We start from the raw sequence: 70457 nt of genomic DNA on the forward strand, positions 1-70457 counted from the left end.
AAGGAGGCCTAAAACCCAGTTCCCTTGGTTTCCAGCTAGCCCTACCCCTTGGACCAGCTTTCCATGTCTGCTAGAGTGAGCCCTCTCCCCTGCCCTGGAGTCCTGGGAGATACTGCTGCCTGGATTCTGAAAACGATCGCAGTCCTGGGCCAGCCTCACCGTGTGCCCCTCGTGCCCTTCATAGAGGCCACACTGCCAAGCCTCAGACTGGCCCCAGGTACTGACTACTTGTTGCCATCTCTGGCTACCTTCTTGCCCAGAATTTGAAGAGAGGAGCTGGAGAAGGCTGGGGAGGGGCGGGAGGACGAGCCTGTCAATGACAAGAGGGACAGGAGTGGGCTGGGGGCTCTGCAGTGTGTCCTGTGATGGGATCCTGGTGATGCTGTCACAGGCTGTGTGTGCATACTGGGGCATATATCTTGGAAGGGGGTGTACTGTGAATTCTAGCGGTCCACTGGGGGCTGTGCCTGCTGACTTAACTATCGCCTCATACCCTTTCATCAATGATCGAGTGTTAAATTGGGACCTTGTAAGCTCCAAGAGGGGAGTATCCCTGAGGTTGGGCTGGGAATCCATGCCAAGGGGCGTCCTGGGGGCTGGTGGGTGGTGGAGATTAGTGAGGAAAGTCTTTCTAAGGAGGCCTAGAAAGACTTAGTCTCCACAGGCCTAGTCTCCACAGCAGCCCCGTGCCACTGTCGTATGTTCTAGGCACCCTCCCAGGAGATAGGCTGGGGGGGATGGCAATGTGCTTCAGCACAGAGAGGGGCTGCAGGGAGGAGGAGGGAAGGAGAGGGAGGCAGAGGAGCAGGGAGAAGGTGGGGGAGAAAAGAGGAGCAGGAATTGAGAGCAGGCGAGAGAGTCTGCAAGCCAGCAGTGACAATCAAAACAGATTGGTTTACTGATACTTCTATGTGTTTGTCTGCTTCACACACATTCCTCTCAATCCTCACAACACCTCCAGGTACTAATACTATTTCTAAAGTTCAGTTTGGTAAATGTTTGCACTTTATTTAATCTATTAGATGTAATTGCTAATGCATTTATAGATTTCAATATTTGAAAGATAAGTGTGTGCAATACCGGGACTTCCTCTCTGCTTCACCATCCGCAGGGATCAAGCTCCCCTCCCTGGAGGCAGCCAGCTTTGCCTGCGACTCCGCTTTCCTTCCAGGGTGTCTGTGCAGAGACAAGTAAACATATGCACAGGAAAGCATATATGTACACACAGTGTTCCCCCTTTTAATCCATTAAAGGTGGCATTCCATCACCTGGGTCTTCCTCATTTAAATCTATTTTATACTGGCGGCCACTACTAAGTAAGGCTCAGAGAGGTTAGGCACTCCCCTAAGGTCATGCAGCAGGAATGGAGAGGTGGGCAGCGACGGTGGTAAACCATTGGTGGGGTGGGAAGAGGGTTGCGGGAACAGGATCTGTTTGGGGAAAGAAAGGCTGGAGAGGAGAAGAGCTCTCCAGGAGGGGGGAAGCAAGCGAGGCGCGATCCAGGGAGGGGGAACAGCGGCGCGCGGAGGCGCGAGCCAGGGCGGAAGAGGGAAGCGTCAGAGGTGCTGGGGCGGGAGAGGCTTCGTCTCCTGCCGCCTCCGCTCGGCGGCGCGAACGCTGCGGCTGGGCTGGGGCGCGTCCGAGCTGTCCTCCTACCCCCCCTTCCAAATCATCCTCCAGTCAGGTCCTCTCGCCCTCTCCCCTGCGCTCCAGATGCCAGCCTCTCAGTCAGGTCTGGAAACCCGGCGGAGAGCAACTGCTTTTGGTCCTGCTCCTGCCGTCCGACCTTGGACAAGCCACTTGCAAACTGGGTGTGTCCCGAGGGTGGGGGACGAGGTGACTAAGGGCCTTTCCCCCTCGGAGGTTCGGAGCTACTCTCTGTGTTGACACTGCGCCACCCCTATTTGAACACATACACACTCTGCACTCGCACTCCTTCTCCCCACTCCCGTAGCTTGGAGGAAGGGTGGTCCCCGATTGTAGGGGGCCCTACCGCCCCGCGCCCAGCTTCCCCTTCCCCCTGTTCTGCCAACCCCACAGGTGGGTGCCGGGAGCGCCCAAGCGGAATCGCTATGGACAGCCTCTGCATAGCTGAGCTTTAATGACGCTCCCCGCCCCGTTCAGACTCCGCCCCGCGCCTGGCTAATGAGCTCTAGACTAGGGCTACTCGCCACCCATTCCAGTCCCTATGCCCCGCCCGGCCCTAAAGTGCGGAGCCAGTAATCCACCCTGGGTTCGAATCCCAACACAGCCGTTTCTCCCTGCTAGAGACCTCCCTGAGCCTCACTTTGCTCCTCTCTAAGGGTTGAGGGGTGTGGGAAGAGAAGACCTCTTAGGATGGTTGAGAGGATAGAAAAGAGGGATCCATGCCGATTGCTACCTCAGTGCCTGAAATGAGTAAAAATTCTCAGTAAATATCTGCCAAGATGATGATGGTGGTGATGATGGTGGTGGTGGTGGTGGTGGTGGTGGTGTGATGATAACCACCATTCCAGCTGGTCTGGCTGGAGGTTCTGGAGCCAGATTAGACGGTGCAGAGTTCACAAATCCTCAGCCTCTTCTACATTTGGAGATGAAGGGGTAATTTGCTCAAGGTCTACTACAACCAATGCTGGGAGTGTGGTTCCTACATGCACATTTGAGGGTTCTTGTCTTTGGACTGTTGAGCAGCTAGTTAACTTAAAAAATAAAAGGCCAAAGTAAGAGGCAACAAGCATCTATTTGAGATTAAAAAGAAGAGGAAGAAAGAATAGCTATTCAAGATGCACTGATTCAGGCAGAAGCCCAAATAGTGTTCTGGTTAGGAGACCAAGGCAAGGGTTTCTTATGAGACAGGGAAGGGAAACAATGACATAAATAGAAGGAAGGCATTTCTATTGGTGCAGATAACATAGTGAGGCTAATTCTAAATAATGTTTTCAATTTCCAGACTGGTAGTCATCATATCTGCTTTCTTGTTATCCTTGCAAATAGTTCTTTGGGACACATTGTTTAGGCCCAGTCCAAAGGTTATTGTACCCTGTTTTAAATATTCCAAAGGTTTGAGGCATTCTATGTACAAGGCAGTTCCTCTGAATGGCAGCTCTGGCTCCATTTTAAAGTAGCTCTGTTTATATTATTTTTTACAAACACTTCCATACCTAAGTCCCCTTCCCTTTAGTCTTTGTCTTTAAATCCCTTCTTTGAAGTGTCTGAGCCAGAAGGGCTGTTAGGTCATCTGGCCTAACCCTCTGGTTTGCTATGTAACCCTGAGCTAGACACTCACTCTCTCTGAGCCCACATTCATGGCTGTCAGCTGAGGGGGTTAGACTAGCCCTGCAATTCCCAAACCCCAGCTGCATTTAGAGTCATTTGGAGCGCTTCTAAGAAATGTTAGCTCCTGGACCCCTTTTCAATCGCAGTGAAGCAGCACCTCCAGGATCTGAGTGGGGGAATATGCAGTCCCAAGACCTGTCCTTCAGCCTCTTGACTTTGAGCCCCTCTCCAACTCCCTCCAGAGACTCAGTGAGGGGAGGTCATCTGCCCTCTCTCAATCTCTTCCTTCACTGGGCCAGCCTTCTGCACATTCTCTTGGGCTGAGATGAGGTATCTAAGGATCAGGCTGACCTGGGGGTATGGAGGGAGCAGACAGCTGTGACCCTGCTTGTGGCTGACTGTCTTTGTGCCCTTTTCATCTATCTGGTTCTGACTCCAGGGCTGGGGACCCTGTCTCACTTTATGAGCCCATAGTTGTAGGAGTCTCTTGGGTGTCTCTTGACCACTTCAAGTGCCCACAGGGTCCCCTCCCCCCGGGGTACCTGGGAAGGACAGAAGTGGCTGTTGGTGGGGGAGAGGGAAGGCTGACATGTAGGCACATGGATCTGTGGCCTTGAGGACATAGTGTTCTGGTCCTAGCTCCTCTTAGGAAGGATCGTTTGGGAGAGGAACTGATTGAAATATACTTTTTCTCTCCGGAAATTAAAGTCCTCAATTTGAGAGCATGGAGGCAATTAGTATTTAACACAGGAGGGCAGAGCACAGGGAAACATCCCTGGTGCATAGAAGGGTGGGCTGATTATCAGACCTGCTTCCTCCTGAGGAGGGGGCCCATAGCGCAACCATCCTCACCCCCAGGACAGAGTAAAGCTGTAATTTGATAAATCAGTTTGTTTTCTAGAATAGAGAAGAGGGATGCAGAAACATGATAATAGCTGGACTCAAGTTGTTCCAGATCCTGTCCTACAGGAGTCATTAGGAAAAGGACAGGGAGAAGAGGCAGATCCAAAAGAGGAGGCCCCAGTGTCTTCCTCCAGGTATTGCAACTGTGTCATGGCCTTTAAAGTCTTGCAGGCCCGAGTTCAAATCCTGGTTCTGGCATTTGTTGGCTGTGTGACCTAGAGAAATCTACTTAACTTCTCTGTGCAGATGGTTCTCTGTGCAGCATACTTTGGGTCCCAGAAGACAGGGCACCATAACAGGAACTTCTAGGCAAAGGGCAAAAGCTCTAAACAGAGGCCAGCATGGCCAGCTGTGTAGGGCCAAGCCCTCAGCTGAAGAGTGAAAATAACCTCTTCCTTCCTCCCAGTAGTCTCCCAATTACCCTGACCCACCCCCGACTCCCCTTTTGTAGCACTGCGAGCACCGGTGGCCTGTATGTGGCAGTGGGTGCTTGGGGTGCTGGGTAGACAGCAGGTCCTCAGTCAGTGCTGGGTGCTGTGGAGAGCTGGGCAGCAATGGCACAGGATGATGGGCTTCGGCTGCAGCTGGACTAGCCAAGAGAGCCTGGGCTGCAGCAGAGAGGGCTCAGGTCTCCATCAGACAGACCTGGGTTTGAATCTTGCCTCTTCCTCACTGTGTCTGGGGGCAAGTGCTGCCTTTCTCAAAATCTCATTTGTAATTTACATTTTCCTGGGCTGGTTATAATAGTAGCATTTGCCTACTGCCTTCTGCCTCCTCCTAGCCAGGGTGCCCTACAGGAGCCTTAACTCAGCTCTAGGGGGATGGTTTTGGGCAACAAGAGGGGACCACAAGGATAGAAAGAGGTGCCTTTCTCCATTTACTGAGTATGAGCCACATCCCAGGCCCTGTGCTGTCTTTACACCCTTTGTTCAACTGTATTGCTCCCCTATAAGACAAGGATAATTTACTCATTTTTCAAACAGAGAAATCGAGACTCAGAGAGGTTACCCAGCTTGCTCAGGCTCATCAGCAAGTTGTCAAACTTGGAGCTCTCTGACTCAGAGTCTGGGCTCTACCCAATGGGCATACCACTGCAGGAAAATGGGGGACCAGCGCTGGAGGCTGAAGCCAGGCATGGGTGGCTGGACAGGCCCATTGATCTTGGCTAATGGTCCCTGGTGAACCTGGCACTAATGGGCACTGAGAGTGCCAGGGGCAGATTTAGTGGGAAGGCGGATGCTGGTTGTAGTGGGGCCAAGAGTACCGCTCCCCATCCTCTGGCCAGGAAAGAGGGAGTGGAAGGTGGAGGCTCCGGAAGTGGATAGATGCCCATCTTCTACTGGCTCTTCAGCTGGGTCTTGGAGTCCCTTTAACCCGATGGGCTAATAAACCCCACCTCTCAGTTCTCTTCTGAGCACCAAGTGCAGTGAGGCATGGGGACAGAACTTGTAAATTCAGGAGGCCAGCTGGAGCGGGTGCTGTTCCCTCACACACACGAAAATGCTCTCTTTTTGGGGTTCCCAGAATCTTGAGGATGTAGACAGGTACCCCCAGATTATGCTAAGATACCTCATGTCTCCCCCAGAGCAGTCCTAGGTGAGGGAACCACACAACCTGGCTTGAGTGGCTTGAGTGGGTGAGTGGGTGGTGCTGGCTCAGCCAAGAAGCGCCTGCCTCTGACTGGAGGGTTGGTTTCCATGGCGACCAATTGATTGCTGGAGCTGCAGAGACTCAAAGGGAATGAGCAATGGGCTTTCCTCCTGAGCTGGACAGCTTGGGCTTAGGCTGGAAGGCCAAGGCAGGGGAAACACCTATGACTCTCATTGGGCACAGAAGGGCACCTCAGCCCAGCCCAGGAACCACTGTTAGGTAGCTCTGTGTGCCACCAACAGGATGGGAAGAGGGAGAGGCCTAGCATTTATAAGACACCTACTATATAAAAATAAAGCACCTGGGACTTGAGCCTGGCCCAGCAGAATCTCAAGTTCATGAGCTTAACCATTAGGCTAAGAAGCTTCCTCATGATGTTGGTGAGCACTAAGCACATTTACGGGGCCCCAGCATGTACCCTTGACTACAAGAATGTACCCCTGGTAGCCTGAAGCCCTGGGGAGAGGGAGAGACTGTCATTGCTGAAGGAGGTCAGGGCTGGAGTGTCTGAAGACCAGAAGAGTCAGGGCACACAGCCTGGGGATGAGTTGAGGCGGGGAGGATAAATGTTTGAGATGGGGAAGTAGAGGCATCGCTGGTGGGGGCACTGGCTTGGGCAAAGGCAGGGAGATGGGATGAGCTGGACTTGTGGTATGAGTCAGATCCTCTATCTGTGATGTGGGCTTGAATAAGCTGGGAAGGACAGCAGTGGTCTTTCTGATTGTTAGTCCCAGAAGTCTGTGCTGGCCACACTCTTCCCCCTTCTTACCCCCTTCCACACCCCACCTTCCTGCTTCCTCTCTGGGTCAGAGATAGTCTGGTTTCAACTCTGCCTTGTCTTTGCTCAGGGCATGGTGAGTCCTTGGCCTTCTCTGGCCCAGTGGTCCCACCTGCCAAAGGAGGATGTTGGCACAAGGGCTGCTTCCAGGACTCAAGCATCAGTGACTCCCATCTTTCCTCTCCTTGCTCCCTCTTGAATTCCTTCTTTCTCTCTAACTCCTCAGGCTACTTACTTCCTTTTCTGCTCTGGCCTGGACGACCCTACCTCTCTCACTATCTGCTTTTCTGCCCTTCTCCCCAGGGGTGATATTGTCCTGATCCCGCCCCAACCCTATCTCCATCCTAAACCCAACCCCTACTCCAGCAGTTCTACAAGGTTCCTGGCCCCGCCCTGTTCCTTTCCCACCCCCCTCTAGCCGCAGCCCTGCCCCATCCCCCATCCTGTGCTTTGACCACTCTGGCTGGCCATGCACTGCCCCTCTCCTATTCAGCTCCTGTCCCGTCTTCCAGAACTCCTACCCCAGCCACCACCCCTCTCCTACCCCTGCCTCAGTCCTGCCAGTTCCTGTCCCCATCCCTGTCCAGCACTGTCATCATTCTGAGTTCCTGTTCCAGCCTCAGCTTTCCAGATCTCGCTAAGGCCCTGGTCTCATTGTCATTCTGTTCACAGCAGCATCAGTCGCTGGCTTTAGGCGCAGTCGGGGGTAAGGGAAAGTGAGGAGGAGAGATGTGGGGCTGCAGGTTGAGAGCACTAGGTCTACTTCCTGAGCCTCCTTTCTGCGCAGGAGGGCTCTGGCCAGGCTGGTTTATTGAACACCTACTGTGTGCCAGAAACTTTAGACAACAGCATCTCTAACCTCCCAACAGTCCTATGTGGCAGGTGTTAGTATTTCCAGTGTGGGAACAGAGGGAGCTCACTGTGTGGTGCTTTGTTTTGTTGTGTGGTTTTTTTTTCATTCGATTCTCAGTTATTATTATTCCCATTTGTCCAGATAGGGAAACTGAGGCTCAGAGACTTCAGCACTTGTCCTTTTCGTGCAGGGGTGGACAAACTTTTCCTGGAAGGGCCTAGGTAGTAAATATTTTTGGCTTTGGGGGCCAAACCTCTGGGACAAAACTGTGCAACTCTGCCACTGTAGTAGAAAAGTAGCTGTATTCAGGACCAAAAATTAATGGTTGTAGCTGCATTGTAATAAAACTAATGTATATGTATGAACATTGAAATTTGAATTTCAAATAATTTTCACATGTCAGGAAATATTTTTCTTTTGATTTTTAAAAATATTCAAAATGTAAAAACCATGTTTAATTGCTGTTGTACCAAAACATTTGGTGGACAAGATTCAGCCCATGGGCTGTAGTTTGCTCAGCCCTGGTTTGGAGGTGGTAGAAGAGCTGGGTTTGAACTCGGTTGTGCAAACCTATGGACTTCCAGACCAGACCAGCGCCAAGAGGTATGCGTAACCTCGTCCTTCCTCAGGCTCCACTAGGTCTGTCCCCTCTCTGTTCCCTGCTGTCCTATCATGTCCGGCGCACAGGCGCACAGGCTCACCCTGCTCCCAGGCTGCCTGTCTCGGGGAAGAGGTTGTGGAGGAGGCCCTGAGCTCTGAGTCTGCTAACCTACAAAGGCAACCTCCCTAGCCACTCACCAGCTGGGGTCTAAGACCCAAGCTTCAGCTTCGCCATCTGTAAAGTGGGGCTTAGCAGAGAACCTACCCTCAGGGTCGCTGGGGGGGCCACAGTGAAAATGTGCCTGGAAACGTGCCTCCTCTCTCAACTGCCTCAGTTTCCCTCCTCCGCTTCTAGCCTCTGAACCTGGCCGCCCGCCGACCCCCTCTTTAAACCAAGAACGACATCCTGGTTGTCTTGCAGCTCTTTCCCCACGCCAACGGTTTCTAAAAAGCTTTTAAAAATGAGGCTCCCTCTGGGGCGGCGGAGTGATCGGGAGGGGGAAGCCGGGCTGTGGGAGCTCCCCGGTGGGCGGCGGCGTTCGCGGCTCTTTGGGGAGATCTGTGGCTGATTATTATGGAAATCAGGCCCAGCAGCGCGCCTGCTGGCGCGGGAGCGGGAGGAAGTGCGGCTCGTCTGCAGGGCTCAGCGCCCACCGGCTCTGCGGCCTTGGGGAGGCAGGGCTGGGTGTCGCAGCCCCTCAGCTCTCAGGGCACAGGCGTGACCTATTCGAGCCCGGGAACCCGGAGGCGCTGTTCCCGCCCGGGCGTTGGGGTTTAGCTGCTTCGGGAGGCTCTGGGGTCGCGCTCCCAAGCCTGGACCCGCGTGGGCTTTGAGGCGCTGAAGTTCATTTCCTGAGACCTGGGGACTGTGGGAGGGTCTTGCTGCGGATTCATTCCAAACTGAGGAAAAGGCTGTGAGACTCACGCCCAGCCCGCCCTGATGGGGAATAGAATTGGTTATGAAGACAAATCCCATTTATGGAGCATGTACATTGCATCCTGCACAGTGCTAAGTGCACTGTGGCTGTGGATCTACACCGCTCACAAAAATTAGGGGATATTTTACAACTTCATATTCATTTTGAAATACCCCAAAATACCCCCTAAGTTTTGTGAGCAGTATATATAGATCCTTCTGTTGATGTGGGCGTTATCATTCCCATTTTAGAGATGAGAAAAGAGAGACTCAGAGGCAAAGCTCACAGGGCAAAAGCATCAGAGGAGAGATCTGAACCCCAGGCTGTCTGGCCTATGGGCAGTTCTTACCCTCTTGGTCATCCTGTCTCCAGCTGGAGGATGGACCACTGGAAACTTCCAGGGGCCCCATCCAACTCTGAACTGCCAGTGCCTTTCTGGAGAGACTTCTGCAGCTGCAAGACAGCCTGTGTGGCTACGTTTTGAGTAGAGCTGCAGGCTTGCGTGGAGGGTAGTGCTGAGGCCGGCAGTGCTGACTATGCCTTGTACGGTGACCAGAGGGTCTGAGTGAGCCAGGTGGGCACTCTCCCTGCCCCCAAACTGTCAAGGTGCACAAAATTCCATCATTCAAAACTCAATTCTTTTGTATTTTTCACATTCTGGGGAAGAGAGACAATAAGCTTAAAAGTGATAAAGGAAATAAAAAGAGAAAGTTAGATGAATTTGGCCACTCTGTAAGTCAGAAAAATGACCTCAGTAAAAAGGCAAGCAGCAACCTTGGAAAATTTTGTAGCAAATGGGGTCTGTCATCTTCACTCTATAATGAACCCAGACAGACTATGAGGAAAGACAGAAACCGGCAGGTACCTGGCAGAGAGCAGGAGCAGGCAATTCACACTAAACAGGAAAATGGAATGCTTACCCACTGTGTGGGAAAAAATTAATTTCCACTCAGAGACATAAAAGGCACAAGAATGTTAATGAATGCAATTTCATTTAAATTAACAAATATTTTAAAACATAGAGTTATTTAATCTACTACTGAATGACTATAGCTATCTTTAATTGAATCCTAGTGGCATAACTTTCAGAGCTGTTCAATTGTTAGCTGTGCTAATCCTCACAATGGCTCCAGTTCCCAGATGAGGAAGTTGAGGCTGAGAGGATAATGATATCATTTACTCACAGCTACACAGCTGGTGAGTAGCTAAGCAGATCCACCTGTCAGATGACAAAGCAGAGGTGTTTAACTATCAGGCCAGTGATTCTCAGAGTGTGGTCCCACCCACTACTACCAATATTACCTGGAAACTTGTTAAAAATGCAAGTATTAGGCCTCATCTCAGACCTACTGAATCAGAAACTCTGGGGCTGGTGATTCTGATGCTTAGATTTGAGAATTTACCGCTTGGGCTCCAGAGAGAGTTCAGACGTGGGCACCTGCTCATGCTGTGGAAGGCAAGCGGTGTTGGTCCAATCCTTTTGAAGTATAAATGGACAGCAGGTATTCTGAGCCTGAGAAGTTACCAGTCATTGCACTTCTGAGAGGACAGATAGACAAGGTTTTAGTCATGAAGATATTTAAGACAGGGTATTTATAAACTTGTAACACGGGAAACAATCTAAGTCTCCAACAGTTGGGGATTTGGGAAAAAAACCACAACTAATCTGCAACATGGAGTGTTGAGTAGTAACTGAGAAATGAGTTGTGAAAAGTGTAGAACACAATACAATGAGGGTATATGGCCCAGACCTTCTCAGTATCTGCTCTGACAGCCCTGCATTCCAGGAAATCTATTGGTCCTGACAAATGAGTCACCCTAGATATAGCCGGCGATAGAGCTGCCTACCAAAAATTTCTGTACTCTCTTCTCCATGGGCAGCTGGTAGGTACTTCCTTGAAGTTAGGTGGCTGTAAAGCCAGTAGCCATGGCCACCAACACAGCCACCTGGCCCGTGCAGGTTTGCATTTGATTCAAACAGACGGTAATGAAACAACGGAGCCAAGAACTGGTGGGCCATTAGCTTTAATCCTAGCTTGCACCCGGCGAGCAAGAAATACACACAGTGAGAAAACACTTCCCTTTCCATTCAGGGCTCCCAAAGCCACTGACTTATCCGAGTTTCCTAGAATCAAAGGATTCTACTTCACCAGCCTTATTCATCTCTGTTCCCCATCTCCTTCTCTCTGCACAAACTGGCTTCTCCTTCAGCACTCCTCCATCTTGGCTGCTTCTCCTCTCCTCCACGTGGCCTTTCTCTGCTCTCCTCCAGCATGGGCTCCTCTGCCCCAATTTATAGTGTAGAAATCAAAACCTTTAATCCAATACCAACCAGAAAGTCTCTGATACAAAGTCACTTATCTGAAGCATAATGAGATTCCTCATGAGAGTGTACCACCCCACATCATGCAACAGTCAAGGGTGTGGGGAAAAGCTTAGTCTTAAAACTAAGCCTTAGGCTATAACGACCCTGCCTGCTTACAGCCTGTCCCCCACACCCAATGCAAACTATAAGCGAGCAAACATATACATCATATTTATAAACTTATTTGACCAACAGTGGCCATGTGACTTGCTTTGGCCAATGAAGTGTGAGCAGAAGCAATGTGTTAAGACAGTGCTCCTAGTGGCCTGTATCAAGCTGGTACCTCCTCAGCTCAGGTCCCTGAGTGACCGATAAGCAGAGAACCCTGCCTACCCTCTCACTGAATATATGTCTGGTGAGCAAGACATAAGTCTTGCCTGACTTGTGGTGGTGCAGTGGATAATGCATTGACCTGGAATGCTGAGGTTGCTGGTTCGAAAGCCTGGGCTGCCTGGTCAAGGTACATATGGGAGTTGATGCTTCCTACTCCTCCCTCTTCTCTCTCTCTCTCTCTCTCTCTCTCTCTCTCCTCTCTAAAATGAATAAATAAAAATTAAAAAAAATAAGTAAAAAAAAAAAAAGACATAAATTTTATGTGTGAAGCCACTGAGATTTGGGCTTATTGTTACCACAACATAACCTAGCCTGTTCTGACTGGTACACAGGGGGATATATGGATTCCATGGTGTTGAGGACACATTACAAACAGTCTACATCAGGGGTCCCCAAACTTTTTACACAGGGGGCTAGTTCACTGTCCCTCAGACCGTTGGAGGGCCGGACTATGAAAAAAACTATGAACAAATCCCTATGCACACTGCACATATCTTATTTTAAAGTAAAAAACCAAAACGGGAACAAATACAATATTTAAAATAAAAAACAAGTAAATTTAAATCAAGAAACTGACCAGTATTTCAATGGGAACTATGGGCCTGCTTTTGGCTAATGAGATGGTCAATGTGCTCCTTTCATTGACCACCAATGAAAGAGGTGCCCCTTCCGGAAGTGCAGCGGGGCCGGATAAATGGCCTCAGGGGGCCGCATGTGGGCCGCGGGCCCGGGCCGTAGTTTGGGGACCCCTGGCCTACATAGTTGCAGGGCAGAGATGTAACGCAGAAAGCAGATAGGAAATAATCGGAAATGTTTATAATATCAGGTTGAAGAATTCTTGATCTAAGTTTTTTCTTCCTGATCATTGCATTTTCTAATTTCCTCCCATTAGCATGATTTATTATTTTTCAAATAGGGGACATTTTATTCAAAAAATAATTTCTTTGGGTCAAAGCTGGGTCCTCCCTGGCTCTTTATTATGAAATGCAAATCCCTTGGAGGAGGGAGGAAGAGAAAAGAGTTAAGCTTTAGCTTCAAAGGATCAAAGGGACTGTAAAGGTCAGGAGTTAATCCTCCATCTCTGCTGAAAACTGCCTGTGGTCCCTGGTCCTCCTGACCTCAACAACTTCCTGGCTCATGTGGCTCTGGGCCTCCACATTCTCCTCTGTTAAATGAGAATAATCCTGTTTGCCTGAGGACTATTGGGAAAATCAGATGAGATGAAGTATGCTCAATAAATGCCTCCTGCCTCTGTCTGCCTCGTGGAGCCTCCGTGTTAGGTGACCTAGAACATTTCCCCTAGCTCCTGTGAGCCTCTGTTTCCTCATGAAGAAAGGGAAGGGTGATTTTCAGGCTGAGACATTTCTGGATAGGGCTAGAGGACCTTGTACAAAAGCAGAGAGAGGGAGAGAGGGGTTGGGGTGGTGAGAAAGGACTTCTTGTAGGAGGAGGGCTTCAGCAGGTTCTGGGAGGATGGGAGGAGCAGCCTCTAGTACCTATGGTGGTTCTGTCCAGAACCCTTGCTCTCAGCCCTGCAAGGGAGACCACATCAAAAATATTATAGTGCCAACTAATATCTGCGGACCAGGCTGGCTGCACTCATGGGCAGTCCACACAACACCCCTTGGGGAAAGGACTTGGGTAGATTAATAGAGGGGAAGCGTTATTGGAACTGGGTAGAGACCTGGGGCCCAGTCTGCTCCGGACAAAATAGCTGTCCTGTGCTTCTCCAGGACTAAGAAGCTATGCACAAACTGGCTTCCAGTCCATAGGACCAGCTAGGATGCCCCTACTTCCTTGCTGGACTCTTGTAGATATGTTCCATCTCTAGGGGGACCATATGTCTTGGGGCGCCTGGGGCTGTCCTGGTTCACCCCTGTTGTCCTGGCATCCTCTCTAACCCAGCACTCTAGCACTCTCAGAAGGGTCCCATTTTGGATGATGATTGTGTGGTCACCTTAAATCTATATGGGTCTCAAGTCAGGTGGCCACAATTCCATTCTGGCTCAGGTCCTTCTAGCTGGGCCATGTGCTGTGAGCTTCAGAGCTCCTATCTGTAGAGTGGGGAGAGCAGTGCCTACTCTGAGTGGTGGGAGGTTGGGAGGCAGCAGCATGTTGGCAGAGGCTCTGGTCCTAGTGAGGGCCCCATAATTGGTGGCCTTGGCCATAATATATTGTTGCTGGGCATGGTTTGGGGGACAGGGGTGTCCAGGTGAAATCTGGAGCACTCGGTTTTTGTGGGCTTGTTTCAGGGGTCACTTGCCACTAATACCTCATAGGAGAATATAAAGGGAAACCTCCATAAATATTGCCCGTGGGGGCCAAGGTGGCCAAGGCCTCAACCCATCTTGTGCTGTGGCTCTAGGAGAAGCCAGGTGAGCTTGGGAGGAGCAGGGAATTCTGTGACCCATAGAAGTGCCCTCCTCCTGACCTGTGGTGGCGCAGTGGATGAAGTGTCGACCTGGAACACTGAGGTCGCTGGTTCAAAACCCTGGGCTTGCCTGGTCAAGGCACATATGGGAGTTGATGCTTCCTGCTCCTCCCCCCTTCTCTCTCCTCTCTCTAAAATGAATAAATAAAAAATCTTAAAAAAAAAAAGTGCCCTCCTTTTCTGGGGCAGGCCTGAGATTTGAGTAGCGCCCTGGGCTTCTACAGTGAGCCACCTCCCAGCCCATGGCATCCAGAGAACCATGGGTTTCCTCCTGGCATCCTACAGACCCTCCTCCTCTGCTCCCTGCCCCCTGCACAGCCCCTTCCCATCCCCTACTGCAGCCTCCGGAGCTTTGACCCATGAGGAGGTCATTTCTCCCTCCTCTGTCTGCCCTGCTTCGGGCCTCAGACTCTGATTCATCCCTGCTGCTCCCAGAGCCCAGCTCTGGCCTGGAACCCTGTACCGGTAGAAGGTATGCTCCCCATTGAGGCCCTGTGGGAGCTGGCTTTTTTCCTGGAGGGAAGTTGGTGGGTTTTAGACAGAGGAGGCTCTGCTCCCTGCTGTCTGGAAGAAGTTGAATGGGATGAGAATGACACTGCCAGACAGGGAGGGGGAGGCAGAGCCCCGGCTCTGTGGGGATCTATCTTCTCTGGTGAATGTGGGTCCAAAGAGGGCATCCACTTGTTCAAGATCACACAGCAATCTGGGGCAAGGCCAGGACTTCAACCCAGATGTGTCTCACTAGGAGGCTTTGCTCTTCAGCCGTTCCAGGGAGGTTTGGAGAGGGTGGGGGTAGAGTGGCACCATGCAGGTTGGAGTGGCTGAGTCTCTGCTGCCCCGCGGGGGTCAGGCCTTCAGGACGCTCAGTGGGTGGTCCCTCCATCACTAGGAAGGAGGGTTTAAGGCTGGCAGAGCCCTGGTGGGAGGAGGCCTGTCTTTGCTTCTTTGATGCTCAATCTTTGCGGACCCCTGGGGGAATGCTTGAGTCATCACTGAGCCGGCAAACATATTTAGTTTCTTTTATTGTCCCTAATAATCAATTTATCCAGGTCTCTCACACCTGCCGCTTGATTGCCTGCCCTCCACCCTCCACCATCTTCTGTTCCCTGGCATCCAGGTGTAGTGCTCCGGTGCCAGCTCTGGGTTACCTAGTGTGCTCTCACTGCTCCGGCACTGGGCAGGGGTCTCACTTGCCTTCTCTGCACTCCCCTCGTTTCACTCTCCTACTCCATCCCAGGGTCTCCTGTGCCAAGCTTGTTCTCCCGCGTTCTACAGTGGCCTCTCTTCAGCAGCCCTGTTACTGAATTCCCAGTCAGAGCTTCATGACAAGGGGCACAGTGGCCAAGGGGATGCAAGGGATTACAGCACTGTGCACACAGTTCAGCTCTTGCCAAGACCCAGCCCTCCTCAAACTTGTATTCTCTTGGCCCACTGAGGCTTGCTTTGGGGTCTGAGTTCAAGGAGTACCTTGCCTTGGTATGCAATCTCATCTTGGTTCCTCCTGGTCCCACTGATTGGAAGAGCTAGGCTTCCACTTTGTTTATCTTTAATGAGCACCTCTTCCAAGAAGCCTTCCCAGATCTTTACCCCCATCCCCATGAATCTTTCCCCCTCTAGTAGCCTCAGGCTCTTCTGCGTCTCCGTGAAGGCATGTACACATTCTGCCCTGTAGCAACAACAAAAACATAAATAATGGCATTTAACATAACCTTGAGTAGGTGCTGAACACTGTTCTAAGTATTTTTGAACATACTTAATTATTCCCATTTTATAGGTGGGAAATCTGAGGCTCATAGAACGTAGGAAATTTGCTTAAGATATAGGGTAGAGTTGGGCCTTGAACCCAGCCCTCAGGGTGGCTCTCAGAACTCTTACTGTGGCCTTTCGTACTGTTGTGGCACCTCCTCATTTGCCACCCCCACCCCAATCCGGTATCAGCCCATCCCATGGCAGGAACACCCTTACACACGGAAGTCCCTGTTAAATGTTTGTGTGATGGAGTTCACCTGGTCCAAACTTGAGGGAGGAAGATCACATCTAGAGAGAGCCACTAGTTCAGGGGGCCACAGCCAAACAGTGAGGGAGCTGTGTGTCCTGACTCCCAGGCTGAGCCCAGCATGAAGGTGGGAGGGGAGGCCTTTGCTTATCTGTGCCATGGGTGTCTGTCAGGCTGCTTGAGCCTGAGGGTCCTAGCAGACCAGGTGCCTCCCCCTCCAGCCTGCTCAGGCCAAGGCTCTACTCTGGCAGAGGCTTGTCCCTGCCAGGGGCAGGCGGTCTGAGCCCTAGTCTGGTTGTGTTGTGGGAACCTCTCATCTATGTGTGGTGGGAGCCCCCTGCCGCCCAGAGTGAGGAGTGTCGGAATGGTGGGGAGGTGGGCAGAGGCTGCCCGGGAGAGGAGCAAGGGGGCCTCCGCCAGTGATTCAGAGGCCCCACCATTCCTGGATTGTGATGTGGCCCTGTCCCCCTTTCTTGCCACTCCCCCAACTCTCTCACTGCATTCTCAGGTATGCATCCTTTCCCCCCACCTGACTGCCAACACTCAAGCACAGCTCCTCTGAGAAGCCTCCCAGGCTGCCCTCTACCCAGCCCCGCCTCCTCTGGTCCCAAGCCTCCCTCTATAGCAGCACAAGTAAGCCTAGGCTGTCCCTGTTCCTTTGTACCTGCCCTCCCCCCACCTAAGCTGAGCTCCTTTTGAGGACAAGAGCTTTGTCTTGATTATCTTTTGATCCCTGGCTCTGTGTATGGAGCCTGGTACACAGTAGGTACTCAATAAACAGGGGCTGAGTGAATGACTATGTGGATAGGTTGATCAATCCAGTGCATTAAGGTCTTTGAGTGACTCACTGGTGGAATTTCAGACAGTGGGTTGGGTTAGGGTGTGGGAGCCACCTGAGTGCCCTACACCTCTGGAGGGGGCTCCTGGAGTGTTCACATTCAGAACCACAAGAATGTAAGCCCCAGGTGGACAGGGATTCTGTCCTCCAATGCCTGGAACAGTGCCTGGAACACTGGAGTTCTTGAATAAATATTGTGGAAAGTACAAGTAAATGAAGGTTACTGAATTCAAGCCCCTTTATAACACTCTGAGTGACCACTGGAGCCAGCCAGTGCTTGTATCCCTCCATAGACAGGAAGCTTATTACCTATCTCCCGAGGCAGTAGCTCTTTCTCTTTAGATGGTACTTCCTGCTGGGAAGTTCTTTTGCCTTTCCCTGGCCTTGGCAGAACCAGCACACCCCATCCTTGCTCTGAGTGAGCCCCTGCAGCAAATCCAGCCCCTGGGGACATCTGTCCAGTGTGACAGCCTTGAGTGGCCTGAGGATGAGGGTCAAGGGCCCTCCGAGTGCCCACTCTTCCCTGTCTGGCTCTCCTGCTTCCCTTCAGCTGGAAGGTGATGAGGTGAAGGGCCAGGGTGGGGTCAATGATGGCAAATGAGATCACAGTGAGAGAGGACAGAGCCCCATTCGTAAGGTAGATCATGACTTTTATTCTCTCTTCTGAATGATTCATGCTCCTCATGCCCAGAAAATCACTGATTCCCTTCAGTGATGAGGGAGGAACTGAGGACCAGATTGGGCAGGAGTGGACTAAGATCACATAGCCAGTGTGTGCCAGTGGTAGGAGACTTCAGACTCTATGACCACAGACCAGAGCTCCTCCCGTGGCTCCTTCACAGGCCCGTGAGGTGGCAGAGGGGGTGCTCAACTCCCAGGCTGACCGAGGCCTGTGGAAGTCCTGAAATGTCCTGCAAGGCCTCCTCCTGCAGCTGCCCTGCTGAGACCCTCCTCAATGCAATGTCATTACAGGCGCTTATGTACAACCAGAGACAGAGATCTCCGTTTAGAAGGCAGCTGACTCCATCCTGCCCCTGTGAAAGGTGTGCACATGCGGGTGGGGGTAGAGGGAGGAGAGGTTGCCTCCCCTTTCCTGGGACCCCACCTAGCTTCTGTTCACCCACTCAGGCTGGCAGTGGGGCGGAGGCAACCCCATATCCTGCTTTTCTGCAGGGGATTTCCCTCTAGGTGCTCTCCTAGGGCCCAAGTGAGGGGGCGAGAAGTGCCTCTGAGAAGAAGCCTGTTCGCAGAATCCTCCTCCAGGCTGGGGCATGCCTGGAGATGGAGCCGCTTGCCAGGGTGGTGGGAAGTTAGCTCAACTCTCCACATTGCTGCCGTAGAGTCTCAGGATGCAGGGATCCAGATGGGCTGCCCCTCACCACCACGGGAACTCCACTCAGTGTGTTTGCAGGGAAGCCTTGGCTGAGACTGCCACGAGCTTCTGTGTCACTCAGTGACTTGGCTGCTGCTTCCAGGTAGTCCTCCTGGTACCCACTCCTACAAAGCTCTCTCTTCTTGGCTTCTTGGTTGTACCACCAGTCCTGCTTGAGCACATGTGTCTGGGATGTTCTGCACCATTGTCTTGAGGAGTCCCTCCTGCCCCTACCCCGAAACGACATCCTGAAGGTGGAGCCACTCTGCTCTCAGCTCCCAGCAGCTGTGCATCCAGAGTCCTCTCCAGCTTAGTAAGTAAGAGCAATCATCTTCAGCTGGAAGCTCCTTAGGGAGACCTGGTGCAACCCTGTCCTACTGCTTGGAGGAAGCAGTTTGAGGGAAGGGAGGCAACCAGCTCACAGACTGCTGACACCTGCACTGGATCTGTGGCTACCCTCACCAGGTGGAATGGCAGAGATCACAGAGCCAGAAGGGCCAAGACATTTCCATCCAGACATCATAGTTTTTCAAGAACCAGAGGATTGAGGCTTGGGCAGAGGGCACACAGCACATTGGAGATGAAGCTTAGGAACCTCACGACCCCTCCTACCGTGAGGACTGATTGCATTTCAGAGTGCAAGGAGACATTCACAGAAGAGGAAACAGGCCTAAAGTGAGGACAAGATGCCAGGGTCTGGGGTTGGTTTCTCTTTGACTGCTTTCCTCAGGCCTTTCCTGCAGCAGCTGGGTGCTGGGAGGGCCTCGTTGCTGGCTGTGGGACCTCAGCTATTCGCACCCATCCTCCTGAGCTCTGCCTCCCCCCTCCTGTCAGCTTGAAGTAATGGGAGAGGGGGAGGATGTCTGCAGGCTGGAAGAGTGTGCCCTGGGCTGAAAGGCGGGTCTCTAGACCCCATGGTCACGGGGCCCCGGGGCCATGGGATGCTTGGCCCCAGCGCCTCTGCGAAGCTCACTGCTTGTTGGCAATCTTCTTCTTCCGAGCAGAGACCAGGTCGTAGAAGGGGACACGGGTAATGCTGGCTCTGGAAGAGGAAGGGGTGAAAAGATTTCAGGGCTGAGCTGGCCATCAAGGTGGGCTTATCTCCTAGGCTTGTTATAGGGGCATAGGTTTCCCAGGGAGAGCTTGGCCTGCCTTGCTGCAGGGTAAAGGCAGGTGACCCCAACCAGGACCAGGCCAGGATGAGTCCAGCCTCACTGGCATGATCCCGAGTCCCATGGGCAGGCCTGAAAAGAGTTGAAATCCTTGATAACTTTGCCCCCAAATGTCCCTGGACCCCTCAGGCTTCCATCAGACTCTAAGAAGGAGGTGGAAAGAGCCTGGGGGAGTCAGTGGATCTGCTTGCTGGGCCTGGCTTTGTGGCAAGTCCCTACCCTCTCTGGGCCTCAGTTTTTTCATCTGTAAGATGGAGGTGAGAATGGATTTGGCCTGGCAGTCTAACAGGGCTGCCGCAAAGCTTGAGGGAAAAGACCCCGCAGGTCCCTGGGACATGGCCCAGGTCCAGAGACTAGTCCTGTGTCTTCCTCTAGCCTACAGATTGCATCCTGTCCAGTGTCTCCCAGTTGGCTCAGAGTCAAAATTGTTATCCTGCTCCTCAGCTGCCCCTGCTTCTCCATTGCTTGCCCCTCCATTGTCCCCACACTGTAGCCTTTCTCACCTGGCCACACCCCTTCTCTATTTACCAGTCTGTGGCTCCCCAGTGCCCTTGAGAAACCCAAGCTGGTTGCCATGGTGGCCAAGGCCTTGCCATCCTCTGCAGAATCATCTCCCACTGCTCAGCCCCCACAGGGCCTTGTCCCTGCAGTCAGGCGCCCGCACTGCCTGGCACTGCCCAGCCCCACACTGGACTCTAAAATATTATCCAGGTGGGCCACACACTGACTTGATCTCTCATCTTTGCCCAGGCTGGTTCTTTCACCTGGAAAACCCTTCCCTCTGTCTCTACCAGATCTTCCCAGGGCCACTTTCCTGAGCACTGACCAAGTGTTGGAGGCTGGGCAATGAGCTTTGTACATGACACCTTGCCTGCTCCTCCCACCAGCCCCATGAAGTTGGTGCCTCACTCCTCTGTGTCCTGGGGCCTGGCATTGTGCTGGCAGAGAGGAGGTGCTCACAGAATATGGGTGGGAGGGATTTGCATGCCAGTAACAGGAGGGAGATTCTGAAGTTGTCCTCCTTTGCAGACTAGGAAATAAGGTCTGAGAAACAAGGGGCTTCTGGGAGGTGACAGGAGGCCCCTCCCTAGCAGCTGGCCATCCCTTACCGTATGGCCTGGATCCATTGGTCCCGCTCCTCGGCGCTCGAGGCTGAGATCCGGTAAGACTCATGCTTGCCCTCCACCACCTTGCCATCACCATCTGTCTTACAGGCTTTTATCTTCTGGCCCCGGCAGCTGGGGTTGTAGAGCTCCAGGCAGAACTGTGGGGAGGTAGTCAGGTGAGGGCAGGGCAGGAGTGGGAGGACAGGGTGGCTGGGCTGGGCTCTCCAGGAGACTCAGAGAGGACTAGACACTCGGGCAAGACCAGGGCTCAGGCAAGCAGCAGCACACACCCTGCGCAGGCCTGCTTCCTGTGAGAGGTGAAGGGGCAGGCACAGGGTCCATGGCCCCAGGAGGGAGATGGAGGCAATCCTGAGCCCCCTGGAAGGCGTGCTATGACTGGCCTAGCCCCCTGGAGCGCCCAGCACAGCCGCCCTCTCCTCCCACCCTGTTTCAGAACACCCCCCTCCCCCCAGCCATTCTGGCTTCAGGCCCCCACTCCAACACCTACTGGCTTCTTGGGGTCATCCACCTGCTGTACTGAAAGGTTTTCAAGGGGTATGATCCCCCGTGGCTCCTTATCCTGCAGGGGAACAGGAGGGAAAGTCCAGATCAGCAACTGGAGCCATGAGACTGTGGACAGGAAGGTAGCTTGTGGAGCTCCCCAAACTCAAGAGGAGTGCCCCTACCTTCCCAGACTGTCTTCTGGAGGGGTATGAAAAGTACCACAGAAAGAGCCTTGGCTGGGAATTAGGAGACCCAGCTTTAAGCCCTGGCTCTGCCTTGATCCCTGGCCCAGCCCATCCTCCCCTTTGTATCTCAGTTTTCCCCATCTGTAAAATGGGTATGGAGGTGGATCGCATGATCTCAAAGGGGCCCCAGCTCTGTGAGGCTACTGCTTAGTGCAAGTCCAGAAGGGAGTGGGAGGCAGTGGTGGTGGCAGGGCCAGGGGCAGGGGCAGGCTTACAGTAGTAAACTCAAAGTAGTAGAGGCAGCTATCAGTCAGGATGAACCAGCGCCGTTTCCATGTCTTCACGCGGCCTCCTGCAAGAGGCCAACAGTGCAGTCAGTCCTTCTCTCTGGGCCACCAGCACTCCCTCCACGGAAGAGCAGGACCTTGGATCCTTTGCCCCACCTGAACCCCTAACTCAGCCTGCTGCACTTCCCCCAGCTCTATTTCCTTCCTTCTTACTCAAAAATCTTAGCGGTTCCCCTCACCCCCAGGCTTCCCCTGAGCTGCTTGACCCAGCATTTGGGGCTTCCCCATGATCAAGCTCAGGACAGTGGCTGGTCACTCTCTGGGCTTTCCTGCCGCCCTCCCCCATTGGTCCGTCCCTTAGCCAGCTCCCTGCTTGGCATTAGGCCAAGCATTTCATCTTTCACTTGCCAAGAAACATTCTAGAGCAGTGGCCCCCAACTCCCGGGCCGCGAACCGGTACTGGTCCATGGGCCATTTGGTACCAGTCCACAGAGAAAGAATAAATAACTTACATTATTTCCGTTTTATTTATATTTAAGTCTGAACGATGTTTTATTTTTTTAAAATGACCAGATTCCCTCTGTTACATCCGTCTAAGACTCACTCTTGATGCTTGTCTTGGTCACATGATACATTTATCCGTTCCCACCCTAAAGGCCGGTCCGTGAAAATATTTTCTGACATTAAACCAGTCCGTTGCCCAAAAAAGGTTGGGGACCACTGTTCTCTGTTCTAGAGGGTTTAAAAAATTATTCACTTATTAATGCCTAGAACCACTTATGAGGAGGGCATCATTATTAACCCATTTCACAGATAACGAGACCAGGTCATCTGCTCAAGATTCTGCAGCAGAGCTGGGATTTGAACATCGGTGTCTTAGCTCCAGAGGCAAGTGCTTGGCCATTTTGCTATACATTCAACTATCCCAGTGATTATTTTCCCCATTTCACAGCTGCAGAAGCTGAGGCTGAATAACTGGATGTCTAGCACAAGGGTGGGGTAGCTGGACTCTGTGGCTTAGAGCCTCCCTGGGACTGAGAACTGTCCATTGGGCAAGAAAGGAGGCTGTGTGGGTTGTGGGATAGGCTGGGACGTGGGTATAAGGCATGCAGGGCTTGTGTGGGCACCCCAGGCCGACGTCCCTGCTCCAACCAAGGTGCTGTCTTCATCTGCCTCAGAAGGCCACTGTCCCTGGCTAAGTGTGCCTGTTGGGAGGCGCTCAGGAGTGGAGTGGGGACAGGGGCAGGTGGCTGGCCCTTAGATTCCCCTACCCCTCTTGCAGCAGCTGCCCCCTCTCCAACCGCAGCACCCACCCACACAGCTCTGAAGGTCTGAGGCCCTCCCTGCCCTCAGTCATGCTGAGGGGAGACTCCCCTGAGCCACATCCTATCACTCACCCCTCTGTCCTTCAGGAACACCCAACCCTCTGCTCATCAATATCTGCCATCTTCTGACTGTGGCCTCAGGCAGGTGCCCTGACTTCACTGAACCTTGGCCCCCCCCAGCAGCCCTCAGGGAGGAGAGACAAACTGTACTTGAAGGGTCTTTCTTGTCTGTCGATCTGTCAGCTCTCCTCCCCTCTTCCTGCTTGTCCTTTCCCTCCCCCTGTCCGCTTCATTCCCAGGACAGATGGATGGAGAGATCAGGCAGGCAGACAGCTGCACTGGGAGTCAGGAGACTGGGGCTGTCTTAACCCTGCCCTGAGGCTGTGGTCAATGTGTGTGTGTGTGTGTGTGTGTGTGTGTGTGTGTCCCCATCCGTCTGAGTGTGCTGGCATGAAAATGTGTGTGCCTTCATGTGCATAAGTATGGCAGCCATGTGCCCCAGTGTGCCTGAGCATGTGTGCCTGCATGTGTCAGCTGTGTGCCCCAGTGCGCCCAAGTGTGCGTGTATCTCACCCAGCTTGAGCAGCCAGCCCTCACGGTCAGGGTTGAAGAAAGTGTGAGTGAGGTCATTGCCGTCGTCCTCAGGAATGGAGAAGGGCTCACTTTTGATGCTGTCGAAGAGGTTCTGCCGGAGAGAGAAGGAGGGAAAGACCTGGCTGCAATGTCCATCTAGTCTGGGGCCTGGGGCTGGCCTGACCTGTGTGGCCTTGGGCAGGTCACTGGACCTTTGGGTGAACTCTTTCCCCTCCTGTTAGCTCATCATTGGTCCCTGGCATCTTGGAGAAACTCTCCCTGGTGCCCCAGGCCCATGCCATGCCTTCTCCTGTGAAGGGCGTGTAGAGGTCAGCCCCTCAGAGAGACGGTGCTGGCCACTTCACCCCTGGTCCCCACCCTGTCAGTATTTCAACCTCAGTTTTCTTGCTGGTGTTACCTTCCCAAGTGGGGGAGCTCCTCCAGGGCAGGCTTGGGTCTCGCAACCCCTGGGCTTGCTCCAGGGCCTGGCCCGAAGCAGGTTTGCAACTGTTTGCTGACTGAATAGATGCTGTCCCACCCTCCACCCCCAGAATTCCAGCCAAGGGCATGAAAACCCATGGGGGGACAAGAGCACTGGCTTTGGCATCAAGCCATCTGGGTTAAAATCCCAGTCTGGTCACTCAATGGCTGTGTGAGCCTGGACATGTCCCTCAACCTCTCTGAGCTGCTTTGTCCTTATCCAATAAATAAAGAGAACAAGACTGACCGGCTAGGGATCTGTGTGCGTGGGGGCTGTTAAATAAACTATACGGGGGTAAGAGCTGCTTTCTCCAAGTCAAGGGAAGGTGCTGGGGAGGCAGGAGGACAGCCCCTGCCTGCACCCCAACCACCAAGTGCTGCTTTTACAGGTCAGATAAGTGAGTCAAAGACCGTCACTCCTGTGTCTGAGGGTGTTGGAGACAAGGACACTTGTCTGGGACCTGTGTTCACCTGTGTGTGCATGTGTGTGGATGCACACAAACATACAAACACAGACACATAGATGTACACTCTGGGGCATGACAGCCAAGATCAAGGCCTTCTTGGGCAACATCCCATGCTTAGATGCTGCAGCAGAGACTTCAAGGTGCACCTAGGCGGGGAATATAGAGGAACTGCTGGGGATTGGGACTGGGTGCCTATGTTGAGAGGCTGGCCAAGGAGAGATCCAAGGTGGAACGCTGTCCTTGGCTCTCAGAGGCAAAGACCTGTCCTGGGTGGGCTCTGATTGTGGGGGTGGGGAGTTTTCAGAAAGCAGATTGCAGTTCTCCATAGAGGACTTTCTAGCAGTTAGAACTGCTGAAATGTGGAAGGATCAACCTTGTAGGTAACAAGAGCCTTGTCCCTGGAGGTGTGCAAGCCAGGGTTGAGACCTCCCTTTGGACGAATTGTGGATGTTGGCAATAGCTCATTCCTGTGTGTTTTGAAACCTCTGCGCACTTTGTTTCATGAATAACCTGCCCCGACTTCCAAGTGTTTGGGAAAACATTCCAAGCTGTCTATTTCTGCTTATTAAAACCAGACACAATACTGATTCTCCATCTCCAAGATAATTATATCATGTCCTTCTGTTGCATTTGTGTGCACTGCTGTTCAGATGGTTTTCTCAAATTTTTAAATGAAAAATTTCACAAGCACTACTTGATTTGCCCAAAGTTTTAGAAACAGTGTTTGCTTATTGAAGGTCTTTCCTGACCTGAGAGTAGGGTTTGAGGGTTTGAGCCTGGAAGCAGTGTTCCTGGCCTTCACAGGGGTGGCTTCCTACCACGGACTCTAGAGTCCCTGGGCTGCTCAGCCTGGCTATGGTGGGCTCAGCCTAGCTGAGCAGGGACCATTGCTCTCTATTGGAGCCCCTGCACCCCCTACAGCAGCAGGGAACCCCTATGGCTCCTCCCACCCAGGCCCAGCCTGGCCCTGGTAATTCCCAAGTGGCACGGGCTGGTTGAACAAGGGCCTGCAGCAGGAAGGCCTTGTCAGCAAATCTGTCAGCATGGACAGATATTCGGAGGGCTGGAGAAGACGGGCAAGGAGCCTCCTGACACCCGCAGGAAGCTCTGGCAGCTTCTGCCGGCACCGTATCAGTCTGCACATTCTGCCCCCACAAGAAAAACAGCTCAGCTCACCCATATTTTCTATACCTTGTAAACACCATCAACCCCCACCCCACCCCTGTAAGAAAACACCTCTGCAGATGCCACCACCAAACTACTGGGCCAGCCTGTCTTCTGCTGGGTTGACATGATCAGACAATGACCACATGCTGGTAGTTCTGCTGGCCTTGCATCTGTCCCCTTTTGCCCCCCCCCCTTAGTTTTCCTCTGGGGACTCAACCCCGACCCCAAAATCACTTTCTGTCCAGATTACTCAGGGGAGTTGACACCCACTGCCCGCACCTCTAGGCTCCAGGGCAGGGTGTGATTGATTCCCTTCTGGCTAATCAGAGCATTTCATCCTGCTGGTCACAAGGACTGGTCAGGGAGGGATGGGTGACCTAAGCCAGCCAATAAGCCTGATTCTGAGACTTTAGTTTAAACTGCTAAGCAAGATGGAAAGCCTGGAGCTGCCCCGGCCATCTCTGTCACAAATTGGGGAGGGCCTGTTTGAGAGGGGAGCTGTCCTGGCAGAGAGAGTTGCTGACAGCTGGAGGAGTGAGATCATGTCCCGGCCTCACTGAGCACCTGGATCTAGCCACGCCTGAAGCTGACTGACCTGAAGACAAATCAGTCCCTGATCTTTTCTGTTACATGAACTGAGATTCTTCTAGCCAGGAAGCAACTGTCAGCAGGGACACACAGCCAAGTTTTCTGTCCCTAAATTGTGCCTCTGGTCTATGCACAGGGAAGGGTTCTGGAATCATACATGGGTTCGGATTTGAACTACTCTCAAACTGTGAAGCCCCTCCTTGACTAGTCACCCCTCTTGGAGCTCAGCTTCCTTCACTGTAAATGAGGGGTGGTACTTGCTGCTTCAGTGTGTTGGGAGGACTCGATGAGAACGTGAAGTACCTGGAAGTGGGTCGGACACTGTAGTTCTGATGGAGTCACTTGTATACCACAGCAAAAGATGCCCTGAACTGCGAGGTGGGCCTCAGTTTTCCCACCTGTAAACCTTCTTCTCCTCCACCCTCTATTATTTCCCTAGTGCCAAGTGCCAGGGACTGAAGTGCATAATCTCCACTTCTAGAAGAATAAGCTGAGGTCAGGGCCATCAGTCCCCTTTGTAGATGAAGAAACTAAGGCTCAGACTCAAGGTCACACAACGATGAAGGCAGGGCTGGGATTTGAACTCTCATCTTCTGAGTCCACATCCTGTAGCTTTGCCCTGAGTCTCCTGGGCACTGTGCCCTGTCCCATCACAGGGGCCAGAGCAGAACCTGCTCAACTCACCTTTCCGTCACCCCTACTGTGCACCTCTGCTAAGCCTTTCCCAGCTGTGTGCCCATGGTCTGCAAATCCTTGGGGTGACCTCTCTCTAGGTGATGTCTCTGCATCAGTTTAACTTCATAAATCAGGTCACTTAAAAGTATTATTTGTCCTTGGCAGGGCCCAGGCTGGAGCAGCTTAATGAGGAATCCTTCCTCAAAGTGGCAAACTTTGAATATCTGAACGTGCTTAAAGCCGAGTCCTTGCTTTACACATGGGGAAGGTGAGGCCCAGAGAGAAGGTGGGAAGACCCCCTCTTACCAGTCCGCAGCAGCTACCTGGGAAAGATTTGGGTAGCAAGGGCCAGGCCTGGGTGCCCATTTTATACCCTGGGAAGTTTCTGGATTAATTAGCCCCTCCAACTATACTAGGCACTTTGCTAAATACCTTACCTTTCTATACTAATCCTATGAGATGAGCTGGGAGCTCAGAGAGGTCAAGCCACCTACCTAATGTCACACAACCAGAAAGTGGAGGAGCCAGGACTTGGATGTGACTGTGACTCCAAAGCTCTGTTCTTTTCCTCACTCTGTCCCTGCCTTTCTTGGCTGCCAAGGAGGATAATAACCCTTCCCAGACCTCCCAGGCAGAGTTTGAAGCTAAACTGAGATAATAGACCAGAAAGCCCTAGGAGCAGAAAGTTACAAGCTCTATACAAATACAATGCATTGTTAGCAACAAAAGGCTAAAATTGGGAAAAATATCCAAGGAAGGAGGTGCTGAAACAGGCTCAGTGGGGGGTGGTAGGGGGGGCCTGAAGCTATAATATGGCACCTGGGAGGTCTGGCAGGACTGTGCTGGCTTGTCATTAACTGCCAGACAGGTGAGTCCAGCTCTGCCACAAGTACCACAATGAGACAAGTCAACAATTCTCAAACGCCTTTTATGTTTTAGGCATTTTATTATTAAGTGCCAGGTTGTTAAAATTATTATTAATCATTCTTAATAGTGGCATAAGCCACCATTTAGAGCCTGTGCTATGTCTCTGGCATGGGCTATGCCCTTTACATTAAAAAAAAATTACTACTCAGAGCGGCTCTGTGACGCAGGCATCATTATCCCTGCTCCCCTGTTGGAGGGAACGGTGGCCGGGAGAGAGTGAGTCATTGCCCAAGGTCATGCAGCAGGCAAAGGGGGGAGGTGAAATTTGATCTGAGCTCCCCACCATGGTAAACATTCTCTTCTGGGACAAAGAAGGGTGTCAGGCTAAAGACCCTTCTTAAATAAAGAGGGGCACAAGCATCATTCCCATGCCCAGCTCCCCCCAGACTTCTACAGGAGGGACATGGGGTGCTAAGCTGGAAGGGTGGGCTTCACGCCCTTTCCCCCACTCTGCCAGGCTCTGACCCAGAGAGAACTGAAGCTCTGTTGAGCTCTGGGGCATCGCTAGTTCTAGAAATGAACTGTCAATTTATTTTTGCTGAGCCAGGCTCTGACACTCACTTCGGTGTTTACAAACCTTTACAAACCTGCTCCTGGCTCCCTGGTGCCCATAGGAAACAGGCAGACTCCTGAGGCTGTCACTCAAAGCCCTGGACACTTTGACCCTCTCTTGCCACCCATCACTGTTCATATGCACCCACATCCCAGCCAGCCACTCTGGGCTCCCCTTCCTTTCTCAACCAGGCCAGGCCTGGGTTCTGGTCACTTCTTCTTCTGATGTGTCCCTTCTCCATTTCTCCTCTGGGGAAACTCTGATTCAACCAACCTTCAAGGCCCAGTTCAAAAGTCACCTCCTCTGTGGAGTCTTCTAGGATGACACCTTTCCCCTGCTCCTAGGAGATAGATGTAGTGTCCTCTGTGTCTCCATGGCTATGTTCCCATAGTTAGCTCAGCATGAATCACCCAGAGTTGTAATTCACATGTGTATCATCTTCCCACCAGACCCTGAAGGTGGTCTGGGCAGGGTCTATGGTTGATTCATCCCTGGGTGCCCCATGCTGGGCAGAGGGCCTGGGGCAGTGTGGCAGGGGTGGAGGCTATTGAATGAGGAGATGGGAGGGCTGGGTTCTGCTCAGCTCTCAGGCTGACTTGCAGCCTGGTGGGAGACCTCAGTTTCCTCCTTGCTGAAGGAGGGAGGAGTTTGGACAGAGTGTGGGGGTTTTCGGCTGACACACTAAGAGTCTAAAAATCTAGGATTTGAAGAAATAGACTTGGGCTGCATGAGACACCTTTTCTGAAGATGTGAATGATTGACGCCAGAGTCCCTCACAGCCTGGAGTCCGTCAGGACCTGGGAGCCTGTCTCTGGACAACCTTTGGACGAGGCCCCTTGGGAAGGGTCATCTCAGGACCAGCCTCTTTTGCAGTGGGCCATCTCAAGATGGTTACTAACCTGGATGGTCCATCTCAGAGGAGCCCCGCTTGGGCTGTCAGTCTAGGACAGGCCCCTCCTGGTGCCTGGGGACTGGGTTGGGGGGCACCGTGCCCTACTTACCCGCAGCTGCTCCTCGGGCAGGTCGCTCCCATCATTGATGCCGCGGTTCATGGACACGAAGCGCTCAAAGGGTGGCTTGTCCCGGACATTGGGGTTGTGGAGGCTGGTGTTGAGCATAATGATGGAGAAGGACAGGACATAGCAGGTGTCTGAATATTGAGACAGCAGGTCAGATTCCTGGCCCTATTCGCTCTCCCCTCCTCTTCTCCAACTCTTTCTAGGGATCCAGGATCAGCCATCTCAAGGCCCAAAGGTCCACCCTATCCTTCTGGCATGGCATTTGAGGCCTGGCCTCACCTACCACTCTTCCTGGACCCCCTGCTCCAAAGAGACTCCAGCTGTCATGGTCATGAGATCCTCTGTGCCTTCCCAGCCCTGCACGTTTGCTCTCACTGGGCCCCTGCCAGGCATACCCTCCCCTGCCCTTTCCTACCCATTCAAACCCTTCTTCTTTTTCGGCTCCAGCCCTCCTCCCCGCTGAGCCCTTCTGGCCCCCCTGCCCACTCTGTTCTCTGCCTTCTTGGATCTCAGAGAACATTTATTGTTGGCACCACTGTTCAGGGCTTAGTCACGTGCTGCTGGGTAATCTGGCTGGCCTCGTGGGGCTTCTGGGGCCAGAGCTCCTGTTCTGTGATTCAGATGTTTGCATGCAAGGCAGCAAGGCCGGGCAGCTGGGCAGAGCATTTGGGAGGGAGGTGACTGCTGCTCTGTGGCATGTATCCAGAGCTAGGGAAGTCCAGCTACATCCCCAACTCTCTGGTTGACCTTGGGAAAGTCCCAGACCTCTCTGAGCCTTGGCTTCCCCATCTGTGACATTCGGAGGTTTAACTTCGAAGTAGCTTTATGTTCTAGAACATTGGGGATTTTACCTCTGATAACAGTGGCACCCAATGTTGTTGGTGAGTGCCGCATGCTCAGTTCTTCCCATCGCCATGACAACCCTATGAGTCAGGTATTGTCATCACCCCCATTTCACAGATGAGGAAACTGAGGCACAGAGGGTTAAGTTACATGCCCAAAGTTACAGAATTAAGTAGTAGGACTGTGATTCAAATCTGGTGCTTTAAAATTCCTTCCTTCCTGCACATACTTACTGAGTACGTACTAAGTGCTGTGGACTGGGATTCACTGGTGAGTAATCCTAATATGGTCCCACTCTTGTGGGACATTTAGACTTGTGGAGCTGGCAGACAGTAAAATAAGCAAGCACTAAAATCATATATAACTATAAGCCAGGACAGAGGCTCTGTAGGACTTGTCCTTAGACACACAGCCTAAAAGTATGCCTGTGGACAAGTCATTTCACCTGTATTCTACACAAGGATGAGAATACTGCAGACCTCACAGCCTGTGAGGATTAAACGGCTTCCTATGGGTAAAGCACTTAGCACGTGCCGAGTATTCATTAAATACAATTGGTTATTGTCACGATGACTTCGGATTCTGAGACTAGGCCAGGACAAGTCTGCTATGTCTTTTCCTCCACTCTGTGTGGAGGAGTATGGAGAATTGACCTCTGTTAATATCTTTCTATGCTCTGTTGCCCCCTATGTCCTGCCCAGGATGTTTCATGCTTCTGGGCCTTTGCTGAAACTAGAACTCCTGCCCAAAAGGCCCTTTCTCCCCTCGATCTTCTAGAGAACTCTTATTCATCCTTCAAAACCCCATTCAGACCCCAATGTCTCTGGGAAGCCATCCTGGACATGCTGACTCCTCCACCCCTGCCTTCAGCCAGGTGTACTGCTGCTCTCGCACCTTGTGCCATCATTTCCTGCCTCCTCTCCCAAAGAGCATGCCCTGAGGCAGCTCTGCTCAATAAGTACCCAACAGAGGGCCTGGCACAGTGTTGGTGCTCACTGAGGGCTTGGAATGATCTGGGTACTGGGGGTAAACCAGAATGTGTGGGGTAGCCATGGTGCTTTGGGAGATAGATCTGAGCCTGGCAATGCTGAGGAGGTTCTGGAGCCCCATCCCACACTGGCACCTGTGGACTGGAAGACGCCAGGGTTGCAGAGGCAGTATCGAGTGGCAAAGGTCTCCATCATCCGGTCAATCTTCTGGGCCTCACCTGGCAGCCGGAAGCTCCATAGGAACTGCCTGAAGGAAGAACAGGGCTGTGGGCAGCAGGGTGGGTGGGGACTTGCAGGGGCACCCTGGACAAGCCACTCTTCCTCTCCTGGGCTTAATCTCTTTATTTTGTAATCGGGGGCATCTGTATCTGTCATCTAAGCTCTAGTGGGATTTGTACTGGTGAGTGAGTACCTGCCATGCAGGAGGTTTCCAAGGAATGCTTATTTTCTCTTTTTCTTTTTTTTTTCAGAATACAGAGCTGAGTTCATTCTTCCCTCTGCCTGTCTGAGTCCTAGCACCATTTGTGGCCCAGTGTAGCTCAGCCAACGAGGGATTCTCTGTCTGCCTGGGGTCTGCAGCTACTCCTGCCTGGTCATCAGGCCCTACTACCTGACTATGGGACCTAGGCCAGTGCCTTCCCTTGGCTGAACTCCCTTTCTTGGAAGCTAAGCTTCCAGCTCTGGAAGTTGATGATTTCCACAGTTTTCAATTCCATGTCTTGAGGTCAAGAGCTGTGCCTATTCCTGTCACGTCTCTTGCTGGGCCTCGCACAGGCTCAAGCACCCAGTAACTGCTCCATAAAACATTCTTGAATGAATGAGTGAATGAAAAAATATTGGAAACTACCCCTATCCCTCAAAGAACATGGTAATTGGAAGGAAAGCCACATTGACTGGATAGTGGTAGCTTCTATCTTCTCTGCCTTGAAAACTCCTATTCATCCTTCAAAGCCCAGCTCAAAAGCTACCTTTTGGGAGCCAGTTTCCTAAGATTTCCTAAACACTTATTGTGGGCCCAATTCTAAGCACTTTCTCTTAGTCTGCACTACCGTATGAGGTTGGTACTATTATTACTGCCACTTTGTAGATGAAAAAACTGAGGCACAGAGAGGTGTGTGTGTGTGTGTGTGTGTGTGTGAGTGTGTGTGTGTGTGAGTGACTTGCCCAAGGCCACACAGGGGGTTAATGGAAGAGCTGTGATATGAACTAGGCAGTCTGGCTCTAGAGTTTGTGCTCCTAATCTCTCTACTATAATGCCTGCCATAGTTGTAAAAATAAGAGTAAAAATGATAATAATATCCTAATTAGAAAATAATAAGTAATAATATTGCAATACATGCTAAGCTGTATTAATAAAATAAATAAAAGAAGCACTATTCTGAAAAGTAGTGCGAATGGCAGTAATAATAGTTACAGTGATTAAATATTATTATAGTAAGGTTGTAATATGGTAGTACCAGTAGGAACCGTAGCAATGAACCAGGCTTTTCCAGGCAGTCTACACCAACTGTATCCCCAGCCTTAGCTGTATAAGGCAGGTACTGTCATTCATTAGGTTTTGCTCCTGACACTTTGTGCTATTAACCATGTGGCTCATGATGCCCCCAGTCCCCTCCTTGGCTGTGCCACAATTAAGGGCTGGGCCCTGGTCCACTCACCTGAGGGCCTGGACAAGGTTGAGGTTGGCAAACTCGTGGCAGTCCACGAAGGCCTGGAGCACCTGTAGGTTGATGGGATCTCTGGGGAGGGGCAGAAGGGAGGGTAGAATGCACTGGGGCACTTTTTGGTATCTACCTCCTGGAAGGAATTGAGGTGGGGGAGGGACAAGAAGGGATCCAGCCACTATCTGACCTGTGCACATCTATCTGACCCCACATCACCCCCTCCCCATGTGTACACCACGCTCTCCCATGTATGAACAGACCTTCCACCCCATGGCTCACCAGCATTGCTCCCGTCCAGCATAAGAGTCTGACTTTGGAGGGGCTTTCCCTGAGTCAAATCCTTCTTGTCACTGCCTGCCTGGGTGACACCACTCAAGCCACTTGATGATCCTAAGCCCCAGAGTGCTGATCTGTAGAATGGAAGCCACCATGCTTCTCCACGTTTCTCCCTCTTCCAGGATCTTAGATCAGGAAGTGCGGCCCTTCTTGACACCTGTGTTTTCTGCCTGCTCAGGAGAAGAGCTGTGTCCTCTGGGAAGCCTGGGAGAAGGGCTGCTTGCTCTCTGGTCCAGCTCCAGCCTGGTCCCTTATAGTCGAAGCCTCCAATGCAGCAGCTAGAGGGGTTCTCTCAGACTACTCCTCTGCCTAGAGTCCTCTAATGCAGTGGTTCCCAAAGTGTGCACCAGGGTGCACTGGTGCGCCCTAGAAGATTTCCAGGTGTGCCCTATGGCAGTGGTCCCCAACCTTTTCTGGGCCACGGACCAGTTTAATGTCAGAAAATATTTTCATGGACCGGCCTTTAGGGTGGGACGGATAAATGTATCACGTGACCAAGACAAGCATCAAGAGTGAGTCTTAGATGGATGTAACAGAAGGAATCTGGTCACTTTTTAAAAATAAAACATTGTTCAGACTTAAATATAAATAAAACGGAAATAATGTAAGTTATTTATTCTTTCTCTGCAGACCGGTACCAAATGGCCCACGGACCAGTACCGGTCTGCAGCCTGGGGGTTGGGGACCACGGCCCTTTGGTATTCCAGAGAAATATGTGCCTGTTGGGGACCAAAAAACCAACAGGGTTTTGGAGTTTAGATTTTTGGGGAACAGAGGTGTGGGGAATTGGCTGGAAGCTGACAGTCTGCCCAACCCCCCACCTCACTTGCCTGATTAGGTTGCAAAAGGCTGTTAAGCTGTGGTGCTGGATTGTTTACACTACCCCACCGTGTTCCCCAGGAAGACTGGAGACAAATTTCTTCTATCCTTTGTTTGGTGTGAAGTTAAGATGATATGTATGGTGGAGGTTTTCTGCACTCAACACAATTAAGAGTAAAAAGAGAGGAATTCTTCAATGTATTGACGAGGAAATGAGACTTTGCCTTTCAAATATATGCCTAAACATTGAAGAAATTGCTAGGACACATCAGGCTCATGTTTCTCATAAACACAAGAATGAAAAAACTTAACACATTTGCACCGGGACCTGCCGAATTTACTAAATCTTACTTAAAATGTATCTTTATATATATGATAATAAGATAACTATTTTTTCATCTTTTTTATTTTTTAGCCCCTCTTTTTTTACAAATTCTAAAAAGCATAACTCAAAAAATGTAACATAAAAATGTTTTTTAATGTCAGAATAAATTTAATTTTATTGTATTTATTTTGTTTAATTACCATGAAAGCATGCTTGGATTTTATTTTTTTCTTTAATATTTGACTTAATTATTATAATATATTTCTAAGAAGTTTTTATATAGTGCGCCTACAATTATTTGTAGGATTTTAAATGAACCCCAACTTCAAAAAGTTTGAGAACCACTGCTCTAATGGATCCTCACCTTGTCACCTACTACTTCCTCCTTCTTTTGCTTTCTCCCAGGCTCACTAACCTGCTGTTCCTTGAGCATGCTTCTGCCCTGGGGCCTTTGCATATGCTGTTCCCTCAACCTGGAATGTTCTTCCCCTAGATGTCTACCCTGATCTCCAAGATTTAGTGAAACCTCACGTCTCCCTGAAACCATTACTGTCCACACTGAAGTCGCAGCTCTTGACTTGTGGTCCCCAGCACTTCTCACCTCCCTTTCCTACTTTATTTGTATTTCAAAGAATTTATAATTTTCTAACATGTTTTACATGTTTGGGAATCTGTCTTCCCCACTGGAAGGTACCCCCCACCCCCCCCGAGAGCAGGAGTTTTGTTTGTCTTGATCACTGGTGTAAATTCAAGGCTTAGAACAGTCCCTGGTATAGGTTAGATACTAACAAGCATCTACTTGTTGAATAAATAAAAGAAAGCAGGTAGGCAGGCAGGCAGGCAGGCAGGAAGGCAGGAAGGAAGGTTTTGATTCAGAATCTGGAGGGGAGTGACAGCCTTCTCAAACTCTAGGAGTTATGACTTTCTTAACATAATTCACTCCCTCATTCACCAGCACACACACATATACACTAACCTGTGCATACCTGCACACCCTCATTCTCTTCCTCCCTAAGGTCCCACCCCCTTACCTCTCTCCCAAATAGGTGCCAATAGCCGTCTTGTTGAGGCCCTCTCCCTTGTACAGGAACCGGGCGATGTCCTGGGCATTGGAAGTCAGCAGCTTGTGCTCAATGAGGTACTGGATGCCCTGGAATTGGTACACAGAGCCATGAGCAGCCCTCTCAGAACAGTCAGACTGGGAGGAGGAAGGGAGGGAGCCCAAGTGGCCAGAGCCCTGTGCCCCACTTTCTGGCATTGGCACAGACTATTCTGGGAAGTTGTATCCCTCTTTAATGGAAGATACTTTTGTAAGATGGTGAGTTCCTCATCACTGGAGGCATTCAAAGAGAGATGGGGTTTCTGCAATAAACCAGGTTCGTGCCAGGTGCTCCCCAGGGTTCCTTTCAATCTGACACTCTTTGATTATAGGCTTCAGTGATTCTACTGATTTATACTTTTAAAATTTAATGATTCAGCCATTCCTTTTGTCCCCTTAAAGTTCAGTATTTAAAAATAGTGTTTCATTGTTTCCTTGCAAGTAATCTATGTCCATTGTATAAAAATGATAAAAAACAGCAAAATCACAAGAAGAAATTGCCCGAGTCCTACCGCTTGGAGGTAGAGTTACCATGGCGGCCACTTTCCTTTCCTTTCTATATGAAAGTGGAGCATGCCACGCCTCCACGTGGAAGCCTGCCTTTCTGCTATAACAGTATCCCAGACATCTTTCCTCATGACCCAGGCACTTGGAGCCTGTCATTCTCATTTTAGGAATTTGAAGGTTGGCCTCTGGTCTTCTGTGATGGTTCTTTCATGTCTCTGCTCGTTTTGGAGAAAGAGGCTCCTGGAAGAAGGGAGCAGTTTGAGGAGGGCTCTGAACTGTAGGCAGAGGGTCCTGGGGACCCCTCAGTGGCCCTTCCCTGGTGCTCGGGCAGGAAGTGTGAGTTAGTGTGTGTGTGGTCCCTGTAGATGTGTAGATGGGGCAGGGGTCCAGTTTCTATGGCTGTGGGAGGTGAGTGGGTGTGTGACCCTGTGAACTTGTGACAGGGAGGGCAGCCTTTTAAGCCAGAGCGGTGACTTTCCGGGGTCCCTTGGCTGCCCTGATGCACCTCCTTTATGTGTCAGCTTGTAGCTTCCTCCTATCTGTGTTCCTTCAGGGAAGGAGCCCACAGCCCCTTGAAGGGCAGGGATTGAGGCTGAACCCTCAGTGTTCTGTGCCTGCTCCCCAGATCTGGCTGCCCCAAACCGAGTGGCTGGAGACTGAGCCCCAGAATCTGAGGTCACCCTGTCCAATGCCCCACTCTCGGAAGAGGAAACAGAGGCCTAGTGCCAAGGGACTCCCCACCGTGGACATTATAGCCTCTCCCCGCCTCTACCTCCTGGCTTCCACCTCATGCCCGGGGCTGCTGTGCCGTGCTGACAGAGGCCCCAGCCATGCCTGGACCAGATGCTGAGCCCTGCTGGGCCTCAGTTTCCTTATCTGTCAGGTAGGTTATTGTAGCAATTGAGGGAAACAAGAGAACATTATGAAGGTGCCCAGCATGGAGCAATTCCGACCCCATGACCCAAAACCTCTGCAACTACTTACCTTCATGGGGTCCATATTGAACTTTTTGCGCCCAATGCATAACTCCTTCTCCTTTTGGGCCATCCGGCTAAAGACATGAAGATGTCAATGTGGGCTTCCCCAGGACCCCATAGCACCCCTGTCCAATCCCCAAGGACCCTCAGACACCTTGAAAACTCCCCTCCACTATAGCCAACACTCCCTAGGGACCTCAGAAGGGGGTGTCCAGGCCTGTGAGCACGAGCAATGCAGGTGTAGGCCCTCCCAGGCCTAGCACACCGGACTCTTCCAAAGGGCCCAGCACCATGGCTTCGAGAGTCCGGAGCTGCCCTAGGAGGAACATTTACAGGGCTCAGTGCTTGGGGTGCCAGCAAGAAAATGGGAAGGCTGGGAGTGTAAGCACAGGCTCAGGAGCCAGCTTCCTGGTGAAATCCCGCCCCACCCCTTGCTGGCACAGCCCCTTAGGGAAAGCACTTCATCTTTCTGGAACTCAGTTCCCTCATCTGTAAAATGGGGCAACATCGCCACCTGCCTCCCAGCACTGTTGGAAGATTAAAGCACTGAAAACAGCTGGTGGTAGGTGCTCTGGAAATGTTATGTTGTTATTGTTGGGGCCTGACCAGAGACTCTGGAGACGGGGCCACGTGGGAGTGCATCTGTGTGTGCGTCTTTGTGGGTGCCACACAGGTGGGGATCAGAGGGATTTCCTGGGACACTGGCTATAGGTGCCAGTGCCCTGGGGCCCTAGGAGGTTATGTAGGGACCAACATTCTCATCTCACAGGAGGGGAAACTGAGCCCAGAGAAGGGAGGGGACCAGCCCCAGGTCACAGAGCCAGTAAGAGTCCTCCCATAGAAGGGGCAGGGTGAATGACACCCTGTGGGGGGAATAGGGTGGACCAGCCTCGGTCCTGCCACGGTCCAGTCTCCTGTCCCCCTGAGCCCCTTAGCTTCCCTGTCCTCATCCTGGGGCTGTGTTTTCCTTCTCCCTAGTTCCTCCCAGGATGCTCCTGGTGGGGATTGGTCACGGAGTAGATCAGGGTGGGTTGGAAGAGAGTTTTGGTGGAGAGGATGGGAGGATGGGGTCATTTTTCAAAAGACGGAGCTGTCTAGAAGCACAGATCAGACCAGGGCGACAGTCTTGGGGCTTCCCTGTTCCTAGCTCATTGTTGCTGTGTCCTCCTCCAGGGCTTGACCCCTGACTTCAGCAGGGCCTAGACCAGGAGTGGCCCCTGCTCATTCATGACCTGTAACATCCTTAGGAAGACAGCATGGCAGCTTCCCAGGGTCCCCTGGCCAGGCCCCTCACCTCTCCTCCGCCATCTCGAAGCAGTCAATTTGGGCAAACACATCTGAAATCTCATCCTTCAGCTTCTGTTGGGTGGCATGAATGGGGAGGGAGAGTCAGTGGGCAAAAGCTGGGATAGAGAGTGTTTTATGAACCTTCCCCATACCCACTCCCACCTCTGGGTGTGACTTTCAGATTGCTCATGTGCAGATGGATGTCTCATGTCCTCAAAGCCCCAGACGAAACTATTGCTTTTGTCTGTACCGTTTCTTTCATTATCTCCTGACTTGGGGGGCTGACCCCAACTTTATGCCACTCTATTTCCAAACTTCTCGCGAGTTGTTATTGAGCTCCTACTATGCTCAGACTATTGGGCTGCAAATACAGTGGTGGGCAGACAGACTCAGACTCTACTCACACAGAACTCACAGTCTAGTGCTAGGGTTAGGATCATGGTGGTCACAGAGAAATGAAATGACCATGCAGAAAATGATCACAGTAATGATATAGGGAAAGCCGGACACATAGTAGGTGCTCAAAAAAAATACTTGCTGAGTGAATGCTTCTGTACCTTCATTCTTCCCTGCCATATTAGGTGGACATATGTCAGGGTGGGGTGCGAGCCCAGCAACTGTGGCCAGAATGGTCAGGGCAGTCTCTCAGAGGAGACAGCTTGTGAGCTAAGAATGAAGAAATGAGAGTCCCAGCCAGAGGGAGCGAGTGCGACGGCAGGGGCAGGACTGAGCTCAGCATATTCCAGAAACAGAACCAGGGCTTATCTCAGAAGGCTGTTGAGCATCATATGTGCTAACATCTGAAAAACTGGTGCATTGACAAGTGCTGGGCACCTACTGGTGTTACATTGACCAAATGACCTCCATTTTAGGGGGGATGAAGCTGTAGCTCAGCATGAGGATGAGAACTGATTGTAGCCACTCAAGTGGGGGTGGAACCCAACATGTGATAAGGTGTATAGAGCCCCAGGCAGGCTCTGCACACAGTAGGGGCTTAATCCATTGCTGTCCTCCCCTCCCTCTCTTCTGGCTCTCTCCTGGCCACTCAGCCCAGGAGTGAGGGGAGTCCCCTGGAAATTCTGTTCTCCCCACTCTTGGGGGCTGAGAATGAGGCTCAGTGTGGTTGGAATCTGGCCCCCTCTCTGACCAGGTTGGGGACAAGAGTGAGTGGGAGAGGTGTGAGTATATATGAGTGTTTGGGGGTGTGTGTGGTTTGAGGGTGTGTCAGCGTGGACATGTGTGTGGTCATGAGCATGAATATTTGTGAGTGTGAGTGTGTGTGTGCTCACCTGGATGTCCTCCAGAAGTTGCTTCCGGTGCCATTTGATCCGCTGCAGCTCCTCAGTTTCCCCACTGTTCAGCTCAGCGGGGTCTGGAGAGAGGAGAACCCATGGCCACTGGCTCACTTACAGCCCTCCCCTCCGCCGCTCAGCTCCAGTCACACCACACAGCTCTTCCCTCCAGAAACCTCTTCCCTCCAGAAACCGTGGCTTGCTAGCCCTTTTCACTCAAGTCTGGGCTCAGATGTCACTACCTCCAAGAGGCTTTCTCTGCTCACTCTAAGTCGGCCTCCCCCCGACCCTCCCTTCCTACCCAGCTCTCTATTTTTTTAACACCCTTCTCCCATGTAGAGATGCCCTGAAATTATCTTGTGTACTCGCATCTTTTCTATTGCATTTATTAAACTCCCAGCTCCATGAAAGCAGACACTCCAACTAATGTTCACTGCTGCATCCTCAGCAGTTAGAAAGAGCCTGACTCACAGCTGGTACTCAACAGAATACCTGCTGAAAGCATGCATTCTTCCCTGGAACTTTGCACAACTAGGAAGTGGTATAGCATTTTGCCTAACACCCCATTGTGTAGATGTAGTCACATTGCCATACCTACCTGCCAGGGAGGCTAGGAAATGAGCCTATATAAGATAGTCCTGATATGTCAGATGGGAGACTGGATTTTGGGGGACATTTGACAATTTCTGTCCTGAGATGACCTGGCTAAGTTCCCATAGGGATGAGTTGCTGAACTGGAGCTGACCTTGGGCTGACTACAAAGCTCTTTCCACTTCACCTGGAAATGAATGGAAGGAGGTAAGTGTGCATTGGTCAGAATTCTGCGCAAGGTGCTATGACGACTCCCACACCCAGGTCAGCTGGCTTATCTCTACCCCCCACTGTGCTTCCTGTTCCATCCACAACCCTCTCCTGGTCAAAATCTCTGTGAACTCCCCATTATTTGAAGGAAAAAGTCCTCGTCCTGGTCCTCATGGTCTCCCTGGCCTCTTCAGCCAGCCTTTCCCCCACCAATCTCAACAAATCCTGTCAGTTCGGTGTGCCAGCTCCGCACTGCCCCAAACTGTCCACCTCTGTCTTATCCCCCCACCTTTGCTTATGCAGCTCTTCTACCTGCATGACTTCTCCCATCTGCCCATCCAGATCCTCCCTCACTTTCATATCCTAGCTTTGGGAGGTGTCTGGTCATGTTTCTTAAAGGTTTTACAAGAACAGATATTATCTCTCCTGAGTGAATGCAGAGAGAATATCAAGTTCTCCATTTCCCTACTTCTCCCTCCTGTTGGCTAAATGGCCATCTTGGACTTTGAGATGGAAGCTGGGTATCAAGATGGCAGGGCAGCAAGCTAGAAGGAACCTGGGCCCTGGGCAGCCATGTGGAGAAAAGTCATCATATTTACCTCAACCAGCAGCTACCCACTTGGACTTTTTCAATGGGAGAGAAATAAGTTTTGAGAACGTCTGTCACTACTATTCTGAGTCTCCTTGTTACAGCAGTTAAACCTGAAACTTAACCGATACAGTATCCTTAGCTGGGAAACATGAACCACAATACTTGCCTAGAAGGTGGTTGTCAGAATTAAAAGAGCTGAATTTTCTAAAATACCCGGAAAGAATCTGACTTAGGTCAAACCCTGACAAGGATCCAACATATGTATAATCGATGCTAGACTGTGCCACGCGGATCTCCTCTTCAGGACCAAGGCATCCATTGTCTCAGCTGCTGGGGTGGGGGGATAGCCTGCTGGTCACTCACAACTGAGTCCCTCCCCAGGAAATAATCTCAGCCAAATGGAGCTGCCTCACCTAAGGATATGTCCCTCCCAAAGGGCAGCCACGGCACAGTAAGTCAAGACCCCTTGCCTCATTTCTGGACCTGAACCAATTTTCAGACCCAATATTTATTGTTTGAAGAAGAGGCTTTGTCCCCAGAGGGAAGGGCCCTACAATACTCTGGCAAGTGTATATGGCAATGGTTCCTTTGGCCAAGTAACCAGAGTGAATCTGTCTGACCATTAAGTCATAAAGTCGAGTGAGCCCAATAGCAGTTCTCTGTAAGTGCTTCATCTAGGGACAAGCGTGAGCAGAACCAGAAGACTCCAGTAAGCTTCATGGACAGGTGGCTCAGACCCCATGTCATCCACTGCTGTTGTACCAAGGCCTGTCACTCAGCTCACACCACGTCTGTTGGGTGGGTAGCTTGTGACCTTCTGACAAAGGAGGAAAATGCCTGAGCTTAGTTTTGAGATGCGTGGCTCAGAGTTTGGGTGCAAGTAAAGACTAAACAGCTATTGGACTATAGCCCTGATCAAAGGTATTCTGAAAAGACAATGGTAAGAAGTCCTTCCAATGGGCAGACGTTTGAGCAGGGCACCTGGTCATCCATTTCATGTGGGAAGAGACGTGTTGGGAAGTAAGATTGTACAAGCATTCATAGGCAGTAAGTAGAGTATGGTATGACTTCCTGGTCAGAGGCTGAAAAGAAGAAAGAACAGAAGGCCAAGAACAGAGAGGTCTGGGGAAGAGGCAAGTGGGCAGCCCTACCAGAGTGGGCACAGAGTGGGAAGATTTTTGTAAAGCAAACTTATGCTCCACAGCAAGCATCTATCACAGGAGAGGCACTAAACCACCAGGCAGACAGAACAACTTGGCCAGTTGCCATCAGCTAGTCTCTAACTGGCCAGCCCAGTGCTGGTCCAGTATTGCACATGAATACAGTAGCCATGTACCAAGGCTTCCCTGCAGATTACACTGGATCCCTTCTATTCTGCAGAGGCCAGCAATTTATCTTGACTGGAACCCTCGCATGTTCTGGACATGTGGTGACCTTTCCTGCCCACAGAGCCTCTGCCAGTGTCAGTATTCAAGGGCTTCCAGAGGGTTTGATCTACTGACACAGAACATTGCATGACATCACATAGACCTAGGGGCCCTCTTTAGAGTAAAGGAAGTGTGGGAGGAGCATATGACCATGGGTCCTGCTAGTCCTCTCAACATTTCACCACCAGAAGGTGCTGGCCTGCTGGATGCTGGAGCAGCCTCTTGAAGGTGCAGCAGTGGTGTCAGCTTGCAGCCGACATCCTGCTTGGATGGACACCATCCTCTACACCCTAAATCAGTGACTGTTAGTTGGTGCTTTGTCCCCAGTAGGTAATCTACACTGATCCAGGAACAAGGAGTGTGGGAGGGCTCCACTACCATCTTCCTAGTGACTCACTTGGGAGTTTTCCTTTCTGTCCCTACAACTCTTAAGTTCTGCAGGCTTAGAGTTCCTAATTTCTTGGGGAGGGGAGAGGTGGCCTTTATACCAGGGGACAAAGAAAGAGTTCCATTAAATTTTAAGCTCAAAAACACCTACTCCATGTCAGTAGCTTCATATAAATTGTGTCATTTAATCCTCATGACTCTGTGAAGTAGATCTTTTTTAGCTAAGATGCTGATGCTCAGAGAGGCAAAGTGACTTGCCTTAAGTCACACAGCCAAGAAATGGCAGTGCTGGTGTCAGAACCCTGGTTTACTGATACCCAAGACTATCCAAGATTCTGCAACCTGCAGCCATGGGGACATGTGGGGCTGGAAGGTGTGAGGGCCCATCCACGTGGAGAGAGGAGCAGGGACACAGCAGGGGAGGCAGCGCCACAGTCTGGAACTCCTCTGTCCGGAGTAGGAGGAAGGCTGAGTGCTAGTGTGGAAAAACCCAGTCACCTCTAGTTGACTTTGGGGTGAAAGATCAGACTTTCTTGTTTTGTTTGCCTGCTTCCCATTGTTGTCCTGTTGGCCGGGGCTTGTGTCCTGCACTGGGGTTCCGGCTGGGGGACACCTCCTGGTGAGGCCACACGGATTCCAGCGGGGCTGCTTGTTGGAGAAAAGCCAGGCTAAGCTTTAGTGTTTCTCTGGACAATCCCTGGTCAAGGGGTGAGCCTGGGTTCTGTGGCCGGTCCCAGGCTAGCCTCTCCTCTCCTCTCCTCTCCTCTCCTCTCCTCTCCTCTCCTCTCCTCTCCTCTCCTCTCCTCTCCTCTCCTCTCCTCTCCTCTCCTCTCCTCTCCTCACCAGCTGTTCTTATTTCCCTCATCCTCTCTTGGTCCAAGGAGACACATTCACACCCTCAGCTCTAAACCCTCCCTGAGTTTCAGACCCTGCTATCCCCCTGGCTATCATCTTGTGTGTCATTTTGACAAAAAAGGAAGTCCAAGAATTTGCCTTCAATTCTTCCTGAGTTCCCTGAGCTCTGGGGTGGTGCCTGAGATACCCTGGCCAGAACCCCAGGAAGCACCTGGACACTCATCTGCCTCTCCCCCTCGGGCGTCCCCCTATCTGAGCCCTGCCTGTCCTCTCTGCCTGCACAGCTCCGCCCGCACCCAGGCCACGGGCTCCCTCTCGGCAATGCGGCCTCCTCATGCCTCCTTCTTTCACTCTGCCCCTCCAGCCCAGTCTCCCACGGTGCCTCATTGTCCATGGATAAGGACTCCAAATTTTACTGGGCCCAGCTGTCCTGGTGTACCCCCATCCTCACTGCACACTGTGTCTGCCCCCTGCCGTGGCCTCACGGCCTCACTGGCTGCCCTTCATTTGCTCTCCTGGGCTCTTTCCTGCCACAGGCCTTTTGCATGTGCTGTTCCCTGTCTAGAATAACCTTCCTTCTACTCTCTGGCCAGGAGCTCCTACTCTTCCCCCCTCTCTCCCCTTGGGTGCCTCCTGTGGTCCTTCCGGGCATCGTCTTCTCCCTCACCTCCTTCCCATTCACTGCAGCAGGTTTGGGATCAGCCTGGCTCAATAAACAAGCTGAGTTGTTTGTTGAGGAAAGTTGTGCCAGTTGAGCACCTGCTCTGTGCCAGGCCCTGTGTACTCTAGTCTCTTCCCATGCGCTCTGTCATTTGATCCAGATGACAGCTCTGGAAGAAGGAAGGAATTTCTAATCTCATTCTGTAGGCAAGACACTTGGAGCTCAGAGGGGTTAAGTGATCTGCCCAGGGCGACACAGCTGGAAGGTGGTGAAGCTGAAATTCACACACAGGCCTCTCTGGGGCTCTGAGGCCGATGTTAATCATCTGAAGCCCGAAATCGACATATAGTGCATTGAAACTCCATCAGATGCTAACCCTGGCTATTCTGACACGGGGATGCTGACCGTTGCCACGTGTTTGAGAGTGGAGACAAGATGCAGAATATCACCTACAGTCTGAGCCTCTCTCTTTTTGGGCAAGAAATAGAGCAGAGCCAACATCATAGAGCTGGGGACACTGAGGTGCAGGTGTGGATGGCAGGAGATTTCCCAGGAGAGTGAGGCAGTGAGGGGAGACGGGGGAACAGCTTGCATTTCTCCTCATACAGCTCCTTTTGTGGTTTGACAGGGACATTTGTGGATCCACTCAGTCCACTGTCCCCTCTAGCAGGGCCCTGACTCCAGCAGGTGGCAACTGGCTAAGAGCATCTGAGCTTGTGGGACAAAGCTGACAGCCCCTGGACCGCTGCACCTATCACGTGGTACGGAGGGGCCTTCTGACCCTTCACCTTTTTGTTGAAAGTGTGGGTTTGTCCCCATTCCAGAGCTCAGACACTGAGGTTCAGGGGACACTGAGGTTCAGGGACTGTGAAAAGGACGCAGCCTGAGTGCTCACTTCCAATTCCAAGCCTGCTTCAGGCACCGTTGTGGCTCATAGGAGGTCGATTTTTAATAATAATAATAATAGCAACAACAACAATAATAAAACAAAAAATAACTAACAACTGTCACCCCCACGAGCTCTGTTTACTTCCCCCTGGGCTCTGTTTTCCACACCCCCCAAAGGCCACTTGTAGACTCTGACCGCACCCACGCCTGGGCTGGGGCTGCCCTCTGCCCCCCAGGCCCAAGCTAGCCGAGTGTGGCCGGTGGCCGCCCGACCATCTCCCCCACTCCTCTCCACTTCCCCTTTGTCCTTCCTCTTTCCCATCATATTTTTAGACATCACTCTGCCTGCAGCCCTGTTTCCAGGACAGCTGGCCTGGCTTCCCCTTTTCCAGGGCAGGAGGAAGGTGCTGTCCTGGAGCCCGTGGGGCAGAGGCTCTTCAGAGTCTGTTGGGAGGGCCACGGGGGCTGCAGGGTGTCTGGGGGAGCTGCTCCCCGCCCCAGCCTGCCCTGCGGGCGCATCGTGTGGCTTCCTACCCACAGCTGAGCTGCCTTTTCTCTATTTTTATCTGCACCCATCCTCCCTACACCAACCCGATACTGTCATTGGTCATGCTGGGGCCTTGTTACTTCCAGGTCCTTTTACCTTCCAGGCAGGACCTGACCTGCTTCTGGATGTCACACACCTATGGCTAGAGGAGGGGAGGCAGCCCTCGGGTGACCTGTGCAAGTGGGGAGACTGAAGCTCATCATGACTGCTGGCCGGTTGGTACAGAGTGGGGAACTGAGCCAGGTCTGGCTGACTCTTAATCCCTGTTCAGTGTTTAGGTTAGGCTGGGATGATGGTGCCCCCTTACAGGTGACAAGTCTGAGCTCAAAGAGGGGTAATGACCTGGCTTTGGAGGTGCTTTGATTAAGACTCAATCTGGGTCACAGATCTTTTCTTTCTCCTTCTGCTTCCTCCAGGAAGTCTTCCTAGATCTTCCCTGCTCACATGGAAAGAGTGGCTTCCTCCCATGCTCCAGGTCTGTGCCCATTTGCACATCTGTCCTTGGTCATTGCCTTACAAATATGTCCCCCTCTTCCTTACATCCCAAATCAGTAGCTCCCCAGGGCTGGGCCCATACCTGGGTCACTGCTGTCCCCAGCATTGCACAGCACAAGGCTGGCACACCAGAGGACTGCTTATAGAATGAATGAGTGACTAGAAGAACCAATCAATAAAGTCCTCGACTCTTCCAACAGACTGCTCTTATTGGCCCCATTGAATCCCTTTCTTTCCAAGGCCAGCCAAAGGCAAAGCAGTGACAACTCTTCTGTCCTCCGTGGACGCCCCTTACCCCTACAGCCCAAGCTGACCATGGCTGTCTCTTCTTTCAGGGTTTGTCCCTGTTCTGTCACTTCCTTGCCACTTGAATTGGGGCAAGTCAGTGCCCTCCTTCTGTTTATTCATTTGCATTAAGGGGACAACCATCCCTCTTCCTAAGGACTTCTGTAGGAGAAGGCCCCAAAGAACGAAGTACTAAAGACAGGCATTTGGGGGTTACTTCACTGTCTCATCTACCCCTTGTGTCTACCCAGTGATCCAGATCCAGGCACTGCTCCTCGCTGGGTCTCCTCTTGCCTAAGATGTAGCCACCGAGTAACTCCTGTCTCTGAGCCCCCTGCCCCAAAAGCCCACAGTAAAAGCTAGGGTGTTGGGGAGAGAGCTCTGGGCAGGGAGTCAGGGGGTAGGGAGTGGTCTTCCTTTGCAGGATTGTTCCCCTCTGGGCCTCCTTTGTTCCATCTGTAATTGGGAGTGTTGAGATGGATCTGTGGTTCTCTGACTATGGGGTGATGGGTCCCCAGGGGGCAGGAACAGATGGCTCTGGCTTAGGTTTTATTTGAAGAAAAGGTTCAATCGGTTGCTAACAGATTGTCGCCATCTGAACCTGGGGAACTGAACAACTCCTGGCAACTCTAGTTTTTGGGACTTCCAGGCAATGCTAGAACATTCTGAGACATGGGGTACAGGGACTCGGCCCCTCTTCTTCTCTCTGTCTCACAGAAACACAGTGTCGATTGTTCTCTCCCATTCTGACCGCGTGGCCTCCCTTCCCTGTTCCCTGTAAACCCATGGTCCTTCTTACTGGGGAGGCTCTCAGCCCAGCCTGCTGCTCATTCCTGGCGCCTCTGTGGGCTCTGGTGTCTGGTGCCTCCCCAAAGGTCACCCTCACTCCCCAGAGGCAAAACAGGGACTTCAGGGACTTGGTACCACACAGACAGGTATCGTGTCCAACCTTGTCACCTTTGCCACAAGCAGCCTTTCTCCATCTCACCACCAGGTCTTTGCACTGTCTGTTTGTTCTCCCATTATATGCTTTCCCCAGAAACCCACTCACTCCCTCGCCTCCTTCAGGTCTCTGCTCTTGAAGCCTTCTCCACCACCCTCTCCCATTCTCCTTAGCCTGCTTACTGTTCTTCATTCTGTGTGTTACCACCTGACACGTGACATTAATATAGTTACTGTCTGTCTCCTTTCTGGAATGCAAGTAAGTTCATGAGGGCAGGGACAATGCCTGCCCTGCTCCCTGCATTCCCAGCACCCGGACCGCAGCTGGCTGCCCAGCCCACAAACACTGGCTGCTTGCTTCTGCACTTCCCACCTGGGCTGTATCTGTTTATGCAGCCGTTCTTTCCAGGGTCCTGTGAGACAGGCACTATCATCCCCATTCTCCACAGGAGGAAACTGAGGCCCAGAGAGGTTGGCTTGGGTGCTTACCTGGGTGGCACAAGTCCATTCTGAAGCCTCCAGGGAAGGGTGGTCAGTGCTCCCGTGAATGGATGACCCAGCTGCTGCTCAAGCTGCCCAGGCAGAGATGTGTCACTTCGCCTTCAACAGGCCCCTTCCTGCTTGCCCCGCCCAGCCCCTGTGGGGAGGAAGTCCTCTCCTGCTGGGGTCTGTGGTAGACTCTTGACGTAGCAGTAGCACTTCCTTAAAAAAAACCCGGAGTTTCGCATAGCAGGCTCTCTTTATGTTTTGGGTGTGAGCAAGGGAGGCATAGAGGCAAAAGAGACAGGGGGAGGGGAGAGGATGAAAAGAGAAAGACAGTGACACTGACACACACACACACACACACACACACACACACACACACACACAGGAAGATGGTCACTGTAAGACAGAACTTTCTCCGGGAGACAATGGGCACTTACTCAACAACCTCCTTACACATAAAATGAACGGTCACTCAACCTGGAGTCTATGCTGAGCCCTAGACTCCACTTCACCAGCTCTTTCATCAGTTCTCCCCTGAGAAAAGAAAAATGAATTCAGTGCTAAGAAGGGCTCTGATTCCCCTCAATGAAATGTCTGCCTTTTTTTCCTGTCTAGGGACCATTGGGCAATCTGTTCAGTTTCCCTTTTCCCATAAGCTGCTAGGAAACTCACAGTCAAATCTGAAGCTCCTCTATGGCTGTTCTATTGTAGTCTACAAACTTTGGGGCCAAAGTCAGCTGTGTGACTTCCAGCTCTGCCACTCAGCCCTGTTTGAACTTAGGCAAGTTGCTTACCTGCAATGAGCCTCTGCTTACCTATAAGGGGGTCGTGGGGAGATGGAGGGAGACAATATGTATAAGTTGCTGGGACATAGTGGGTACTTCATAAATACAATCTTCTTTTTCCTTTTGGTTTTGATTTTCTTCTTTGGCTAAAACTTAGAATTTCATTGCTTGTTCCTTATCTTGCAGGTTGATTCAAATCCTTAGTGGGGAAAAGTATAGTGTAAAGAAATATCTATAAAATAAATGCTCTTGCCTTATAACTTTGTGGCACATATTGGTTTAGTCACCTGTTTCCCTGTCAGCCTGTGTTTGGCAAATGCTGGGGACACAGAGGATGTTCAAGTTTGCAAAAAATGAATAAATGAATGAAAAGAGCAGAGGGGAGATGGTGTGATCGATGCAAAAGTTAGCTGTCATTTCCATCCCTCCTTGAATCCACACCCCTTTGCACTGTGACACTTCCCTTCCTGCCATCCAGACGTGGAGGCTATTTCTTCTCCCCTTGAATCTGGCCTGGGCTGTGTCTTTCTTTGACCACTAGAACATGATGTTACATGACTTTTGAGACTGGGCCTTCAGAAGTTTTGTAGCTCCCACCCTGGTTCTTGGACCCCTACCCAGCTGCCACAGGAACCAGCTTGGGCTGGCCTGTTGGAGGATAGGATACCACTTGGAGGGAGGCCCAACTGTCCTCAGTGCCACCTGATGACAGCCTCATGGATGAGCCCGGGTGACACTAGAAGAAGAGCCGCTAAGCTGAGCCCAACTCAGATCGCTGTCGCATAGACCTGTGAGAAATAACAAACGTTTGCTGCTTCAAGGCATCAACCTTTGGGGTGGTTTGTTATGCAGCAAAAGCTCACTGATACAGATAAAATCCAGTGCCTTCATTTCATTAAAGATAAAACCAAGCCTCATTCCTGGCACGTCGTTGATCAAGCTGGAACTTCAGTTAGTGTCCTGCTCAGGACTAGGATCCAGACCTTTGAGCTACCAGCCTAGTGCTCTCGGGACTCCGCAAACCTGCTTCCCAGGCTCTTGCATAACTCAAGGTTATTTTCTAGGAAACTTGTTGACATTATCTCAGTGGGGAACTAAGTTTATCTCAACAGATCTGGGCTTGAGACACACACAAAAAAACATTTCCCAGGTCACACCAAAGAGAGAACTGGGGAGAAAGGTGTAATTCCCTGTGCAGAAAGGGGGCAGCATAGCAGGCCTGAGATTGCTGTCCTTAGGAAGCCTGCTCGCAAGTTCAGCCCCTGGCTGGCGTCTGGGAAGCTGGATTTAGGGAGGGCTCCTGCCACCCCCTGATAAGAGGGCTCGCTGTGCCTAAGCTGTCTGTGCGAACAGCGTGGTTCATGTTGAACACCTGCTTTCCTTCTGGAATCGGGAATGTTGGTGCACGCTAGGCCTACGGGGTGGCCCCCAGTAAACACTGTGGGCACTGAGTTTCTGCGGAGGTCCCTGCTGGACAACATCTCACATGTGTTTTCACAATTTGTTGCTGGAGGACTGAAGTTCTGTGTGACTCCACCAGGAGATGACCAAGCTCACGCCGGGTTTCCCCCCACTCTTCCCCCCAGGCGCCTTTGCTGGTGTTTTATGTCCTCTCGCTGTGACAGACCATAGCTCTGGGTAGGTCAGACTATATGCTGAGTTATGTGAGTCCTCCTGGTGAATCACAGAACTTGGGGATGGTCTTGAGGACCCCTGACACATGCCCTAATGCTTACCTTGCCCAGGGCCACAGCTTGGCATCTGGCACTTCCCTCTATGTCTGAAGGGCTGGTTGAATGGTTCACTTTTTATTACTATCTCATTCTCTAGGACTCAACTCAAATGTCACTTCCTCTGTGAAGTCTTTTGTGATTATACCTCACTTCCTCCAGCCCCTCCAGCCCTGGTCATGTCTAACAGCTTACATGCAGGCAGCCTGGGGGGGGGGGGACGGGGACGGACACTCTCACTGTGGATGGCAAAGGGTTTGCTAGAATTAATGGTAGGGGACCCAGAGAGACCTGGATTCAAATCCTCACTTAGCACTTGCTAGTTGTGTGAACTTCCCTCCTCTAAGCCATGTTTTTTGTTATTTGCAAAATGGAAACATATAAGATTAGGTTTGCTTGCATGAAACAGAAAATCCAAATAACAATGGTTTAAACTAATTAAAGGTATATTTATCTCTTATGATAAAGAAGCCTGATAATCAAGGATGACGGCTCCTTCTAACTTTCTGCTTCTATCCTCAAGATCTCCTCATGGTCCAAAGTGACTGCCTGATCTCCAGCCATTGTGTCTGAATTTCAGGAAGAAAGAAAGATGAAGACAGGAAAGGTTCCCTTTAGAGGGATTTTCCTGAGGCTCTTTCTGGCCTAAGGTTAGCCCTTTACCCAAAATGGGGCTCTGCTTTATCCATGTGTGCTAGATGGAGGTTCGAATTCGGTTATGGGACAACACACAGCATTCCCCAAATATTGGCTCTGGGAGGTCTCCAAACAACCAGTACTACCATTTATAGAGTGCTCAGTACATGCCAGACACTGTGCTAAGTGTTTGTATGTCATCTCATTTAATCCTTTCCACACCCCCACGAGTGTATTACAGTACCTGTTTTATAGATGTGGAAACAAAGTTCAGAGAGTTTAAGTTTCTTGTCCAGTGCCACACAGCCAGGAAGGGGCAAAGCTCAGCTTCAAGCCTTGTGTTGTCTGACTTCATTTCCACTCTGAACTTCTGCAGGTGTCACTTCAAACATTTAGAAAGAAGTTCAGTGGGCTGCCCACCCCCAGGGCAGAGATAGGAAAGGTCCAGTACTTGAATCAAATCTGAGCAAAATTGTATGAGTGATGCTTTCTGTTTGCTCCAAAGCTCAGAATTCCTCACCTGGGCAGAGCTGGCTCAAAGGTAAGAGGGCTGGGAAGGAGCTTAGAGGTGGTCTAATTTAAAGACCTTGTTTTACACATGAGGTATTGAAGACCCGGAGAGGGAGGGGACTTACAGTGAGTAAGGGGCAGAACCTCCCCTTGAATTCATTTTGGTTGCACAGTTAGAGTACTCCATCCATCCATCCATCCATCCATCCATCCATCCATCCATCCATCAATCCATCCATCCAATCAATAGTTATTGAAATCCTACTACATGCCGTGTGCTGTTCTCAGCATTGGCACAAGACAGATAAAAATCCCGGCCTTCACAGGGCACGTGGTTGAGTCAGCTGAACTGGGTAGGACATGGCAGGTGGTGGGCAGGGTGTGTGTCTGGGATGAATAACCTCTGAAGTTCCTTTCCTTCATACTTTTCTCTGATTTCTCATTTTTTCTAATGACTCAGAACTGGAGACAGCATCTGTCTGACAGATGGAGCATTCCTGCATCTTGGAACGCTGAGTGCTCCTGCATCTGGCCTGTGAGAACCAAGCCACAAACAGGGCTTCAGAGGCCAAAGGGCTCGCAGATGTGCCCACTTTCCCCCAGACCTGTCATTCCTTGTCTGGGTTTGGCCACAAGACTTACTGGGAGCCTTTAGCACAAAGGGACAGAAAGAAGCTAGACCCAAGGAGGGTCCATAATTCGGGAAGCCAAAGGCAGGGATGGGGGCCAAGGGCAGTGGAGCACACTTTGATGTCCAAGTTCACATTTAGAAACTGCACCTAATGAGGTAATTGCACACATGGGAGTGAGCACATGGAGGCTCCTCCCAGCACCACTGATAACTGGGGAATTGGGGAAGAAGCAAAGAATCAAATGCTCACCAGGGGCTGGACGGTTAATAAATTATGCACCATCCAGGCGATGGGCCAATGTGAGTCATTAAAGAGCATAATAATGATGTAGAATTCAAGTATCTTTTGGTTTAAAGCAAACATAACTCAGTTTAACTTACGCTGGAATTTACTGGCTCAGTAAGGATGGGGTTGGTCTTGGGGATGTGAATAACAGAGGCTCAAATATCCTGTTCTCTCCCCTCCTCCCCCGCCCACCTTCTTTTTTTCTGGTTCTCTCAGTCTGTCTTGGTTGTTCCTTTCTCAGGATTTAAGGTGGGTTTTCTCCATAGGCAGTCTGGCCACAGACAGCTCCAGGCTCACATCAAATCACCTTTGACTTCAGGAAGAGGGCCCACCAAAAACTTCTCAGGGAAAGTCTTTGATTAGCTAGGCCTGGGACATGCGCCCGTCTCTGGACCAATCACTGCAACAGCATGGGAGGAATACCCGTAACTGGCCAGGCCTGGATCACATGCCTGGTCAGAAAGAAGGTGAGGGATGAACAGCCCCACCAGAATCACTAGGAGACGGGCAGTTTCTTAAAGGAAGGAAAACTGGGCAAAGAAAAAAACAGATGTCCACTTTTGCTATTTGGGGGTTAGTTTTTTCTTTTGTTTTTATTATACAGGTGACCCTAGACTATATTTATTGATGTGGAAAATTATTCTCAACATATAGCTGAGGGTATGTGTCTGTAGCACAGCGGTCAGAGGCAGACTCTAGAGCTAGACTTGCCTGGGTTAAAATCCCAACACTGCCACTTTCTACCCACGGTCTTAGGCAAATGACATAACCTCCTTGGGCCTCAGTTTCGTCATCTGTAAAATAGGCATAATGTTAGTGACTACCTCATAACAAGACTGTGAGAAGTGAATAAGTTAACCCACATGAAGCATGTCTGAATGGCGGTAGGCACGGACTAGGTTTCTGATAAAGGTTAGCTGTTGTAGATGCCTACCTAAAGCAGAGGTTGTCAACCTGAATTTCACGGGGGTCAGGCAGGTAAGTAAATGAGGGAAGTGGACCTATTTGGGGACACAACAGGGAATGGTGGAGACTGTGGCAAAATGAAGTGGCTTGTTCCATAGGAAGCAAGTAGCTGGTTCTCAGCTCTAGCTGACTGTTGCCATGAAGGCACAGGAATTCTGTTTTACCAGAATAGGTAAATTTATAACTTTTTGTGTGATATTGATAATCAATGAGTTTTTTTGTTTAATTGCAAAAAGCTGAGCTGGAGAACCAGGTAAAAGCCCACACAGCAGGGGGATTTGGCTTCCGGTTCATTCAGCTGATGCCTTGAATGTGAACATGGGGTGAAAGAATGGTCACCAAAATGTTACCAGATATTGTCATGGGATTTAAGGTGGCTTGAACTCTCTTTGCATTTTCTATGCAGTTGAATGTTTTATTCAACAACAACCACAACAGAAGAGACAGTAGGAGCTGCAAGAAACTGGATGGAGGGCACGTGGGAAGAGAATGTCGGGAGGGTAACAGCCATTTGGGTGTTCAGAATGTCAGTCTCCGCCTGCTGATGGCACTGGCCTTGACCCCGAGCAGGAGCTGAGCAGGAGCTGAGCAGGGCAGGGCCACAGCTGCGCTGCAGTCAAGGTGGCCCGCGCAGGTGAACTCCTCTCTTGCCTGAGGAACCCTTGGCGTGGGCCCAAACCCCAGCTCTATCTGACTGGCCTGGGGCAGATGCCTTTCCCTGTAGGTCTGCTTCCTTACTTGCAAAGGGAGGATAAAATGCCCCCTTCTTTCCTCTGTGGATCAGGAGGTCACAAAAGGAAACATGTGAATACCGTAGGCCAGGGTACAGGGTGACAGGAGTGCTGTCCAGCTCGGACATGTGGGAACCTGGCCTTTCTGTGCTGGAGGCATGTGTGTGCTCTCTGGATGCCTGAGTGCTTCTACCCAAGTGTGGGCTTTGAATGGTGGAATTACGAGGGGAAGGGAGATTTTAGGTGAGAACCATCATTTCATGCTGAGTAGGTGGCCAGGATTTCCTGAGTGCTGAGTGCTGGGGACAGAAAACTGAACAGCCTCCAATAACACTTAGTGATAAGCCTCGGGGGTGAAGGGGCTCATAACCCATTTAGCGAGGGTTTCACGGCATAGGCTGCTGTCTGGAATCTTGGATGTTTGTACAAGGAAGGAAAGCATGCTATGGATAGTCAAACAGGAGTTTGTGCTTTGAAGAAGGGGAGGGTGAAGGTGTTCCAGGTTCAAGAAACAGCATGAGCAAGGGCTCAGAGGCTTGAGGTGGGACTTGGGATCCAGGCCTGGATCTAGTTCTGTCTGGGGTCTCCCCCTCCGCTTCCCTCCTTCTCTTCCTGAGTCTCTGTTCAGCTGCTCCCTGACTCCCACTTCCCCTTTCCAACCTAGGCGGCTGTAGCTTTTGGACAGCATTTTCTGCTAGGGACAGAAATACACACTTGCCCATCAAGTGCGTGTCTGTATATCACGTGCAGGAAGGAGGTGGCCCCAGACTTTGCCCCTCTCCCAAGCTCACTGGAGTGGGGGCCTGGAACAGGAAGCAGGTCTCTGGTGGGCCCAGGTGACTGGGTCATGGGGTAGGACAGGGCTGAGATCTGAGAAAAGCCAGAGGCAGTGTCTCCCTGTGTGGTCTGCACAGATCCAGGAGTCTCACACTTACTTGACCACCCCACAAGGGCTCTGTTCACCTGGGTGCAAAGGATCCTGGGAAACGGTGCACCTGGCATTTGCTCCGTCTGGGTGGGAGGCAGGCTCCCGCAGCCAGGGAGGTGGGATGGTGGCTGATGCTGGTAGGAACCAAGGCACAGCCTATGGGCCCTGAAGGGAGATGCTGCCACAGGACCACAGATAGCAGCCAGAGATACCGGAAGAAACCCAGGTGTGGTCAGAGATCCTGAGATGAAGGCCCTTCAAGAAGTGGTCAGCAGTGTGACAGATGGTGAAGGTCTCTGAGCATCCAGTGTGTTAGCAAATAGGCCATGGGGGTGGGAGGTGGTGAGGCTGGGCATGAGCAGGGGGAGCTGAGGAGGTGCGGGCAATGAGGAGGTGTTGAGAAGAAACCAGAGGTGAGGTTGCTGGGGTTAGGGGGCGGGCTGAGGAGGGTGTTTTAAAGAAGGGAGCGACTTGACTTGAGTTAAAGCATCAGAGACCCAGGGCACTTGTGGCTGGAGAGGGCCCCTGACAGGAGGAGGGAAGGGCTCAGGATGGGGCAGCCCAGGGAGAAAGCCCCCGGACATCTCCGCTCCCCACTTCACAGAAGAGGAAACCAGGGCTCAGAGGGCTGCCGCAGGGCGCTCACAGGTGCTGCCAGCAGGCAGGGACTCCGGCCTGGAGCTTGGTCTTGACTTTTGCATTATTGTGGTTAAGACTGAATCATCTTTCTGAGATATCAGTTCTAGGTACTTTGGAAGCCACCCCTCTAGAGTTTCGGCTGTCCTTCAAGAGGCTGAAATCTACTTTGGCATTTACACTTGTGTTAGGTTCAGGGCTACTGTGGAGTCTCACTTTTTTGCTTGAAAGTGTAATTATAAAGCTTGCACAAAAGGACTTTCCCTCTTGGACCCCCTGGTCTCCTTTTCTGTCAGGTTGGTGTCGTCTCTTCAGCCCCTGTGCCCACGCTCAGGGGCCCTGTGGCGTGCAGAATGATAAGAACTACCCAGGAGCACATGCTAGGGTTGCCACACATCTAGGACCCCCCCCCCCCCAGGGCTGTGGCTCCCTGGGATGCCCTGTTTTGAAATTCAATTGGTCAGAACCATTTCTGTGAACTAAGAGGGCAGGGAAAAGTATTTCTAAAATGTTTCCTGGGATTTTAGTTTTATTCAGGTATCACAGGGCCAACAGAACAAATGACTGTCACTGAAAAGATTTTGTTACCCACAGTTGCCAAGGGTATCATGGCATGGCAGACTATGTAGTGCCCCATGGGGAAGCATGAGGGTCAGCCGGAAGGGAGAAGAGCCAGGGAAAAGCATGGGCAAGAGTCTCTACTGGGGTTTTCCAGGGGAAAAAATAGGCAATGCAAGGCAAGCCCCTGAGCGGGCTAGGATTAGCTAGTTGGAATAATTTGAGGGGCTCTGGGCTATAGGGGTAGTCTCTGGTTCTGGGATTATTGGGACACGGACTATTACCCCTAGAGTGTTAAACCAGACAGAAGAGGCAAATTGCAGGTATGGATTCAGGACTGGTTGGTTTGCATATGAAAGGTGTGTTGACAGGCCAATCACAGACCACCTCTAGAAATGAGCTAACCCTGGGAGGGGCAGCTGCTCCCCACCAGTAAAGCCCCAGATGCCTGAGCATCAAGAATACAGAAAAGAATAGATAAATATATTGGTGTGGTTGGTGTGCTTCCCCATGGCATCCCAGGCACCTACAACAGATTTGGCACATAGTAGGTGCTGAATACACGCTTCTTGAAGGAATGACTGTTACACAGTCACCTGTGAAGCTTTTGTGAAGCGCTGATGTGTGCCACAGCTGAGAAGAATGGCCTCTTCTCTGTGTCAGCCTGTAGCTCACTGGGTCCTGCTGGGTCACCCCGGATTCAAACACAAATGCCCCCTCCCCCCCCCCAGGAGCCATGGCAGCATCTTTCCAGACTCAACCTTCTCATCTGTAATAGGAGATACGGTGTTGTGTCTCCAGTTTGTGACGATCAGAGGGCACGGTGGTAAGGTGGCCTAGAGAGGGCCTCCGTGGAGACAGCCACGGGTGTCTGTCAGTTCCTGTGCTGCCTGTCTGGTTTTCAAAGTGCTGCAGGGCCTGGGGGACAGCAGGGCTGTGCTGTATTGTCTGCTTTCCTGAAATGTAGGAAAGATGGCCTTAGTCAGGAAACCCCAAACCTAGATGTGTACCCATGTCACCCAGGGCAACTGTTAAAGAGACAAACCATAGGACCTCTGACTCCAGAGACCATTCTCTGAAGGAGGGGTCTGAAACCATTATCTTGAACATATTCTCAGATGCCAGCGACCCCCACAAGAGAGATGTTGTTCTCTTCTCTCTGTAAAGATGTCAAGAAACACTCTGGGTTTATGAGATCTGGGATCAGCTTTTAGCAAACAAGTTACTACACGAAGAAAGGAAGCCACGTCCGTGCTTGCTGTTGAAGGCATGATGTCGCTCAGTGCCTTTACATCAAGAGCTTTCCTCTAGCTTGGTGTCAGAAAAACCCGTCTCACCAGGAAACTGGCATATTTCCCTTTTTCTAGTAAGGAGAACTGAATAATTTGCCTTGTTTCCCTTTTCACTCTAGCTGCCGGGAAACTCAGGCAAATTTGAAGCTCAACTATTCAAATCCATCATTTGGTGTATTTGCTTTCTTTTCTCCTTGGTTTTGATTTCCTAACTTTATTTTCCCAGCTCTTAGTGTATACGTGTGATAGTCTGAGAGGTACAAATTCTCAGTGTAAAAGTATAAGAGAGGAAGGAAGGAGGGAAGGAGGAAAGGAGGGAAGGAAGGAAGGAAGGAAGGAAGGAAGGAAGGAAGGAAGGAAGGAAGGAAGGAAGGAAGGAAGGATACAAGTGTAGTGGTTAGGGGAGACCAGACTTAAAGTTTTGGCTACCAGCCTGCTGTGTGCCCTTGGACCACTCACTCACACTCTCTGATCCCTCCAACCTCCTCACCCCTCCTCAGTTTCCTCTGCAGGCTCCCCTTTCTCCTCCTGTCCTGAAATGGTCATCCAACACATACTTATGAACTGCCTACTAGATTGATGTGTAACTAACCACCCAAGAACTTCTTAGTGGATTTGAACATTTCTTTTGTTCATGGAGCTGCAATTTCTGCAGGGCTCAGTGGGGACAGCTGGTCTTGGCTCCACTTGGTGTCAGCTGAGATGGCTCAAGGCTGGGCCTGGAATATCTGCAGGCTCGCTCTCTCATATGTTTGGTGGCAGGTTTGGGAGGACTCTAACAGCTGGGGCCTGAACATCTGGAGCTCCTTGGGAGTCTCTCTCTTGCTCCCTGTGGCCTCTCCACGTGGTCCCTCCAGTATGGTGGCTCCAGGGTAATAGCTAGCCTTGGAAGCTGAGGTGCATGTTGCGAGAGAGAACCCGCTGGAAACTGAGTCGCCTTGTATGACTTGGCCTCAGAAGTCTTTCAGTGTCACTTCCACTAGTCACAGGATTACACTGTAAGAAGAACATTGAGGGATGGGAGATGTTGGTGGTGCCACCTTCAGAAAATACTGCCTGCCACTCCTTCTCATGCCAAGCACCATGCCAGCTCATGGGGACACAGAGACAGTGGTACATAGGATGCTGGGCTTTCCCCAGGCCTGTCACAGGACCTCTGTATTATTCAAGCTTCACAACCCCACACTGACACGCCCACATCCTTGACTTCCACCCCATGCTTTCCTCTGACCCCCTTCCTGATATTTCCAGTTTCCTGCCTTAGTGGCCTTGGCTCAGCAGGTTCAAAACTGGCCTCTCGTTTCTCTCCCGTGTTCTCCAGCTCAGCAAACACAGCACTGTTTCCCCAGTCACTCAGGTGGGACTCTGGGACTCCATTCGGACTCCTTCTTTCTCCTCCTTGACTGGATAATCAATTCCCTCTAGAGTCGGATGTTCCCAATGGTTCTCAAAGCCATGGACGCCTCAGACACTCATGTTGTCACTTCCTAATATGGGCCACCATCCTCTTTCTCTTGTGACAGCCTGTGTTATTCCTTTGGCCCCAGTTTTACCTCCCTTCCATCCAGATTCTTGCTGCTTATAGTATCTAGGCTGGTTTTTCTAAGACGTGAATCTTCTCACATTATTCTGTTGCTTGGAAACCTTCAGTGGCTCACCACTGTCCTCTGGATAGCATTGAGTATCCAAAACATGACCCGCGAGGCCCCCTGGGGCCTCCTGCCGCCTGCGGCTTTAGCCCTCTCCTCCCTCCCACTCCACGTGACAGCACTGAGGGCCATCTTGCTTTATCCCGAGGAGACCACGCTCTCTCATGCCCTGGAGCCTTTGTACATGCCGCTCCATCTACTGGGACTGCTCTTTCCCCTTACCATCTCTGGCCAATGCTTGCTCAGGCTTCAGGTCCTGGTTGAATACTTCCTCTGGGCAGTTTTTCTTAACCTATGTGCTCCTGGCTCCTGGCACACCTGATCAGAATTCTAGGACCCATTACCATAATTGCTTGCTCAATATATGTTTCCATTATTTGGATCATAACCTCTTCAGGGATGGGATCAGGTCTATGTGGTTAGCCTGTGGCACATGGTAGCGCTAAGTATTTGTCGAATGAATAAATGGCTGCGGCAGGGCACAGGGTTTGACTAAATCAGCTCTCAGGGCCTTCTGAACTCCCAAAGGGAGATAACCAGCAGGCTCAGAAGTTGGCATCTCTTCCCCACCCACTAACTGCATTTTTGGAGGTGGTAACGCTTATCCCCAGCGTGGCCTGAGATACAGTGAGCCCACCAGCCATTCCCACCCCTTTTCCGGTGTCACGCTGAGGTTCCTCACCCTCACGCTGAGGCTGGTCATCTCCATAAGCTGTGACAAGTCTCTGTTAACCAGAACCTTCAGTTATCTAGAAGCCTTGGTCAGGCAGGGTGCTGGAGTCATGTCCGACGATGGTGAAAAGACCAGCTAGTGATTGTAGTGAGCTTGCATCCCTGAACTCTGGAAAGTTCTTCTGAAAAAACCCTTCACAGTTCTGAGATCTCTCCCCTTAGGGTTACAGAGGAGAAAACCATGGCAGGTGAGGGTGGGGAGATGGTCCTAAGCCCCTTGTGGCTGGGTTTTCTTTCTCTTTTCCTACTATCCTTTCTATCCCCTCACTGGTCTGAGTCTATGCGCCAGGCCATGAGGCCTCAGGAGGGCTCATACTGGGTGGGCTGAGGGCACTGGTGGCAGGAGAGTGTGGGGCTTGTGCCCCGGCAGACTCAGGCTTCCCCGCCTCTGCTCCTCCCAGCATCTGACTGGAGCTCAAGGACTCAGTCACTCTGGGCCTTGGTCTCCAACTCTCCAAAAGGTACTGTTGGCTCGTTTATTCCTGAGACAAGCTCAGAATGCTCTCTGCGAAGCCCAGGGCCATGGAGACAGAGGCAAGGGCTCAGGGCACCAGCTGGGTGTTACTGCAGGCCAGTAGGGAGGTCGTTCCCCTCACCACCAGCTGCTGCCCAAAGAGACTTCCCCTCTCTGGGCCTTTTCTGCAAAAACAGGCTCATGGGGGCACCTCCCACAAGGGGAGGTGTGAGGGATTTCCTGACAGAATCCACGCAAGGCAGCTGGCACAGAGCATGACCACGGCGGGCGGGGTGTAGAAAGCTTTGGGCGGAGTAGGAGGGCTCCCTCGTGGTTAGATGGGGAGGGCCAGAAGGTTCTTGCCCCTCCCTTTCTTTGTCCTCAGAGACCAAAACCCAGCCGATTGTCTCCCCCCTGTGGTGGCTGCAGAGATGCCACTCAGAAAAGCCACAGCTTGAGCTCCCACTTTGCTGGGGGTGCGACAGGGGCGGGGGGACGGACCTCACAGGGCCCTTCATCCAGACACCCCTGAGTCTGTGAGTGGTTATTTTAGCCGTGCCAGGACTGGGCTCTGGGAAGAACATGGCAGCTCTGTCTCCCTGTCTTCTCTTCATTCTCCATCGAATCCTCCCTAACTCTCCGTTGCTGGCCTCAGGGGAGGGGGAGGGGTGGTGAAGAAATGGGTTGGGGGCGATGGGTAAGGGGAGATAGGGAGGTGCTGGAGCGCTAAGTAGAGCCTGGACCACCGTGAGGCGGATGAAGTGTGCAAGTGCTGGATAAGATTTAATCTTTATTAATTTATTATTTTAAAATTGATTTTAGAGAGAGAGGAAGAGGGAGAGAGAAAGAGAGAGAGGGAAACATCCATTTGTTGTTCTACATATTTATACATTCATTGGTTGATTCTTGCATGTGCCCTGACTGGGGATTGAACCTGCAACCTTGGCGTATTTGGGCAATGCTCTAACCAACTGAGCTACCCTGCCAGGGCCGATTTAATTGGTATTTAAATTGAAGTAAATAAATTTAACTTTATTTTTGGCATTTTGTTCATCATAATTTTTTGCATCAATTTTCATTTATAAAGCCATCACATAGGATTACTTGTGAACTTTGCGGAGCTGCTGAACTGAAGGTGTTTGAAGGGGTAGATGGGGCAGATCTGGAGGTGTAGGTTCCAATGAAAGAAGGAAAGTGGTGCTTTGGGAACTTGTGCAGGGAGAGTGATCTGAGATTGAGCTGCTGGGTGTGGGTCAGAGGAGGGAGGGGATGGAGGCCCTGTGCATGCGGCCAAAGCAAGTGCAAGAGGCTGGGCTGGGGCCAAAGGCAAGGTGGGAAAACCTGGAGGGGGAACAGATATGCCCCCAGACATGCAGTAGAAAAGGGTGTTCCAGCCCTCTGCCCCCTCCCATTCCTCCAGCCTGGTGTGCAGAAGCTGTCAATACAAGTTCTGGTCATGAGCTCAAGCCAGAGAAGGAGGCCCCTCACTGGAGGCTCAGTCCTGTCTGTCTTAGGTGGCCATTAGCTTTGGAGCTCTATTGGTGCCCTCTATGAATATGGCCTAATTCTGCCCTGGGTGGCCTCCTGTTGCTTTATATACTGTCTACATCTGGACAGCTCCATGCTTATGTCTCCACCCTGGCTCCTTCCCCTTGGACTTATCATCTGACCACACACTTAACCTTCTCATGCCCATCAGGCTTCTCCGCTGAAATGTGCAGAGTAGAAGCTTCGATTCCTGGCCCTGCAAACCCTCTCCTCCTACAGTCACCCCCATCCTGGTTAAATGGAACTGCCATCTGCTGAGTTGCTAAGAATGAAATTAGCACCTTTGACTCCATAAGATCCTTGAGACTCTACAAAATATACCTTGTGTCTAGAAACTTCTCACATCCTCCACTATCACCTCCTTGGTTCAAACCTCAGTCCCCTCTCTCCTGGACACCTCAATGACTGCAATCTCAGTTTCTGCCCTGGTCCCAATACGCTGTATTCCTCACATGGCCACCAGAGGGCGCCTACTAAATTCGGATCTCTGGTTTCTAGCTCACAGAATCAAAGCAAAGTCCTTATTGGAGTCTCCAGGCCTTCCTGGCCACTCTGCCTTGGGCGTTTTATTCAAGTCCCACGGGCCTTCTTGCCAAGCTCCTCTTCTCCTGGTAGGTGCTTCCCCTGTAGTCTCCTTCCTCGATCTTTGCAGAGCTCAGTCTGGTTTGCCTCTTCCCTTTCCCATCATCTTCTTCTCTTTAGTGTCCTTTGTTATTTTTTCCATGGCACTTTTCACCACCTGAGTCATTGTTCTAGTCATTATTTTGTTTATTGTTTGTGTCCCTGTCAGGATGTGAACTCCCAGGGGCAGGGACCTCACTTGGTCTGCTGACATTTCCCCAGGGCCTGGCACCCAGGAGAAGCCTGTTAAACATGAGCTAAATGATGAACTGTGCATGTCAGCCTAACATAACAGGCCAGAAGTCATCCTCCGCATGCCCTGGGCCAGGACCCATTGAAGGTGTCTTCCCCTCCCTGCTCAGCATTAGAAGCCACTGACCCATCTCACAGCAGCGTGGACAGAGCCAGAGGACAGACAGCCATGGCCAGGGCACAAGGAGAGAGGCAGAAATAGAGGAGTTAAACGGTCTGGGGGTGGGGCATCCATGGAGAAGGGAATGGACATTGAGAATCAAAACCCAAGATTAGTCCAGAGGTAGGGGAATGACCTGGATGGAGTGGGGGTGATGCCCAGAGACTCCTCGCTTCTAGTTCTGGCCAGTCCTGTGCAGTTTGGCTTGTTCTGTGTGGTTCATGTGCATGCCCGAAGGCTGACAAGCAGGCTGGGGTTGGGGTCTCTGTCCTACCTCTCGATGATAAGGATAGGGGCTGGGCTGAAGGGTCTTGGAGAGGAAATAGGCAGGATGAGGAGGACGAGGACTTCTGTGTGGAGGGAATGGCAGATGCAAGGACACATCAAGTGTGGCATTTGAAGACCTTCCAGGGCTCTGGGCTGGCAGTGACAGAGGGAAGCAAGGGAGGGAGTGAGGAAGGTAGGCGGGGACAAGCATGGAGACTCTCCTGCCCAAATGAGAGCCTTACCCGAGGGGAGACAGGATGCCATTAACATTAGGGAAAGCTCACAGCCCTCTTCCTCCTCCTCCTCCTCCTCCGGCACTGACACTTCCATGCCTGTGCGTCCCTGGGGAGAAATGTCAAGTTCTGAACCCACACTGTGAGGTGGAAAGTGAGAGAATAAGGCAAACTCAACAAATAATAGGAGGGAGAAGCCACAGGGCCCCGAAGGTGCCTGGGCACTGGGACTGAGAAGGGGAGTGCCAGGAGTGCTGCCCAGTCCAGGAGAGATGGTCAATACATGTGCCAATTTAGTGTGAGATAAAGGTAGCTTTTCAGTTTGTGGGGAGAAAATACATTATGGGGATAAATGGGGTTGGTCACTGGGTAGCCATTTGGAAAAAATAAAGTAGGATCTGTACCTCACATTGTACAAGGGGGTAAGATGAGGGGTTTCAAATAGCCAAATATATATATAAAATTAAACCATAACACTGCAAGGAGAAACCATAAAAGAATGCTTTAAAATGTAATTTCAGTGTGGCAGAGGCCCAAGAATCACAAAGAACCTAGGGCAGTGACAGAAAAGATGAACTAAGTGATGTAAATAGGAAGACGTCTGCATTGCCTCAAGCCGCTATTAGAAAAGCCAGTGACGTTCTGGAAAAACAGGGTTGTAACTCCTGCGATAGACAGAAAGCTAATTTGCTTATTATGGAAATCAATAAAAAACACCAGCACCAAATAAGAAAATGGGCAAAGGGTAGGAAATAACAGTTCACAGAAAAGGGAAATACAGATGGCTTTTAACCCTCTGAAAAAAAGATGCTCACTCATACTAAACGGAATGCAAATTAATCTCCATTGCCATATAACTCCCCCCCCCTTTTTTTTTGGCTTACAGGAGTATCAAAATAAGAAAGTTGTCTCGAAGACTGTGTCTTTGAGAAGGTGGGGAAACTGGGGTTTCCTGCATTGTCAGTGGAAGGATGAATGCACATCTGGGCAGGGGATTTGGTATGAGTGATGTACCCTGTCACCCCGGAGCTCTCCGCAAGGGTGGCAGCCTCCAGATACTCACCCTTCTGCCAAACAATGTGTGTACTCCATTATACAGGGCCGCACAGTTGGAGTAGCAGAAGGGGTGTGTGTGTGTGTGTGTGTGTGTGTGTGTGTGTGTGTGTGTGAAACCTTACCCTTTCTTCAGCAGGAATGAATCAGATGAATCTGCCCAAACAATGGAAATTCTGTTCAGGGGCAAAAATGAATGAAGAAGCTCTTTGTGAATGAATAGGGAACAAACTTAAAGGTAAATAGAAAATGGGAGTTAGTGGTATGCAGGACACCCAGCATCTGTGCTCCCTTTGGGGGTGAGAGAAAGGAAATACAGAATGCTTGTTTTCTGCTACAATGTCTCTGGAAGGACAGCCATGAAATTGGCAAAGGAAGTAGTCTCCTAGGAGGGGACTGGATAGCTGGGAGATGGGCTAGAAGTTTGACTTCTTGTGATAGGCTTTTCTGTCCTTCTTGAATTTTGGACCATGTGAATATATTACTCATTCAAAGACAATGTGGAAATATTAAAATGTAATGAAAAAACTTAGAAAAAATATTTGCTGTCTAGGTCCCAGTTTAGGGGAGAGGGATGACTGTGCTGTGTTGGGATGGAAGCTGGGGAAGACTGCTGAGCTCAAGGGGCCAGTGGGCATCTGGGTGGTGGTAGGGGCATCTCCAGCAGGCCTGGAAGCATGGCTGCGGTGGCCGCTGAAGGATATACAGGGAAAGGCCCAGACGGTGTCCTGAGGAGTGGTGTGTGAAGGAGAGGAGGACGAGGGTGCACCTGCACGGGGACCTGCATGGAGGGTGGCCTGTGGGGGCTGCAGGGAGGGCTCCCCGGGGTCTGAGAGTTGAGGCAACAGAGGCCTGGCTGTGCTTGGTCTCTGGGTGTGTCTGGGGCACAGAACCTGATCTGGGGCAGAAGGAAAGCCCCCAGTGAGATAAGGAAGCCCCGGCACTCTGTATCCAGGACTTCATGGGGGTGTCCTGGGGGAAAATCCCTCCTGAACCCTGAATTGGCTCATGGAGCCTTTAGACTGAGTATGGCTCCTCCAGCAGGAAGCAGGGAGGCGACTGAACCGTAGGCTGACCTGAGGCCAGCAGCCCAAGGATGGGGTGGGGGCTAAAGTAGGGAATAATCATCAGTGTCTAAACCAGGAATCTGACCCCAGAGCTCTGTCACTCTGGGAGGACTCTGCCAGGCTGGGACCAGACTCCAGCCACTGGAGACTGCTCAGAGCTGGCTACCCATCTTCAGCCTCTCCTGGTTGTGATGCTGAGCATGGGACTGACCCAAGGCAGAGTGGACCTCCACCCAGAGGGCTTCCCAGCTCTGTCTCCAGGGGGCCTGCCAGAGACCCGGAGGCACCCCCACCCCAGGGGCTTCCTTCTTTTGTTTTTTAAAGCTTTTATTTCTATAACAATTTACTAAGTGCCCCTTCCATGCCAGATCTTAGAACATTGTAAAGATTACTGGCTGCTATTTTAATAAAAGGTTGAAATTTTTAGGAACATGTAATAATTCTAAATTCAAATGTATGCATTTGATGAGAGAGCCTAAAGATTTATGAAGCAAAAATAAAAAGTGACTGAATGACAAGTAGAATTAACAAATTTACCATCATGGTGGGAAAGTTAATAAACCTTTCTCAATAGCTGATAGATCAAGCGAGACAAATGGAAACTTTTTGTGATGATATAAAAGATTTGAGCAGCACAGTTAACATCTTTGATTTATTAGACATTTATGGAACACTGAATAGCTATATATTTATGAAAAAATGAACCCTAAACTAGGTCATATATAAAGCAAATCTCAACAAATTTAAAAGAATCAGACCAAGTTTTTTTTACTACAATACCATTAAAAAACAATAGCAAAAAGATAAAAATCCCATTTTCCAACCTTTAAAAATTATCATACTTTCAAATAACTCATTAATCAAAAAATTATAATAAAAATTTTAATACTTATAACTAAAACATAATAAAATATTACATATGAAAAATATAGGTTGTGGTAAATCTTATGTATATTTTAATTTTAAACATTGGTTGAAATTAAAGTCATATTTGAGGAAAACTTATAGCTTTAAGAGCTTATATTAGGAACAAAACAAGGTTAAAAATACATGAACTAAGTATTCAAAACTGAGAAGTAAAGTAAGAACAATAGAAGAAACCCAAAGAAAAAGGGAATAATAAATATAAAAAATTTAAATAAATGGAATAAAATTGTGTAATAGACAAGATTAACAAGGCCAAAAGTTGGTTATTTGAAAAGATTAATATAATTAATAGATTTTGGGAGCAGTTAAAAACAAAGGTTGGAAGCAAAAATAATTAATATGACATCAAAAGGAAGGCTATAACAGAAATTAAAAGGAAAGATTAAAAAGATGGACAATAATACTATAAATAGCTTTATACCAATAAATTAAAAAGCCAAGCAAAATAGAAAAATATATAAAGTATTTTTAGAAAAAAAATATAAAAAGTAAGAAGTAATAGAAATTCCAAATGATTTGATATCCTTTAAAGAAATCGAATTAGTAGTTTCAAATCTACCTGTTCCTCCCACATAATTTCAAAACCAGGCCCAGTTGGTTTTAAAAATGTCAAAAAATATTTGAGAAAGAGATAATTCTGTATTATCCAAAGTTATCTAAAAATAGAAAAAGAGATAATATCACCAACTTATTTAATGAAACTAGTATAACCTTGCTACATGTTCCCCAGCCCCACAAAAAAGACAAGAACAATATGAGAAAAGAAAATTACTGGCCATTGTCACTGATGGACATGGGGCCCCCTACCCCATTTTAGCAATTTGAAGCCAGCAGTATATGAGAGACAATCATCATGCCTGTATTTGTTAGGGTAGACTTGAGGCTGTTGTAACAGAAGGACCCTATAACACACTTTACAGAAGATAAAATTGATTTCTTTCCCCATCCAGAGGTGAGTGGTCCAGACGTTGCATCTCCCACACATCCAGGATTTCACCAGCATGACTATTTTCTAGCGGGGGTTGAGGGGTGGGACACAAAAGGTGCACAGGAAAAATGGTTTAGCCTTCAAGGAGATGATGACTAAGAGTTGCACACATCACTTCCATTCATCCCTTTTTCCTCCAGACTTAATCACAGGGTCACCCCTTGCTGCAATGGAGACTGAAAGATGTCTTCAACTGGTGAGCAGGCTGGCTGGCTGTGAGCCTTGCAGCTCAGTTATTAAAAGAAGAAGCTGTGAATGGCTACCGAGGGACAGCTTGCAGTCTTCCCTGCAGTGACTACGTCAGGCTTCTGCAAGAATGCATGGGTCATTGAACATTAGAAAATGTTTTAATGTTATTCACAACATCTCCATAGACACAGGAAAAAAAAGCATTCGATAAAATTAAACAGTTAAGATAAAAAAACAAAACAAAACTGTTGTTACTAAGAATAATAGCAGGGAAACATTTCTGACAATCTCTGCCAAAGCCTACATCATGTTCAATGGTGAAACACAGAAGCACTCTTTTTAAAATCCAAAATAAGACAAAGATGCCCACCATCGCCAAGTCTGTCTAACGCGGCAGTAAAGGCTCCAGACAACCCAAAGAATTAATCTTATAAAAACTGGGCAGGAAAAAATAAAACTGTCATTTTCTCAAGTGATAAGGCTGTCTACAAAGACAGCCTTGGACTTGTTAGTAGCAAAATCTCTAAATAAATGATAAGAATTTCCACCCAGATTGCCATATATATAAGTCCAATATGCAAAATTTGACATTTTTCCTACATGGAAGCAACAAACAGAAAGTGCAATTTAAAACAAGTGTGAGTTACAATTACAGTGAATGTGATTCAGTATCAAGGAATAATTCTTAGGAAAAAAATGTGCATGACCTTTCTGGGAGGAAATTATAAAACATTATTGAAAGACGGAAAGAAGAAATGGAACATGTTAATGGGTTGGAAGACTGACTTGACAAAGATGTCAGTTCTACCCCCATTTCCTGATAAGTTGAACAGAATTCTAATTAGAATCCTGGCATAGTTTTGCTTGGACCTTGACAAGCTTATTCTCAAATTTATGTGGACGAACAAATGGTCAGCTGAAACTAATAATTTTAAAAATGTTCAAGAGAGGAGAATTTGCCCTGCCGGATACAAAGCCCTGACACAGAATTTCAGTAATGAAGGCAGTACCGTGTTGGCTCCAGGGTGGACAGATAGACCAGTAGACAGAGAAGCTAGGAGTAGATTTACACAGGGAGACACTGGCCATGCGACAGATGGGGGCAGCTCACTGGGGAAAAGGCAGGCAGAGCTCTTTGGTAAATGGTACTGGAACACTTGGTTGTGAAGAGAACTAAATTAAATCCATATCTCACAAATTTGAAGAAGTCCCTATCCCCCCACACCTGAAAATCCATTCCAAGTGTGTAAAAACCTGAACATCAAAAGCAAAACTTTAAAAGCTTTAGCAGAAAATGTAGGCGAACATCTTGACAAATGTGGGAGCCAGGAAGGACTTCTTTGTGAGCAAGACTCACTCCAAAAACACAAGCCACTGGAGAAGAAACTAGACTACATTCAAATAAAAATTCTGTTTGTTAAAAGTCACAGCTGATCAAAAGACATCCCAAAGACTGGAAAAAAGATTTGGATTGCATTTAGCAATTTAAGGTTGGAAATCAGAATATATAAATAACTTCTCCAAATAAATACGAGAATAGAGAAATGGACAAAAGGTAGAAAAGGATAATTTATGGAGCAGAAACCCAAATGTCGAATAAATACTTGCAAAGATTCTCAACATCACCAGAATTGAGTTCATGTAAATTAAAACCACATGAGATGTCAGTTGACACCCATGAGTTTGGCAGAAGTAGAAAGCCTTATCAGACCAAGGGGGTGTGAGGGTGTGGACCAGGGGAACCCTGCAGAATGATTTCTCTATTGAGGTGAAAGATGTATGTGCCTACAGCTCTGCCATCCCCCTTCCAGGGAAACCTCATTCACCAGCTCCACAAGGCCACAAATATTTACAGCAGAACTGTTTGCAAAGCGAAGATGGCAAGCCTCCTGTATAGCCATTCACAGGAGGTTAGATAAATACATTTTTTGGGGGGGGGACAGACAGACAGGAAGGGAGAGAGATGAGAAACATCAATTCTTCGTTGCGGTTCCTTAGTTGTTCATTGATTTCTCATATGTGCCTTGACCGGGGGCTACAGCAGACCGAGTGACCCCTTGCTCGAGCCAGTGACCTTGGGCTCAAGCTGGTGAGCCTTGCTCAAACCAGATGAGCCTGTGCTCAAGCTGACGAGCTCAGGGTCTCAAACCTGGGTCCTCCACATCCCAGTTTGATGCTCTATCCACTGCTCCACCGCCTGGTCAGGCTAGATGAATACATTTTAATACATTCATATCATGGACTGATAGACCTCAGTAAAAACGACTAGAGGTGTAAGTTAAACATTTATCAGCACATTGATCAGTGGAAGTGTACCTTCTAAATCCTAAGACCTGAGGTGAGGAGGAGGGAGCTGACTGACCTGGGTGGCTTCTGGACAAGGACTAGGACCTCTGTGGGGATGAGCTAGGAAGGTGGATTTGGGCTGAAATGGGGAAGAGTTTTATAACAGGCCCAGCTGCCCAAGGTCAGAAGGGATTGTCTCCTCAGGTAATGAGTTCCCCATCATTGGAGGTATGTGAACAGGGCTGGGCAGCTGTTTCAAGGGCAGTGACTCAAGCATTGGATACCAGTGGTGCCAGGGTGGGGTTGGCTAAAGATTGTCTTTATGTTCCCTCCACAAATGCCCAGAGGCCCCGTGGTTCTGTGATTCAGTGAGTTTGCAAAGAGTGGTTGAAAGAGGATAGGGCCTGACCAGGCGGTAGCGCAATGGATAGAGCATTGGGCTGGGACGTGGAGGACCCAGGTTCAAAATCCCGAGGTCTCCAGCTTGGGCACGGGGTTGCTGGCTTGAGTGTGGAATCA

General features: G+C 50.5%; 1 protein-coding gene across 2 annotated transcripts; it reads right to left on the reverse strand.

Annotated features, from left to right (window-relative positions):
• Positions 1-17561: 17561 nt before the first annotated feature.
• CYTH4 (cytohesin 4) lies at positions 17562-47957 on the reverse strand. Of its 2 annotated transcripts, XM_066258955.1 has the most exons (13): positions 47827-47957; positions 39455-39537; positions 38173-38237; positions 36886-36952; positions 35327-35445; positions 32810-32890; positions 31286-31398; positions 29302-29450; positions 23444-23555; positions 21534-21610; positions 21078-21149; positions 20573-20727; positions 17562-19333 (listed from the first exon to the last, which is right to left on the reverse strand). In XM_066258955.1, the coding sequence occupies exons 1-13, from the start codon at positions 47843-47845 to the stop codon at positions 19261-19263; spliced, it is 1185 nt and encodes a 394-aa protein (XP_066115052.1). In that variant the 5' UTR covers positions 47846-47957; the 3' UTR covers positions 17562-19260. The 2 variants fall into 2 exon arrangements, with proteins under 2 accessions (XP_066115052.1, XP_066115059.1); XM_066258962.1 differs by lacking the exon at positions 32810-32890.
• Between the last annotated feature and the right edge of the window lie 22500 nt (positions 47958-70457).

This window comes from Saccopteryx bilineata, chromosome 1 (genome assembly GCF_036850765.1).
Source record: "Saccopteryx bilineata isolate mSacBil1 chromosome 1, mSacBil1_pri_phased_curated, whole genome shotgun sequence".
Classification (NCBI taxonomy): Eukaryota; Metazoa; Chordata; class Mammalia; order Chiroptera; family Emballonuridae; genus Saccopteryx; species Saccopteryx bilineata.

What these genes read in the sequence shown, in the direction of transcription:
- CYTH4 (XM_066258955.1), bottom strand. An exon ending in GGCACCTATTTGGGAGAGAG is followed by an intron (nt 32,891 to 35,326) that starts GTAAGGGGGTGG and finishes GCCCCTCCCCAG; the next exon opens with AGATCCCATCAACCTACAGG. An exon ending in TGGATGACCCCAAGAAGCCA is followed by an intron (nt 20,728 to 21,077) that starts GTAGGTGTTGGA and finishes ACCTCCCCACAG; the next exon opens with TTCTGCCTGGAGCTCTACAA.